Source organism: Leopardus geoffroyi, chromosome D3 (assembly GCF_018350155.1).
Source record: "Leopardus geoffroyi isolate Oge1 chromosome D3, O.geoffroyi_Oge1_pat1.0, whole genome shotgun sequence".
In the NCBI taxonomy this organism is placed as follows: domain Eukaryota; kingdom Metazoa; phylum Chordata; class Mammalia; order Carnivora; family Felidae; genus Leopardus; species Leopardus geoffroyi.
The window spans coordinates 51,515,558-51,587,646 of NC_059339.1; the positions used below are offsets into that span (position 1 = coordinate 51,515,558).

A 72,089-nucleotide genomic window follows, 5' to 3' on the forward strand; every position below is an offset into this window, starting at 1 on the left:
ATTCATCTGGTCCAATGTGTCATTAACAGCCACTGTTTCCCTGTTGATTTTCTGTTTGTACGATCTATCCCTTGATGTAAGTGGGGTGTTACAGTCCTCTACTATCATGTATTACTATCAATTACTTCTTTTATGTTTGGTATTAGCTACTTTATGTATCTGGGTGCTTTCATGTTGAGTGCATAAATATTTACAATTGTTTTATCTTCTTGTTGGATTGTTCCCTTTATGATTATGTAGTGTCCTTCTTTGGCTCTTGTTACAGTGCTTGGCTCTTGTTTTAAAGCATATTTTGTGCGGTGCCCGGGTGGCTCAGTTGGTTGAGCACCCAACTTCGGCTCAGGTCATGATCTCATGGTTTGTGGGTTTGAGCCCTGTGTAGGGCTCTGTGCTGCAGGCTCAGAGCCTGGAGCCTGCTTCAGATTCTGTGTCTCATTCTCTTTCTGCTTGTCCCCAACTTGTGCTCTGTCTCTGTCTCTCAAAAATAAATAAAAATGTAAAAAAAAACTAGAGTTTATTTGTGTGATATAAGTATTGCTACTCTGGCTTTTCACTTCCATTTGCATGATAAATGTTTCTCCACCCCCTGACTTTCAATCTGAAATGCATTTCTTGTATGCAGCATATAGATGGGCCATGCATTTTGTCACTCTATGTCCTTTGATTGGAGCATTTACTCCACTTACATTCAAATAAATTACTGATAGGCATGTACTTATTGCCATTTTGTTACCTTTTTTATGTTTGTTTTTGTAGTTCTTTTCTGTTCCTTTCTTCTCTTACTCTCTTCTCTCATGGTTTGTTGGCTTTCTTTAATGATATACTTAGATACTTTTGCCTTTATTTTTTGCATATTTATTACCGGTTTTTAATTTGTGGTTACCATTAGGCTTATATATAACATTTTATGTATATAGCAGCCTATATTAAGTTGATGGTTGTTTAAGTTTGAACTCATTCTTTAGTTCTCTCCCAGCTTACATGTTTTAGGTACATGGTGTTCATACTTTACATCCTTTTCTGTTGCGAATCTCTTGACTGATTTTTATAGATATGTAATTTTACAGCTTTAGTGCTTCCCATTTTCTTAACTCCTACTTATGGTCTTTCCTTTCCACTCAGAAGAATTCTCTTTAACATTTCTTGTAGGGGGTGGTTTAGTGGCCATGAATTCCTTTAACTTTTGTTTGTCTGGGAAACTATCTCTCCTTGTATTCTGAATGACAGCCTTGCTACATATTCATTATTGTAGTTTGGTTTTGTGTTTTTGTGTGTGTGTGTGTGTGTGTGTGTGTGTTTTTGGTTTTGTTTTTCTCTCTCACTTTCAGTATTTTAACTATATCATTCCACTCCCTTCTGGCCTGCAAAGTTACTGATAGCTTTATGGGGTTTTCCTTGTATGTAAATGTCTTCTTTTCTTTTGCTGCTTTTAAAATTCTCTCACTACTTTTTGCCATTTCAATTACTATGGATCTTGGCACGGACCTCCTTGGGTTGATTTTGTTGGGGGCCCTCAGTGCCTACTGGATGTTGATTTCTGTTTCCTTCCCTGTGTTCAGAAAGTTTTCAGCTATTATTTCTTCAAATAATTTTTCTACCCCTTTTCTCTCTCTTCTCCTACTGGTATCCCTATAATGTGAGTGTTATTAAGCTTGATAGCCCTTAGGCTATTTTTGTTTTTCATTATTTCTCTTTCTCTCCTCTATTCAGTTTCTTTGCTTTCCATTACTCTGTCCTCCAGGTTGCTGATCTGTTCTTCTGTTTCCTCTAGTCTTCGATTTTTCTCTCTAGTATATTTTTAATTTCAGCTATTAAGTTCTTAATCTCTGATTAGTCCTTTTTTATGTTTTGTATATCTTTGTTGATGGTCATTGGCACCCTCCTCTTTTCTCAAGTCCAGTGATTATTTTTATAACCATTACTTTAAATTCTTTATCAGGCATATTACTAATATCCCTTTCACTTAGGCCTCTTGGTGTACTTTTGTCCTTATTCTTCCATTTGGGACATTGTCTTTTGTCTCCCCATTTTCTCTAACTCTCTGTGTCTGCTTTTATGTGTTAGGAAAGTCTGCTAAGTCTCCTGCTCTTGAAGTAGCCACTCATGGCAAAATCAATATGTAGAACTTCAAATTCATTTGCAATGATCCCCCACACTCCCTTCTCTCCTCCTTACTGCCCCAAAGAGAAGATGCAAAGGGCCTATTATAGATGCCTACACACACTGAGTTGCATTACAAAAGAGAAATACTGCTGGAGAGATTCACCATGTAAAAGGAGCAAGCCATCCCATCTCTCCAATGCAATTCTCAGAAATGTCCAGGATAGAGTGGTTAGAGTTTTGAATTTGCATATGCAGTAAGAATGGGAAAGAATGGTCAGGATCTGTGGTAGACTGCCTCTCCCAACAGAGCAGGAGGGCACTTAGGAATTAGTTCTTTGTTCATGAATCAGGGCAGCAATGGTGAGGATGAAGATAACAGAATGATACTCACTAAAAGAAAAATGCTAAGACTATGAATAAATACATGCAAAATTATATTCACACACATATGTGCATATGCATGTTCATGTATGGGTAAAATTTCATTCAGTCTGCAAAATACATCTATGAAGACCGATCTGTGGGTGAATATATAACCCACATCTCACAGTCAAGGAAACACAATTTGCATCCAGACTTGCCTTACTCTGAAACTTGTTTTTCTTTTACTACAAATGAGAAGGTTTTTTTGCAACAAGAATGAAAAAATTTGTAACAAAACGCTAAATATTAATACCAATTCATAGTGAATTTAATATAAATAGTAATAATAAAAAGAAAAATTACCCTTGGTTAATGTTGGTAAGATTCAACTAAGAGATTTTGACTGTCTTAGAAGTTGATAAGGATTTTATAAATCTTCAGATTTTCCACCTGCACTTCTTGAGATTAATCTACATTTACCAGATTTACCACCACATAGTTTATTTGCTCCTCGACTCACTGCATTCTGATTGTTGAATCACCAGTCTGTTAAACCTGTTCTCCTAAGACCAAAAATAGCATTTTCTTTCTCCATACCCCACCAGTCCTACATTTCAGGCATTTGTTAAACTTTCTTTCTCTGTAACTGATACTCTATGTAGAAAACCCAAAAGATTCCACCAAAAAAAAAATTGCTAGAATTAATAAATGAATTCAGCAAAGTCATAGGATATAAAATCATAAAATCAATGTATAGAAATCTGTTGAATTTCTATACACCAGTAATGCAGCATCAGAAAAAGAAATCAAGGAATCTAATCCATTTACAATTGCATCAAAAACAATAAGATACCTAGGGATACCTAACCAAAGAGGTAAAAGATTTGTATTCTGAAAACTATAGAACACTTAAGAAAGAAATCAGAGGACACAAAGAATTGGAAAAACACTCCATGCTCATGGATGGAAGAACAAACATTGTTAAAATATCTATACTACTCAAAGCAATCTACCCATTTAATGCAATCCGCATAAAAATACAACCAGCATTTTTCACAGAGCTAGAACACACAATCCTAAAATTTGTATGGAACTGCAAAAGACCCAAAATAGCCAAAGAAATTTTGAAAAATAAAATCAAAGCTGGAGGCATCATGATTGCAGACTTCAAGCCATACTACAAAGCTGTAGTCACCAAGACTACAAAAAAACAGACACATAGATCAACTGAACAGAAGACCCATAAATGGACCCACAACTATATGGTCAACTAATCTTTGACAAAGCAGGAAATAATATCCAATGGGGGGGCAATCTCTTCAACGAGTGGTGTTGGGAAAATGGGACAGCTATGTGGAGAATAATGAAACTAGACCCCTTTTTTACACCATAAATAAAAATAAATTCAAAATGTATGAAAGACCTAAATGTTAGACAGGAAACCATCAAAATCCTAGAGGAGAACAAACATAGGCATCAACCTCTTTGACCTTGACCAGAAGAACTCCTTATTAGACATGTCACCAAAGGCAAGGGAAACAAAAGCAAACATGTACTACTGAGACTTTATTAGGATAAAAAGCTTCTGCACAGCAAAGGAAACCACAACACTAAAAAGCAGCAAAGGAGTGGGAGAAGATATTTGCAAATGGCATATCCAATAAAGGGTTAGAACCCAAAATCTATAAAGAACATAGCAAACTCAAAATCCAAAAAGCAAACAACCTGATTAAGAAATGAGCAGAAGACATTTATAGATACCTTTCTGAGGAAGACATTGAGATGGCTAACAGACACATAAAAAGTGCTCAACCTCACGCATCACCAGGGAAATACAAATTAAAACCACAATGAGATACCACTTCACACCTGTCAGAATGGCTAAAATTAACAACACAAGAAACAACAGTGTTGGCAAGGATGGGAAGAAAGATGAACCATCTTGCACTGTTGGCGGGAATGCAAATTGGTGTAGCCACTCTGAAAAACAATATGAAGGTTCCTCAAAAAGTTACAAATAGAACTAATCCTGTGATCCAGCAATTGCCCTACTAAGTATTTCCTTAAAGGATACAAAAATAGAGATCCAAAAGGGTACATGTACCCCAATGTTTATAGCAGCATTATTAGCAATAGTTAAACTATGGAAAGAGCCTAAATGTCCACTAACGGATAAACAAATAAATAAATAAAGAAGATGTGGTGTGTATATATACACCAGCCATGATATACTACTCAGCCATCAAAATGAATGAAATCTTTCCGTTTGCAACCATGTGGAAATAAGTCAATCAGAGAAAGACAAATACCATATTATTTCACTCACATGTGGAATGTAAAAAACAAAACAGCTGAACACATAGGAAGGTGAGAAAAAAGAGAGAGGGCAACAAACCATAAACAGGCTCTTTATTATAGAGAACAAATGGAGGGTTGACAGAAGGAAGTGGGGGGATATGGGATAAATGGGTATTAAGAAGGGTACCTGGGGCGCCTAGGTGGCGCAGTCGGTTAAGCATCCGACTTCAGCCAGGTCACGATCTCGCGGTCCGTGAGTTCGAGCCCCGCATCAGGCTCTGGGCTGATGGCTCGGAGCCTGGAGCCTGTTTCCGATTCTGTGTCTCCCTCTCTCTCTGCCCCTCCCCCGTTCATGCTTTGTCTCTCTCTGTCCCAAAAATAAACAAACGTTGAAAAAAAAAAAAAATTTAAAAAAAAAAAAAAAAGAAGGGTACCTGTTCTGTTGAGCACTGGGTGTTATAAGTGATGACTCACTAAATTCTAAACCCCTGTAAACAATATTACCTGTATGATAACTAACTAGAATTTAAATATAATTTTGAAAAAGTAAAATAAATTAGATATAAAGGAAAGAAAGAAAGAAAGAAAGAAAGAAAGAAAGAAAGAAAGAGAAAGGAAAGAGAAAGGAAAGGAAAGGAAAGGGAAGGAAAGGAAAGGAAAGGAAAGGAAAGGAAAGGAAAGGAAAGGAAAGGAAAGGAAAGGAAAGGAGGGAGGAAGAAATAATTAGTAGCATCTATGAGAACACTATTTTCATTTGCCTAAAATAATTTTGGGTGTTTTCTATTTAAAAAATGTATGTGTGATCTAAATCAACTTATTTAGGGCTCCAGTGTGGCTCAGTCGGTTAAGCATCCAACTTCAGCTCAGGTCATGATCTCTCAGTTCGTGAGTTCGAGCCCTGGGTCAGGCTCTGTGCTGACAGCTCAGATCCTGAAACCCACTTCACACTCTGTGTCTCCTTCCCTCTCTGCCCCTCCCCCACTTGTGCTCTCTCTCTCACTCTCTCTCTCTCAAAAATAAAAAAACATTAAAAAATATTTTAAAAATTGAATAAACTTATTATGTACAAAAAGAACTTTGTCTCTCTGTAGCACTCACTCAGCAATGGTGAAAACAGTGTTTTGTTGTTGTTTTTTTTTCCTTGATAACTGCTTTTTAAAAAAAGTGACTCCTGGGGTGCCTTGGTGGCTCAGTCAGTTAAGCCTCTGACTCTTGGTTTCAGCTCAGGTCATGACCTCACAGTTCCTGTGTCTGAGACCCATGTCAGGCTCTGTACTGACAGCATGAACGCTGCTTGGGATTCTCTCTTTCTCTCTCTCTCTACCCCTCCTCACTTTAAACAAACAAACAAACAAACAAACAAACAAACAAAACATTGTTTTTTTGTTTTTTTTTAAGTGACTTTCCTGACACCACACATTCTTGATTCCTTGCATGCATTTTTGATGGTTTCTGCTCTCTTTCCTGAGCCCATATTCTCTGACAAGTGTTGGTTCTTTTTCCAATTTGCACACCCCTCTGGTGACTGCATCTACCACCATGGCCTCAATTACTTTTTATATATATGAAGAACTCCCAAATACATGTTTCAAGCCAAGCACTTTTTCTCTAAGCTCCAACTGCTAAAGATTCATTGAATATCTCCATTTGATCTATAGGAAATACAAACCCAGAAAAGCCAAAGATGCCTCATTTTGCTTTCACATCTCCTCCTCCCTTATCAAACCATATACAAACCTCATTTTATTTTTTATCACTGCTATGCAATGAGTAGAGGAAGACAGAAACTTTGGGGTTACCCTTTTTCTATTTCCTTACTCACCATACTTTCTTTTACTAAGTTCATATCCCTTCCACTGCCCTAGTTTAGGCACTCATTTCTTACTCTAAATCATGCAATAGCTTCTAACTCAGTTTTCTATATCCATCATTTCTCAAATCCATCATTTACACAAATGACTTACTTGCTACTCTGACCACACTGCCTCTCTTCTTTTAATTCTTCAGTGATTCCCACTATAAACGGGATTAACATTCATACTCTAATACGTCTCCTTGAATAATTAGCTCTCTGACCATGCTTCCTTCTATTGCTTTAATTTTTGTCTCTTTGGCCAATCATGTTGTAGATGATTCACCAGACTGAATTGCTTACATATCTTGCTTCCCTGTCTGTCTCACTTCTGTTTGTCCTGGAATATCCGCCCCCCCCCCCATATCCCTCCATTAAGACCTAGCTCTGATGTCATCACCTATGGAAACATTTTCTAAGATATTCTTTCTAGTTTGATTAAATGTTCTTTTCTAGTTGCTTGGTAATGCCCTGAATACTTTACTGCCACTGGTAAAAGCACTCCCAAGTTTCCACTACATTATTCTATGATTATGTCCTCATGTGATCCTGTTTCTGATCAGCGGTCTCCAATGTGTGGTGCCTATCCCCTAAGAACACAGAAGTAATGAGTGGAACATTTATAGAATCCTCTACTGCTTTTTGCTTTTTCCTTTAGTTTCTCAATTTCTATTTATTTCTCTAAAATGTACATAACTTATTATATAAGGTGTTATATATACATTATAAGTAAATTAATATACACATAAAAAGGACATAAGCTCAAAAATTTTCATATTGGAGGTAATATCAATACATATGGAGCCCTCTGCCCTTTCCTCAGAACGACATTTTTCATGAGGCAGGGGCTGCGGTATTTAAACTTGGCATTTCTAATCCTTTGGCTGAGGGACTGCTTTCATTTAAGCCAGTGTTTCTTAAATTGTTATGCTTAGACCACTTGGAAAAGATTTCCCTGATAACCTGGTTAAAAATGAAACTTTTGGGGTCTCCTGAATCAAAATCTGTGATTGTGTAGCTTACAAATTTTTTTTAAACAGGAGTCTAACATGATCCTTATGGATATTACAGTTTTAAATTAATCATAAGTGGTAAGTACTCAACACACCCTTATGTGGAATTAAAAGTTTGCACATGCAGAAGAGTTCATTTTGTAACAGAGAGCTATTGCTGGCCCCACAGGCAAGCCTGGACTGGAGATCTGATGGGAATTGGGGAGAAAACAAACAGAACATTACAGGAATAGTGGCCTGGAAAAGTATGGGCCAAGGGGGATTTGGAATGTTTCTAAGGATGAAAATAATGAGAAGAATAGATGAAATTAATGTTTTGCTAAAGTTTCTAAGTGAAACTGTGATTAAGTTTTTTGTAGGAGTCTGTACTTTTGTAAATCTGTGTTCCAGATGTTTATCATAATCTACAGAACACATCAAATACAACAAATATTTGCACAATATATAATTATAAATAACATAATAATTTTAATATGATAATTACCCAAATAAGTTGATATATAGTATCAACTCTAAAATCATCACCCAGAAAAAATTTATGTTACACAGAGCACTTGCTCTTAAAGAGATACATAGGAATTCGTCCACTCAAATCCTTGCATTTCCAGGGGTCTTCATATGGATCAATATCACTTGGAGCTACCAATTAATCCCAACTTGATTAAAATTTAAAATATGGGAGAGAACACAATTCTAGTGTGACATTAAAATCAATGTCCTTATTGATGTTAAAGCATGGACATGAAGTAGGCATTATTTGTTCTTGGTTTAGGCTTTTCTAGAGCATGATGAGTTCTCTATGAGAATATTATTTCTTCTGATACTCACATGTCTCCCGAATTTGCTTTCCTTGCGAAGATAGATATCTCACTGTCTAGAACACACTGTATATTTGAATTAGAAATGTAATTCTGATATGAAGACTCAAAAGTATTCAATATTTCAGGGGCTCCTATTATATGGGGTGCTATATCAATCACAATCCAAACAGAAAACAAAAATCCAAGCATTTAAGACAGAGAGAATTAAAGAATACAAATTATTAACACACTTTGGCATCTATTTTTTTCTTTTCCTCATATGTAATTCCCATTTAATACATTAATGGGTCTGCCTTCATAAAAATAATCTTAGTCTCTCCTCAAAAAAAGTGGCTACACAAAGTCCCATCAAGTGTTTGCATTCATCTCAGATTCTGGATTCCATGAGAATAAGATCTAGATAGATAGATATAGATAGATAAGATAGATAGGTAGATAGATAGATAGATAGAAAGAAAGAAAGAAAGAAAGAAAGAAAGAAAGAAAGAAAGAAAGAATACAGAGCAATGTGTAAAAATAAAAATAATCTGTCCAGCAACAGATATGATTACACGTTGGTGTAACTTGTCGGTTATTTCGATTATGTGTACTTCACCTTAATGTGTTTTCGGTCATGGTACACGGATGGTTTCATATCAGCTTTTACTGTTAAGAATAGTATCATGAGCTCTGACTGACTCAAGTCATTAGTTTTATAAACATAATTTTAATCAGTGCATGTATTAAAAACAAAAATTGATGTTAGCCATTCAAACTGATAAACTCTTAAATCTTTGTGGCTTTACACAATATAGTTTTACTTTGTCAGTTAGATACAGTCTGATGGTGCTCAGGCGGCATACTTGCTTGGTGGCCACACCATACGGAAAACCAGCCTCGAGGTTATCATAATGGAGATGAAAGCAAATGAAGAACATATTATCTCTTATCTGCTTCAAACCAAAAAATGCCACACTTCCCTTATGCTCAGAGGAATCTGGCCAAAACAACTTTCACAGGCCAAGTTCATAAATAAGAACATAAAGGTAAGGAAGCACATTAAACATTGACGAACGCTAATAGTTTCTGCTAGTCCATGACTTTGATTTTGTCAATACCAATCCTACTCTTAACTCTTTTCAACATGTGTGTATGTATGCAGTTTTTTTGTTTGTGTGTTTGTTTTGCTTAGAAATTTTAGCTTCTTTGCTATCCTTGTTTTAAGTTGCCTCCTTCTTCATTTGCTCCCCCAAATCCCATTCTTCACAAAGTATTCATTTAAAAGTTATAAATCAGATCATGCCACTTTCCTATTTAAAACTATCTAAAGGTTTACAACAACAGTTTACAAATTCAATTATCTTTTTTTAAGGGTCAACAACCATGACTAGTACCTCCTTACCCATGTGACTCCATCTCATATTCCCCTCCACATCTCCTTCCATGCTATAATCATGTTGACCTTTATTCTCTCTTCATAAACACCCTGTTAGCTACAGCCTTAAGGATTTATATGAGTTTTTCTCTTTATTTGAAGTGTTCATCTCTTGATTATTACAAGGCTCACTGTTTTTTTGACACATCACAGAAAGAATATATTTTTCTGCCCAAACTCTCAGTAACCAAACAAAAGCATTCTTTATAGCCAATCACTTGCTATCACATCACCTTATCTGAATATTTGTCATACATTCCGTACCTATTTATTTTTAGATTTGTGGTGCCAGTTTTCTAAATTTCTCTTTTGCAATGATTAATTATAGAAAGCATGCCCTTATTCTGTTTTTTGTTTTTTCTCCAGGATGATTCTCCTGTTTTCAAATTTCATAGTATTACATTTAATACACCAATATAGTTTTCTCTTATCATCCTTGCAAATGTGAAGATTAAAAAAAATAGGCATAACCTTTATAGATATTGGAATCAAGTAGTCCAATCGCAGTAGTGAAGTACTATTGAGGAACCATACTTCAGACTACTACTACTACTAATAATAATAATAATCCAATTTATACTTTCTTTTCCTGAAAAACATTAAAATTTATATATTCCACAAATCTCAGTAACATTTCTATTAACCCTTTCTTTTCTATTTTCCCCAACTCTGATTTTATCTTTCTCATGTTTAATCCTCCAAATTTGTTTTCTGTTTTTCTTGACATCTTTCTATATATTTCTTCCCTTGTTCTTCTAATTTTTATGTCCCTATTTTTTCTTAGGCCTCAATCTAAGAAAATATTAGAAATTATCTGGAAAAGGCAAATCATTTTATAATGTGAAAGGAAATTTATTCTGCAATTAGGCTAAAATTCTTAGAGTTACATTTAACATCATTTTTAATTTATTTTATATCACATAGGAAATTATCTTGATGAATCCTGTCATTACTTAAAACATTTCTTTTTAATTTAGAAATTTTAGATTTACATAAAAGTCACTACCAATTTATGTATGTCTTGTATACCCCTTCACCTATTTCCCGGAAGCTAATGCCTTACATCATCATAGTCCATTTATTAAAACTAAAATCATCATTGGAACAATAACATTAATTAAACCAGACTATATGAATGATAGCAGATTTCATAATAATGCCATTGTCACCTAATTGTCATCAAATTGTCACCTAATTTCCTCAGGTCGGTGACAGTTTCTCAGTCTTTCTTTGTTTTCTATGACTTTTGAGGAACATTAGTCAAGTTTTTTTTGTTTTGTTTTGTTTTGTTTTGTTTTTTTAATGTCCCTCTGTCTGGGTTTGTCTGATGTTTTCTTATGGTTAGACTGAGGTTCTGGGGAAGAACATCACAGAAGTGAGGCGCCTTTCCCATTAGATCACACTGGGATGGAGGAGATGCAATATTTTTCCAAAGTACCTAGAATCAAACTTCTTCATCTCATCTCTAATACATCTCTTTTGTTTGGCTACTACCTTCTTCTTTCTGAATCATTATAATATCGTCCTAATACCCACCATCCCACTTCCTCCTTTTCCATCTACCATGTATTAACAAAAGCAATCAAGAGTCCCCATTTTAAAGGAATTGATATAATTCCTCCCTAATTCAAGTAATAATTTCCTTTAGGCTTAGCCTCCGGTAGTGGTAGTGCTGTGAATGTTCGTTTTAATTTTAATTGTGTGTGTTCTTTGTATGTGAGAACATGAACATATGTGAGTACATTTGTGTCCCTGTGTTCCTACGTATATGCATGACCTGAACATGATATTTTCTTTTATTAATGTTTATGCATTTTTGAGAGAGAGAGAGAGAGAGAGAGAGAGAGAGAGAGAGAGAGAGACTGAGCATGAGCGGGGGAGGGGTTGAGAGAGAGAGGGAGAAACAGAATCCAAGTCAGGCTCTAGGCTCTGAGCTGTCAGCACAGACCCCAAGGCAGGCTCCAACCCACAAACAGAGATCATGACCTGAGCTGAAGTTGAATTGTTAACCAACTGAGCCACCCAGAATCCCCTGCATATGTTTTGCATGCCTGTCTGTATGTGCATAAGTGTCTGCATGTGCTTTGAATTTGTAAGTATTTTCATAAATACTTGGGAAATTATATTAAAAATACTATTTTTAATTGGAATGCCCAAGCATTTCTATTGAAAATGTTATAGGGCATTCAAAAATAAACCTAACATAGACAAATATCGAGTCTGGTTTTAAATTAAGCCAAGAAGACTGCAATATAACTTCTTAACACTTTTTAAATGACACGAAAGATATCCCTCCTTCCAACAGGCACCAATATAAAATAAAGCCTCAAATATGCCATTTTGAAGATTATTTTTGATGAAAAAAAAACTCCCTGATGCAATCATGTTAGGTTTAATGATATTGTATTGGAAAATATAATAAACAATGGTGTTCTGGAGTAAGTAGGTTGTTCAAAACGACTTGGCTTCTTAAATGACATTACAAATTAACGCTAATTGACACAAAATGACACTGCATAGTAATTAAATATAGTCATAATTTGACTGGTATTTAACCTCAAGAATAGTGTTTTGTGGGAAATCTGAATACACTTTATAAAATAATTTTAAAATGGAAGCTGAAATACAGAGCGTGACGAAAAAAAGTGCAAAATAATGACACAGTTGACCAATTTGGATTGCTACTTAAAATCCTCATCCTCCCTTCTCTTTCTCCAGCACACACTGAAAGAGCAGTCTGCCAGAGTCTAATGCAGAGTCATTTTCATCTGCTCATTTTCTATTGCCAATTATCCTTAATTATTGGAAACTTTTTTTCAGTGTGTAATGGATGCTGAAATGTTAGTATGCTCATTAAACTGAAACTCTAGATAGAGCAATAGATTCTGATAAGCACTGGTTTGTTATAGTTCTGAATTTTCAAGTATTCCTTACTCTATTAACTTTGAATTCATATTCCACAAAACATTTACTCAGAATTAATAACTATTATTTTTTAAAAGCCAAAGAGCCCTCACAAAATGACTTAAATGATAAAAATGTAAGAAAATTTAAATTGGCTTCCATGAAGGACATCAAACCAAATTTGGCCTCATCTGAGCAGCAGACCTTTAGAACGAAGCAAAATGCTTTATACGTTGCCACTAACTCCTTTGATACTACTTCCTTACTACATAAGTATGCCCTGTCCACATTTCAGTAAATTGGCATCAGCTGATAAAATGATAAATCCATACACAGAGTATCCTGAAGGTTAAAGATTATATTGTAGATGTGAATATATGTATTTGACTCCATTATACTCAAAATCCAACTCAATATTTCAGCATTTCCTTTTCTGTAGGGCTTCGGGTTAATATTAGCCTGAATATTGTGCATTAGATTTGGAAGGACAAGTGCATATGTATCTCTATGGTAATGGGCAATAATTTCTTTGGCAAGCCCTCCACAACATCAAGGTAGAAAGTAACAGAAGCCAATTCTATTATGCCTTGCATGTTCCAGTTGCCCCCCTGGGTTCCAGGTTATCTTTGCTTTGCACATTCAACTTTCCTTCTCAACTGCCAACCCAATTGACTTCCAGTGACCTTAGGTTCCATACTAGATACAGAAACACCAGCTTACAGAAGGTGCTCCATCATTTCCTACAATTGTGGAAAGTCTGAAGCCTATAGAAAATCTTTATATTAAACACTAATAGTGGTTTGGCTTTTCTTATCAACGTTTCGCTGATTCACCTGCCATCCACTCTTTCTCTGTAAGCTATTGGAAGATACGTCCTACAATGAGACAGTAAATGTGAGGAAGATGTGAACTCCCTAAAATGGGGATCCAGTGATTTAAAAAAAGTCCATAATGTGGATAAGGTGAAATCCCAAAAGAACAGCCCTCCAGAAAATCCAGATAGGAAATAGTAAAGACTTGAATATAAGAGCAAAGAACTATAATAGAAATACCTCCATTATAAAAGAGTTAGATATATGATCTTGTGTAGTTAAACACATTTAAGGATGAAATTTTCTGTACTGGAAGAAGATTTAAGATCAATTAGTAGTAAGTACATTTAGACAATTCAAGAAAAATGAACAATAATTAATTCATGTACTTCCCACTTGCAAAATACATTCCATCTTGAGATCTTCAAAGTCTTAACTCATTCCACTATCAACTAAGTTAAAAAAGAAACATACTAAGTATAGTTACCACAAAACTAAAAGATCCCCAAAGCCATATAATAAATCATATTAAGTCAGGTACGGGTGAGACTCTAGATATGCTTATTCCTGAGGCAAAATTTCACTCTATCTGTGTACCTGTGAAACCTTAAAAAAAAAAGCCCCCAAAATAACCATGGTAGGACAACATAGAATAAACACTCTCATTTTATAGGGGAGAAAATGAAAGCAATGAAGGAGTCATTCATCTAAAGCAAGTTTGCAGCCCATTAAGCAAATTTCTCTTAGATTTCCAGACCTGAGAATAATCCTGGGCAGTTTCTTCCTTTTCCGGGCCTGCTGAGGTGGCAGCTCTATCCTCTTGCACACCAGGCAGTGCAGGCCTGTGCATTCATCACTGTACTTTGCAAATAAGTTGCCTTCATTTTGTCTCATTTTAGTCCTTTTCAGTCCAGGCTGGAGTGCTTTTGCAGGTATAAAATTCTCAAAAAACTTGTCAGTCTCCCCTGCAACTCATGGTGGTCCAAGCCCTCAGACAAGAGTCCTCTGCATACTTTTCCTGAATAACTGCATCACTATTTCTGGCTTCTGCTGAGGAGGGTGAATGGATCCAGAAGCCACAAACCTGATCTCTTTAGCAAAGGTTTGTCCAGCTACAATCCTGCCCTGTTTCCAGACAGTGCTATCTAAATAGGCTAAGAATTTTCCAAATCAACAAAGGGTGGTTTCTTTTGCTTAACAATTCCTTCCTTGGGGTGCCTGGGTGGCTCAGTCAGTTAAGCATCCGACTTCACCTCAAGACATGATCTCTAGGTTCATAGGTTCAGGCCTGCGTCAGGCTCTGTGCTGACAGCTCAGAGCTTGGAGCCTGCTTCAGATTCTGTGTCTCCCTCTCTCTCTGCCCCCTCCTGGCTCACACTCTGTCTCTCTCCTTCAAAAATAAACATTAAAAAAAATAAAGAATTCCTCCCTTAATTTATCTTTTTCCTCTCACATTTTACTATAAACAGTAAGGAGAAACAAGATTGCACCTTCCATACTTGGCTTAGAAATTTCCTCCACTAAATATCCAAGTGCATTGCATATAAACTCTGCCTTTCAGCTATCACAAGAAGCCAATTCAGACAAATTCTCTGCACTTTACAAGGATCACCTTTCCTCTAGTCGTTAACAGATTCCTCAATATTTTGAGACTTCACTAGAAGTATCTTTAATATTCATTATTTATAGCAGTACCCACTTCATATTCTCTAAGACAATAAAACCTTTCTCTACTGCTCTTCTTTGCTGTTTTTGAGCCTTTGCCAGAATTGCCTGTATAGTCCATACTTCTACCAACAGTTTGTTCAAGACAATCTAGACTTTTCCTGTTAAATGCCTCAAAATTCTTCCACCCATTATCCTTACTCAATTTCAAGCTACTTCTATATTTTCAGGCATTTCTTAGAGCAGCACCTCACTTTCTGGTACCAAATTCTACATTAGGTTCAGAGATCTATCTTAACAAATTACCACAATCTGGATGGCTTAAAAAAAACCATAAATTTAATTATCTCACAGTCTGAAAGCTTGATGTCTGAAACCTCTGTCAATAAGACCATGTTCCTTTTAGAATCTGTAGGATAGAATCCTTCCTTGCCATTACCTAGCTTCTGGTGGAAATCACCAATAACTGATATTACTTGCTTTATAGATGCATCATTCCAGTCACTGCCTCTTCCATCAATGGAAACTCCTGTATGTCTCTGTGTTCAAATTTCCCTCTTATAAAAACACCAGTCATATTGTATTAGGGCCTACTCTAACGAACTCATTTTAACTTGATTCTATCTTCAAAGACCCTCTTTCCAAATAAAATAACTTACCTCAGGTTAGGACTTCAACATATCTTTAAAAAAAATCTGAAATTCAACCCATAACAATGTTATAATAAACAAACAACAGGGGCGCCTGGATGGCTCAGTAGGTTGGGCGACCGATTTCAGCTCAGGTCACGATCTCTCAGTCCTTGAATTCGAGCCCCGCGTCGGGCTCTGGGCTGATGGCTCAGAGCCTGGAGCCTGCTTCCGATTCTGTGTCTCCCTCTCTCTCTGCCCCTCCCCTGTTCATCTCTGTCTCTCTCTGTCTCAAAAATAAATAAACGTTAAAAACAAACAAACAAACAAACTACAAAACAGAGCAAATTTAACTTAAATTAAGATATACCTAGATTCTAGTATGTTTGTTTCCACTATTTTTCTTCATCTTGGTTTACATTCCGTATCGTGTGATATGCAGTGGTAGAGTACATGCTAATAACCTCTATTTTATCATCTTATAACAAAAGTGCCTTAAAGCTAAATATCTGTCTGTAGGAACATATCATAACAAGGATAGTAACAATAAACCCAACAGGATTCCAGGTATATGACATATTTTGACCTAATCATATGACTTCCCCCCAACATATATAACATTTTTATTTTTGTTCTTTTGTTACCAAAATGAAATCTTCCGTAAATGAAATCTACAATTATCCCTCTAATGTGAACAAAACACAGGTATTTCCTCTTGGGAGGTGGTGGGCATTCTGCAAATCAACCTAGACTATGGACAGTACATCAGTCTAAAAACGCACTTTAAGTGAAACATATAGAATAAATTTATTTATTTGGTTATTCTTTGATTTTGCAGGAACTTTAAAGCAGTCAGTGAATAACACCAATGACTGATATATTTGTCTTATTAACAAAATCAGAGAAAATAAAATGTAGTGGGTTTTTTTTTTACTTGTTTTTGTTTTGTAGGTTGAACCTGGGAAGGTAGAAATCCATTTCCCTCTCTTAAACAACATTAGATTTTAAACTTTTTGTAATTGAATTTACAAATTCTCCTGCAATTCATGAAGCTCACTTTCAGAGATGGACAAGCGTTGTCTTTCCACTTTTACTTTTTTTACTCTCCATCTTTATCTTGCTCCTTTCCTTCTTCTTATGCAATTTACTTGCAGCTCCACCGTGTATTTTCAGACACTGCTCAGCCTTGTGTCCTGCTAAGCTAAAACTTTATCCCAAGTTTATCCCCGCCTGCATTTCCAATACCCAACAAGATCAAATTTCACAGTATTTCATCTGCCAGCCTTTTATGATGCTGAAATTTTAATGTTTAAGCCTCTCCCAAAAGGCAGATTTATTAGTAATAATTTCCTTTCCACCTTCAGACTTTTTTTTGCCTTCATTTTGAGGAAGCACACAAACACTTGATGAATTAAATCAGTTACTCAATACACTTTACCTCAGTAATTACTACCTGCTAGTCACTAACCTAAGTGATAGAAATGTAAAAAATTAATTTTTGGTTTTGTGCCATAAATGCTAACAAATACATTGAAATGAATACCTCTTTATGTCTAGTATTGTGCATTTTATTCTCTTCTTTTTCAAAATTATTTTTTCTTAATTATTTCTTGTACTGGAATGTAATTAAGCCATGCACATGCTTTTCTAATACAAACTGATATAATACTTCCTTTCTATTAATGAGGCAAAGTTATTCTGACTTTAAAGGATTTATAAATGAGAGTATGATATGATAAATTTCAATTGGAACATTTTAGCAAAATATAAACCAAATAAAGCAATTTTTAGTGCTTTAGCAATTTTTATTTAATATCTAACTGGAAAATATGAAACTCCTTCTGCTCTTAAACAGCATAAAGGGTTATTTGAGAAGACAGATGTCCCAAGAGAGACTGTTCTTAGAGTAATTTTAGCCTCATTTTGAAAAGATTAGAAAACCACGTTCTCTCCTCATGGTATTTAAATATCAGGTTTTTATATTCAAAAGGTTCTGATAGTGTGAAATAAAACATTCAGAATTTCAATTTCTTTTTTTTAGAAGAGTGTTCTATTAATCCTTGTGACTTGACTAGCAATAAAAATTCAATATTTTTCAACCTCAAAACCTCAAAGTGTTTTAAGTACTTTAAATTTAATCTCCATTTAAATTCTTCCCAGTTTCAGGTCATTTTGGTATGACATAATGAGACTGTGTCACAAAGTTGTCCCTGATAATCAAGAGTAACTGAAAATCTTAATATCCGAATGGCAGATAGCTGACAGTTTTTGATAAAATGGCTAGAGGATGGTGGTTAAATTTTTAGTAATCATAAATCCAAACTTGTATTCAAAATTACATCTCTAATTTGATTTTATAATTTGTTGAAAGACTTTAGAAAAATCCTTTAACTGTTTTTAGATAGGCTATTTATTGATAATGTCTACATATTCCCAAATAAATAACTGAAAAAAAATAAAGTATATCCCCTCTCCATAGCTTGATGTGATGATGTTAGAAATTGATGTTAGAGTTATATTTCCACATTTACTGAGATATACATAAAATTAGTATTAAATCTGATTCATTTTGAATACTTGATATATGTTCATTAAAATACAGGAATTCCTTTTTTTTTTAAAGGAATTCCTTTTTTTAGTCTCCTATAGTAATATTGTTTAATAGCCAGTTCAATGAAAGAGTTTTTCTATTTCCATAATTTCCATATTCAAGCTGTCATATTTGACCTTGTATCTATTGTTTTCAACTCTCTTAATGTTAGTGCTCAGTTTGAATGTAAATTTATTGATCATCTCAAATCTTAGATTTGAACTCTTTGGCCATTTTTATTCAAAAAAGTTTATTAAACACTCTGAAGCCAGCAATTTGCTTATTTCTTAGGGAATACAAAATATATGGAAATATTAAAACTGGCTTAAGTATTTACATTTTGCTTATAAAATCAGTTTTTGCTTGATATATGGTATCAGGAATAAACATGATAGATTATATAATTATATTATAGGTCAACATGCAATTGGCACTTGAAGATTTGAAAATTTTAGATTAATCAATTAGCAAGAAAAACTACACTCGTAAATGTAGTTTAATAAAACTGGTTTTATTAAATATAGGGTAGTGGAAAATTAACAGAAAACCTTTCTCTGTGGGGCATGATTTTAAAGAATGGTAGAGTAAAGGTTAATGATGAATCAATGGTACTCTAGCGACAGGCCAAGTTATGAGGAACTATGAATAACCAAATGAATTACTTGGACTTGGTCTACTTTATGACAAGCAGAAAATGCCATTATCTGTCATTTGTTCATCTGATTTTGTTCTTATTTACATAAAAATATGTAAATGTTTAATGTATTTTTTAACCAAAACTCATGGAAATAATAAATGACTTGGTAAAATCAATGCAAAATATGATAAATGCATGACAGATATTAAGACTAAAGCAATACTTGACATCACAGGCCAGGAAACAGCAAACTTTTTCTATGTAGGGTCAAAAAATAAATATTTTAGCCTTGATGAGTCATTCTCTGTCTCTGCTATTCAACTCTGCCATTGTAGAATGAATGCAGCCTCAGGCAACGTGTAAATGAATCAGCGTTGCTATACTCTAATAAAATTTAATTAAAAAACAGGAACAACAGTAACAAAAAACAGGTGGCAGGCAGGATTAGGCCTGTGGACCAGTTTGCAAATCTCTGTGTGTTGTAGGCAAAAAGATCATGCATTTTTTGAATGCCAATGTTCATTAAACACAGTAAGACCAAGAGCTACTCCAGAAAATTGTTACTTTAAGAAAGATTTAGTAGTTCTTACAGATTTTAGTGGCAATTTCTCAAATTCCAAACATTTAAATTGAATGTGGCTGAAAATTTACCCATTAAACAATGATTAGATTAGAAGACGGGTTCTGGTCAAGAAATGGGAGTTTACTTAGAAAAAGATTTAGTCGTTCTATTAATTAGATAAGAATATGCTGGTGGGCTGTTTTCCATGTCAGCCTGCTGAGATGTCATTCTAGTTAAATGAATCGAGTAACCTGTGATTGAAAACCTATCTGGTGATAAAACAACATATCCCTTAAAGTTAATGAACACTCTTTCAATGTAAGAATGTGGAAAAATATTAAGTAAAAATATAAAAATTTCAATGAAGCACAACTCCATTCAGTAAAATGTTTTAAACACAAGTTCAAAATTCAACTCAAAAGAGTGACATGAATCAATGATCTATTGCTAAAATTATGGTCAGTAAATCATCCCAAAGCCCAGTGCCTCAAATCAATAAGTATTCATTTAGTTCACAAATCTGAAGTTCGACAACTTAGTCTGGGTTTATCTGGAGTCACTACTATGTCTGATGGTCACCTACAGATTGGCCTTGTATGGGTGGATTTGTCTCTCCCATTTACTTCATTATTTTTAACAGAGCATCATAAGAATATGCTCCAGGTGAAGGCAGAGGAACACAAAAGCAAGTGGAAAGGCAATGTTATATGACAAATAAGATGGATACAGAAAAAGGTAAGGAAATAAGCCCTTTGATACAAATAAATGGTTTAGCCATTAGTATATTTCAGTAGGTCCGTGCAGATTTTGCAATTTCTGCAAACATTACTGTCAGTTACATTGATTAGCTTCAAATTCTGAGAGTCAATCTCTGAAATAAGACTAAAATAATAATTTTCCAGCCTGGATTTCAGGCATAATGTAAGAATAAATTTAAAGTAATGTAACAATTTTAGATGGAAGTGATAATTAAAAGTGTTTTTTTTTAGAAATAAAGGACATGCATTTCAAGGTAAAGCATTTAATTTGATATTTTAGACCAAACTTGCATTTTTCACATAGAGTAAGAATACTTTGGAGATCCAACTGTGTCAATCTTTGTTCTGGTGCTTTTAATACACCTACTAAGTATTTCTTATTAAAAAGTTTTGCATGTATCACCAGTTCCTTGGTAGCTTTCTGGTTGAAAATGAACATGTTAATGATGTGTTTTAAAATATATTATGTTAATTGTCATATCACGTAGAGAAAAATCTATGATTTCTTTTTTTTTTAAGTGAGAAAGGATTATAATTTAATTTTGTCTTCTGTTCATCATTATCCTGGTCTAAGGTTCATCGTTAATGTTAAAGAAAGTAGGAAACTTGTGGTATGTTTGAATACTGTTAGGAAAATCAACACAGTGTGCCATATGCATTCACATTTGTATTTGATCCTCTATGTGACAGCTAGAACAATCTGGTTTGTCTGTAAAGTTAGCACATATAATTAAAGCGCATGTGGGATAAATTTTCATAATGCTGCATGGGGCTTCAGCCTTGCATCTGTCATTAAAGTCATTAGAAGCAGAATTGCTAACGCCTTTTGTTACTCTCTGACATTTTATTCCATGTGAAGCATAAAAAAAGAAGCAACACACTGTTACTATTTTCTTTTTCAATTAAATAGTTTGTATGCGGGTTACATTTGAGCCTTGAAGATGACAGATCCTATTCTTACAGGTAACAGCATTCCAATTTGACTCATTATATACAAATACGCACATATACACTCTGCAGATTCAAAATTATATGTCTTCAAAAATAAACCTCTTTTATGTAAATGTCCAATTTATAGATATTCATTCAAGAATTCCAAACAACTTCCGATGCTTCCCCTAGAATCAGAAGCACTTAACATTTGAATTCAAATTATGCTCTTTGTATACTTTGTTTTTAAAATGTCTGTGTAGATTGAATTTTAAAGGAGTAATAGAATATTTAACAATAAAACTGCTTTTCCCATTTTAATGTTGATAGTAATTGAGCATGGTACATTCTTTGCAGGGTCTAAATTACAACCTGAAAATACATGAGTTATTTTGGCTTAGTAGGGTACCAGTTATTTCATTAACCTTATGTTTTATTACATTATTTAGAATCTGACAGAGCTGCACTCCAGTCTCTATCTACATGACCTTAACTATTTGAGGCTTCAGTTTGCTCATTGGTGAAACGGCAACCTCATTGGTTAGTCATAAGAATTAAAGGAAAGAATACAGAAGCACTTCACCTTACGTTTATCACAGAACTAGGACTCAATGCATAGTGATTAATATTAATATTTTTGTCAATTATAATTTGGTATTATTATATGTTAATGCTAAAATCCATATAACCCCTGATCCCCTGAAATGTGAAGGACCTTACTGATATTGTGACAAAAGAGGACAAAAGTGGGAACTGTCAGAGAGGTGTCTTCCCAGATTATACTACAACTGGTTTCATGTGACTTAAACCACACTAATAATTAAGTAAGTTTAGGGAATTTGCAAAAAAATTGATGCTGTGTACTAATGCAATGTTTTAGCAGAATTTAAGATGTGAAGACCTTTTCTAAGTGGCTTAATTTGTCCATACAAAGAATAATAGAAAAACTGTTACATTTCTGAATAAACTGTGGATAATTATAACAAGGCAAGAACAATTTAGTGAGAGCAAGTAATCCATTAATTAGGACCAAAAAGCTGAATAAAATCTTAAGTGTCTGATTTAAAACCCCTCTACAATGTCCCCTCCTATAATCTGCCTCTTAAATACTTTTACAGCTTCATCTTTGGCTGTCTCCATTCACTTTGCAAATAATTCAGTTGCTATTCTGCTTGTATATACTAATTTATCTTTCTAAAATGACCACTTTTTTTATTTTCTACCTGGCAAACATAAGGTAATTCTTGAAGACTAAGTTCAAATCCCATCCATTCTTTAAGCTTTTTCTGAGATCAAGAACATATCAAGAAATAGTAACCACTGTTTCCTTATGTCTCCCATTGTTCCCTAAATACAGGACTGCCAACACACCTGTGAAATTTTACCACATATACTCATTTATAAATCTGTCTCCACCTTGAATTTAGGTTCTTCAGTATAAGAGTTTTGTCATCATTTGTATGTTAACTTTCAAGGTGGAAAAAGATGCTCATTGACTAATGATGACTTGCCAATTAATGTCTCTCTAATTTCATGACTAAAGGCTGATTCAGTTGCAGTAGTCTTAAGAGTTTCCAGGAACAGAGTCAATTTACTATAACTTGACTACATTGTTTAGGTTGAGGATGTTCAACAAGGTATAGATCATGGATACAAATAAAGCAGTGCATTATAAAGATAATATGTACAGTTTGGATTGTCATGTAGCAGTGCTGCTCTAAGGAGTAGAGATAAGGGGTAAACCATGTTTAATGGTTTGATTTAATTGACTTATACACTGGAAAATTCACTTCTCTCAATGAGATCAGGAGAGGTCAGATCCCTAGACTGTTCTGCAGGCAAATGGCTAACATTTAATTTATATCAACCAATAATTAGCATACACTCCATAGCAAGCAACTTAAGCTGATTACAGACTTTCCTTCTTGATGATAGAGTTCCATACAAAAATATACCATAGGGAAAAGGGGTCATAGAAATCATCTACCACCTTCAACCTTTCTTTTTCTTTTTTCTTAAATCAGTTTATTGATGAGTTGACATATAATCGATTCCATATACTTAGAGTCCTCAATTCAGTAAGTTTTAATAACTGCATACACCTATGAAGCCATCACCATGATAAAAATAATAAACATTTCCACTACCTCCAAAAGCTTCAATATACCCTACTGTAATCCTGTCCCACTACCTCTCATTTTCCTCATTGATTTTTTTTGTCACTATTCATTTGCATGTTCTACAGTTTTATATGAATATAATCATACTTTATGAAATAATTTTGTCAGGCTTCTTTCACTCAGCAAAACTATTAAGAGATTCATCCATATTTTGGTGTGATGTTGTTCTTGTCATGCATTTTACTTTTAAACATGCACTACATTGTGTTTTTTGTTTAAATAATCAAATATCTTTCAAGAGATTTAAAGAACAAGAAAAACATGATATATTTATCAATGTAGTTAAGTTTTGGGATCTACATTTTGTAGAGTCCTATCTTATGCCATTTTTATTCTGTCTAAAGAAGTCCTTTTAACATTTCTTATAGCATGGGACTGGGACTCCTGGTGAAGAATTCTTTCAAAGCTTGTGTATCTGAAAAAAAAGGGGGGTTTGTCCCATATATTTAAAATATATGCTAGCCGGGTATAGAATTCTAAATTCACATCTTTCTTATCCATCAGAATTTTTCTGCCAGAACTTTCAGACAGAACTTCTGTCTCCTTTGTTGTATTGTTTCTGATAAGAAATACACTAGAATCCTGAAGTTTCCTAACATTTTTCTCCCTGTTGCTACTTTTAACATTTTTTTCTTCATTATTCATTTGGACTTGTGTTTTTCTTAATCTTCCTTGTGGTTGGAATTCATTGAACTTTTTGCATTGGTTTCTACCAAATTCAAAAGGTTTTCAGACGTTATTTCTTAAATATGCTTTTGTTCTCTCTCTCTGGGGACTCAAATTATACATACATTAGGTTGTTTAAGGTTGTCCCAAAGTTCATTTATGACTTTTAAATTATTGGTTCTTTTTTTTTTTTCTGTGTTTCATGTTTGTTATCTTCAAATTCATTAATCTTTCTTTCATACTGAAACATTAGCAATTATCTTGTTGAGCATGTTTTACATTTAAAAAATTTTAATGTTTATTTATTTTTGAGACAGAGAGAGAGACAGATTGCAAGCAAAGGAGGGGCAGAGAGAGAGAGAGAGAGAGAGAGAGACAGAGAGGGAGGGAGACCCAGAATCCAAAACATGCTCCAGGCTCTGCGATGTCAGCACAGAGCCCAACACAGGGCTCAAACTCATGAGAGCGTGTTTTACATTTTAGATACTATAATTTTCAACTCTACAAATTTGAATGGATCATTTTTAAAGCTTCTATATTTCTGTATAACTAACGGGACAACAGGAACACAGTTTGGATAAGTGTTTTTAAAGGCCTTGTCTGCTAATTCTAGCATCTATGTCACTTCTTGGTTGGCTTTAGCTGGTTGCTATTTCTTCTCTTATGGGTCATAGTCTTCTGCCTCTTATCATCCTTACTGATTTTTGACTAAGTACTAGACATTGTGAATTTCACATTGTTGTGTGCTGGATATTTTTATATTCATAAATATTCATGAGATTTATTCTGGGATGCAGCTAAATTACTTAGAAACAATTTGATCCATTTGTATCTCTGTGATTAAGATCTGTTAGGTAGGACCAGAAGAGCATTTAATACAGGGTTTATTATTCCCCACTACTGAGGGAAGGCCCTTCTGAGTACTCTACCCAACACCCTGTTAATATTGATACTTTCCAGACTGAGGACAGGCTTGGAACAGACACATCACAGATATGTATTACCCAGCTTTAGGTAATTTCCTCATGTGCATGGGATTGAAAATACTCAGATGAATATTCAAGGAGACCCTGTTAGATTTGTAGTTCTCTATGCAGCTCTCTTTTTTAGTTTTCTATCCTACAAACTTAAGCTGGCTTTGTTGCCCCAGATTTTCAGTTCTGTTTTATGAACTCAGGCATCTGCCTGGATCTAGAGGAATTCCCTATTACGATGTGATAGCCTGGAAACACTCTCAAGGCAGTAAACTGGAGCACTCATAAGGCTGACCTTATTTCTCAGGAATTATTGATTGCCCCTCATTGCCTGATGCCCAGTGTCTTGAAAAACATTGTTTCAAATATTGTGTGTGTGAGTGCAGATATGTGTGTATTTTAAGTGTGTAGGGATGGATAAATCTAGTCCCTGTTACTACCTTGGCAGGAAGAAGAAGACCAATCACAACCATTAAACCAGCTCATTACATGTATATTCAAAGTTTGGTAAAGCCAGCTGCAGACACATCAGTTCTGTTGTCAGTAATCACTCAAATAGAATCGGTTTCATGCAAACCTTGACTTTACCTCTGATTTCTTACTTTAGTACTTACTTTTAGAATGACTAATTTTCTTTTTTCTGTCTTGGTAATCTAGATACTCTTAAACTTTATTTAAAATAATTTTTCCAGCAATTTCTGCTCCTGTCTACCTCAGATAGTTTACCCCAGAGGAGTACACAATGTTCTGCTTATATAGCACCCTCTTGATCTTCCTGAGAAATGTTAGCATATTATGCATTCCAATATTCTCACTTTACACACAAAGAGAGAGAGAAGTGGGGAGAAAAAGAGAGACAGAGAGGAGAGAGAGAAGAAAGGAGAGACGGACAAATAAAAAACAACCATCCAGAACAAATGGTTGGCTCCATCTACCCTACAAAGACATTTTAGTTTTAAGAAATAATTGTTTTTCTTTGTCTTGTTGCTGCTTATCTTTAATTACATCATGCTCAGTTTCCATTTGATGAGATGCAGGTCAAAGATTTTGATTCTCTTGTTAAATGGTTGGCTCACAATATCCAAAGTGACAGAATTTGCCATGATATATTAAAGGGAGAAAGTTTAAGCATTCAAAGACAGAACAACGCTCCTCATAAATTGCTCAGTTCTTAGGTCCTTTATCATTCACAAATTAGAATTTGAGATAAGAATAAAATGACAGTATGTTACTTCTGAGTAGGGATCTTAAGGCACCTAAAAACTTCAGGCTCTTAGTATTACTGTTGCTTTTTGGATAAGAGCCATCCCTACATCAAAATTCAAAAGAGATGGTATATTAGGGGAAATCAATGTTTATTAAAAACTTACTATGCCTTACTATACTCCTTACTATACATTCTACATTGTTTGCACAGATTTTTATTTCCACATGAATCTTAATAACCAGTTAGTAGTTCTTACATTTTACTGATGAGGTTTAGAATTATTATGTATTCAACAAATATTTATTGACTACTTATCAAATCCAAGGCACTGTGTTAGACTTTAGAAAATGAAGATCACCTAAAATAAATGCATGGTGTATAAATAATTCCTGAATTTGAACCCATAATAAATGTGGGTAATGGAGCCTGTCACAACTGCTTACCTCTGCAATTGTAATATGAAAGCAGCCAGGGATAATATACAAACAAATGAGTGTGACCATTTTTTCCAATAAAACTTTATTTAAAACAAAAATACGCAGTGGACTTCCTTGAGTCACTTTTTGCTGAGCCCTGTACTTGACAGAACTGCAACATGGCAGGTTTCAAATGAACATAAAGGAACGAGGTAAATCACAATTGCATGACACCATCCCCACTAAGAATATTCTAAGTAACTAAATGTTTTGTTTTGTTTTTTTGCAGAGTTTAAAAGAGCTTGTGAACAGTAAAACCTTTCTCTCATAAAATGTTATGTTTCCTCTGGATTTCAATGTAAAAACATTTATTTTTATATAGTTATAGGTAAGATAGAGATGATACAGATGTAGATAGATAACATATTTCTTAGTAAAGAACCGAGTTCAGAGATTATGAGGAAAAATAATTATAAAGTTCAAGAAAAGCTGTCAGAAACAGATAAAGTTAAAAAAATACTATATTTGAGAACTCTGTTTAAGGTCCACTCCACTCATTACTATTCATTATAGCTCCTCATTGCTGTATCTGGCCTCAGCCTGACTTTTCATTTCTGTATGTGTTTCAAAATTCCAAAAAATGATGTCAGAAAAATGTTCAGCTTATGAATAGTTTCCATTTTCTTAAATCACTTCTAAATAAAAGTCTATTTCCCAGAACTTACACACACACACACACACACACACACACACACACACACACTTTAACCTCACTACTGTTGGTAGATGAAAGTGCTTATTAACATATTAAAAATGATTTCAAGTCCAATCTCATAGTCAAAACTTTATAGAAATGTCAAACTATGTATTCGCTCTTCCTCAAGGTTGTGGTGCTGTTATTTGTCCAACATTTCTTCTCTTTTTCTATAAGCCTTAATGAGGCACTAAACAAAATGCTAGGGTACTGGCACAGTTCCACAGACTATTTAATTCTAGTTAGAAGATTTAAGTTTAATTGGCAGAACAAATGTATATTAGAAAATAAAAAGTTGAAAAGAACCTAAATGTTGAAAAATTGTCTAGGAGTGCATAAAATATTACTTGCCAGTTAAAATTCATAGATAATTATGTTGAAACAGGTTCTGGAAGCAAATCTGTTAATAATAAATAAAAAATGTCATATTCAAATTATGAATAAATCTGAACTAGCTAACTACATCTGGTATGTAGGCTTAGAAGGGATAGTACTGATAAATAGGCATACTCATGATACTAGATAACTCCTACTAAATATGTATGTAGGTATATATATTATTTATTTATTATTCTTAATGTTTATTTATTTTTGACAGACAGAGAGAGAGAGAGAGAGTACGAGCTGGGGAGGGGCAGATAGAGAGGGAGACAGATGATCTGAAGCAGGTTCCAAGCTGTCAGCACAGAGCCCTATTCAGGGCTTGAACTCAAAACCTGTGAGATCATGACCTGAGAGAAATCAAGAGTTAGCTGCTTAACTGAGCTGCCCAGGTGCCTCTTAAATATGTATTTAATAAATGGATGTTTTCATGAAATTATGAACAAAAGCACTTATGCAGAACACAGGGGTATCAGAGAAACTCCTCAGCTAGAAGGTGAACCCATGTAAGAAGCTATATTTGTTTTCTATTGTCTTCAATGAATTATCACAAATTTAGTAGATCAAATTAAACCAATTTCATTTTCTTTTTTTTTTTTTTTTAATTTTTTTTTCAACGTTTATTTATTTTGGGGACAGAGAGAGACAGAGCATGAACGGGGGAGGGGCAGAGAGAGAGGGAGACACAGAATCGGAAACAGGCTCCAGGCTCCGAGCCATTAGCCCAGAGCCCGACGCGGGGCTCGAACTCACGGACCGCGAGATCGTGACCTGGCCGAAGTCGGACGCTTAACCGACTGCGCCACCCAGGCGCCCCAACCAATTTCATTTTCTTACAGTTCTCTAGTATAAAAGTCTGACATACGTCTCACTAAACTAATCAAGGGGTCAGCACTGCTGTATTCTTTCTGGAGGCTCTAGAAGAAAATTCATTCCAATGCCCTTGTCACCTTTCAGAGGCTGCTCACATTCCTTGGCTCCTGGTCCCTTTTCTCCACTTTCAAAGCCAGTAATATTACATCTCACTGGTGCTTCCTCCATAGTTCACACTTCCCTCTGACTCTGTCACCCTTTTCCATTTCTAATGACCCTGTGATGACACTGGGCTTTTTTAGAAAAAACAGGATAATCTCTTTAAGGTCAGGTGATTGGCTACCTTAATTTCATCTGTAATTTTAATTTCCACTTGCCATAACATAACATATTCACAGGTTTCAGGAATTAGGATATAGACGTCATTGGGAGGCCAGTATTCTGAGTACCACAGCAGAGAAGAGAGTTCTAAAGGGGCAGGATAAGGAGTAGGGTAAAGAGTAAAGGTAATTTCTAAAGTAATATTGGGTTCTGCATAAGAAATAGGAGTAGAGGTGAGAGAGATGAGATTCATTTATTTGTTTATTTTTTAAATTAGGAGAATCTAGAGCTCATTTTTATGTGAATAGGAATGATGTAGCAGAAAGGGAGCAATAGATAAAAGAGAAGGACATCACAAGGGTGCCTGGGTGGCTGTCAGTTAAGTGTCTGACTTTGGCTCAGGTCATGATCTCACAGTTCGATTCGAGCCCCGCATCTGGCTCTGTGCTGACAGCTCAGAGCCTGGAACCTGCTTCAGATTCTGTGTCTCCCTCTCTCTCCTTGCCCCTCCCCCACCAGTGCTCTGTCTCTCTGTCTTTCAAAAATAAATAAATGTTAAAAAAATTAAATAGAAAGAAAGAAACAAAGAAAGAAAAAGGCCACATCAGTGACACAGTCCTTGAGATTTCCAGAGTCAAATCTGGTCACAAATGGAAAAGCTCAGTTTTGAAGGAAGCAGATAAACACCATTCATATTAGGAAGAGAGAGAGAGAGAGAGAGATAGGGAGGGAGAGAGAGAGAGAAAGAGAGAGAGAGAAAAGAAAGAGAGAGAGAGGGAGAAAGAAAGAAAGAAAGAAAGAAAGAAAGAAAGAAAGAAAGAAAGAAAGAAAAAGAAAGAAAGACAAAGGAAGGAAGGAAGGAAGGAAGAAGGAAAAAGAAAATGAAAGAAATGAAAGAAGTAAAGAAATGAAAGAAATGAAAGGACATGCCATAGAGGTAGTATAGCATAACAATTCAGAGCATAGACTGAAACTAAGTCACTTCCTGTACTGCCAACATGACTTAGTTCATCAGCTGTAAAATGGTTCTAAAAACATTATATATGTCATGGGTTAGTTATGGAAATTATGTATGTCAAAGCATGGCGCAGAGCAAAGTAAGCACAACATTGTGAATGAATTTTATTACTGTTTATTATAAGTAGGAAGTAAAATATACTATGTTAGTACCATTGAATAATCAGGCAATTTTGACTATTTGACTTTAGTAGAACCCTATAACTATATTTTCTCATTATTCTCCACCATCATTTAGCTATTGAGATATAGATGCTGAATGGGTGAATAGTTTTATACAGTCTGAGTTTGTTTGTTTACTTGCATTCCCAGGTAAATGATTTGAAGTTTTCATGGAAGAGGGCCATGTAAATGTTGGAAAATGTAATACAACTAGATAAGATGAAAACTGAAGATATTAATGCAACAATTGATAGTGAAGAAAACAGTAGGGTTTCAAATAGGTATTGATCAGATAAAAGAATTGGCAGTGTGAATGTATATAATCTAGAAGGGTATGATATAGTGAGAAATGTATATAATCTAGAAGGGTATGATATGGTGAGAAATGAGAATAACTGTAGCAATGAAATACTGGAGTGGCACAAGTACTGTCGAGATTATGATCGAAGGAAAAATGACTATTGGAATAGATTGTTGCAGGTGAGGAGGCAGACAATCTGAAAAAAGGAAAAGTGTTAGGCACATATGCGTATGTAGTGATATATACATGAATTATGATAAGACAAAGAATAAAAGAAGTAATGCAGGTGGTAGAAGCATTAATAAATGAGGGGAAAGAATCTAAAGACAGCTACAAGGAAAGGTAGTAGCATAATTATGATGTTACAAATGTCAGGGAAATTTGGTGTTTTTGAGGAAGAAGGGAGATGAGTGCTCTGGAAGTAAGTATGGGCTTTATGGACACTGGAGGCAGACACAATTTCATCGATAAAACAGAAATGCTTCTACCAGAAAGGAAGAACAAAACTGATTCCTCAAAAGTAATCTTAGCTAACTTAAGGCTGGCTGCCTAAATAGTGAGATAGATTTTTCACTTTTATTCAGATTAGACTATGAGGGCATTAGATGAGGGTCATATGAATTCCATTATAAGAAGTAGCAGCAGACCAAAAAAGAAAACTAACTTAGTCACATTCTACTCAAAGTCCCCTACTTTCTTTTTTTGTGCAAACCAAGAGACTTTTAATGGTGAAATATGGCATTAAAATAATTAAGATTACTGTTATTATTAATTATTGTTGGCTAAAATACCAGTTTCATTTTATTTGTGGACCTTTAAAACCATTCTGATTGAAACTCTATTCAAAAATAAAATTCTTTCTAAATAAGACATGTGTTTTTATAGAGTTTAGAAAAAAATGTTTTGGGATAGAATTTTTTTAAGTTTATTTATTTATTTTGAGAGAAAGAGACAGCATGAACACAGGAGGAGCAGAGAGAGAGAGAGAGAAGAGAGAGAATCCTAAGCAGGCAGTTCGAACTCATGAAGATGAACCTGGAGATCACGACATAAGCTGAAGTCAAGAGTCAGATGCTTAACTGAGTCAACCAGGTGCCTTTGGTAGAAGTTTTTAATATAATGCCCCCAAATGGCAGTTGCTTTGGTTTCTATAGAATAAAATTCCAAAACTTTAATTTACTTTGAAGAATTGAACTAAATATATCTTATGACAACAGTGTAAACCTGCCATCGTTTAAATGTTTTCAACTAACAATAAAAATTTGCTAATCTATAAAATAATGGTTATTTTAAGCCCCATAAGATAAGATTGCAAAGTAATTTAGTGAGCTAAAGTTTAAAGAAGATGAACTTCTCCTTGGAGAAATGAAACCCATGCTGTTTCATCTTTGGTAGAGTAACACTAAGAGGTGGTTTAGAACCCCAAAGAGCTTTGAAATTACAAGGGACACCTGCCAATTTTCTACACAGGCCTCTACTATTTGCATTTTGCATATGAAACATTCAGTGGCAGGTGGGAAAATGTATCAAAACATCCTCCTGCTGTGTCTCTGGTCCTGGGGGATCTAAGGCAGGAGTAGAAGACCTGGAAAAAAATGTTCCACCTTAGCCCTTACACTAAGAATGAGGCAATAAGCTGCCTACCACTGGAGGAGTGGCAGGGGAGTTCACAGATCCACTGAGCTGCAAGTCACTGGGCTTGCTATAGTGCCTTGTAAAGCCAGAAAGGAAGAACTCAAAGAAACTCTACAGATACTCCCCACTAAACAAGTCATTGGTAATATATATCATAGTGGACAGGCAAGGGAGATTAGAGGTTCAATACTGAAGAGAGGCACATGGACCCTGATAAAGCCTCAGGATAGGGCAGGAGACCTGAGAAAAAACCACCAGGCACTAAAATTCCACTCTCTGCTCTAAAAATAAAAGTCTATGACCCTGTCTGCAAAGATTATGAAGGCTGTGATGAACAAAATATAACATAAAGGGGGAAAAAAAAAAAGAACAAACCAAAACCCAGACTCAGACTAATTACTGATTACCCTGACTCAACACACTAATGACCTGACAGAAAAAGAAGAAGGAGAAGGAGGAGAGGTAGGGGGAGGAGGAGGAGAAGGGGAGGAAGAAGAAGAAGAGGAAGAGGAATTTATCTGTACATAAATGTAATTTACCTCAGTAGTCAGTGTTCTTTTACTGTAATGTTCAACATTTAATAAAAATAACAAATACAATGTGATGCCTCAAGAGAGACACAACCAAAATATCTTACTCAGGTAGCAGAGATGCTAGAATTATTACAGACATGGTTTTTAAAATATATTTCATTGTATATTACTCTTGTCTTGAGGCTCATTGCTATTAATTAAAATGGCATATTCTAAATAAAAAAGAAAACACTGCTAACAAGTAAAGGAATACATAATTATAGAAATACTTCATGAAATATATGGGGGGAAAAGCTCTAAAGCTCTAGTGAATGTTGAGATTACTCTCTATATATTCATATAAATGATTTGTCAGTTTCTATTTTCTACAAATATTTTATGTACATATAACCTATAATTTCCTCCAGACCTTGGTGATTGGTGGCTTTGAGACTCTATGTGTGTATCTTCCAAGTCATGGCAAGAAAAGTGGTCTGCAGATGTAGCAGCATTGGATATTTCTCCCACCACCATTAAAACCTGGAAAGAATAAGTTATTCCTAGCTGTTTCCGTCTGAGTATCAGAAACCACATGTACACTGTACTTGAATAGGAGATATCAGTCCCACTGAGGATGAGAAAGACTGTATAAAGAGAGAAATCGTTTTTCACTGGTATTCTCTCTCTTAACCAAGGATGATAGAGAGAACTCTATTGATTACATATATAACTCACATACTATTAACAAGACTACGTCAGAAATGGGAATATTATAGTAACCCAAATAAAATACTTATAGCAATCATTTTAACTTACAAAAAGTTATATGCACATGTATAAGCCTATGTATATGCGTAAACTTTATACAAAGTAGCAGTCTACCAATCTTATTTTGCCTTATTTATTGCAATGAAAGTAACAATATTTTATTTAAAATAAAAATCTAAAGCTAATACAAAATCAGACTGGACACCAGGTAATAAATATGGGCAGCCCCAGGCTAACCAAACAATCTTCCTTAAAAAACTTATATTTGTGTATATAGACATGAATTTATAATGAAATCAGCCATAATTCACGTTTATAAAACAATGAAAGCATTGCCATGTCTTGCTTTTAATTGGAAAACATGTACTGACTGAATATAGTGTAAAACCCAAGCAATGAGTCTCCCATATCTATTAAAAAAAGCCAGTATAACATAATAAATACAAGCAAACATACCGACTTCACTGAAGGACTTTAAAGAAACTAAATAGAAAAAAGTAAGTCTTGGAATGTGAAAAATGTATACTGAGGCTGGAGTCATAAAGCATGAATCTGACTGCATTATATACATGTTTTTTTAACTTTTAAAAAAATGTTTATTTACTTTGAGTGAGACACAGCATGAGTAAGAGAGGGGCAGAGAGAGAGGGAGACAGAATCTGAAGCAGGCTCCAGCTGCGTCTGTGCTGTCAGCACAGACCCCAACACGGGGCCCGAACTCACAAACAGCGAGATCATGACCTGAGCTGAAGTCTGACGCTTAACTGACTGAACCACCCAGTTGCCCCCTTTTTGTAAAAATTTTTCTTAATGTTTCATAAGTTTTAAATGATAAATGTACACATAACAATTTTAGATGCCTTCCAATGACAGTACAGAACTTAACTGGTATCTTTGAATGCAAGTATGCATATAATAAAATTATTTTCAAGTTTAAATGATGGTAAGATAATACAATAAGTGATAAAACATAATACTTTTGAGACTGTGATTAGAAAAACATGTTGAATCATTTATATGTTTTATATAAGCTAATTAGAAGTTATAAATATAGATTTATTAAATTTAATTTACAAACCAATAATATAGTCTATATTTTTATAACTATTCATTTTTTAGAAACTTCTTAGTTTTTGCTTTATCCCCCAATTCGAAATTCACAAGTTCCCCTTATTCTTTCCAAGTTTCTCAGGGACACTAAAAATAGGATATGTCAGAGGAGAAAGGTTTCAATTGAACTAATATTACATCAGCAGATTGGTGTTAAAGACTCAAACATGAAAATATCAGTAATGATAAGAGATTTATTCATCATTCCTTCATTCAGCTTTGAGCTTTATTTTGTTTCAAGCTCTCTGATACTGGTTTCTAGGCACATACCTGCCTTTTCAAAAATTTCCAAAATAAAATATATTGATTTCATTGGTAGAGAGAACAAAAAGAATCTTTGTTGGATAATGCAAACTCGGGACATGAGATGGCTCAAACTATGGAACCCTCAGATTAAATAAGGAGTTCACACGTGAACATCAAACCATGACATTTGAGAAGAGGAATAATCATAAATTTTGAACTCATTATAATTCAATGATACATAATTCTGGTGAGAGAGTTACATGTAATATATATGTAATTTATATAATATGTGTATGAGTACTATGTCACATATATGATATACAATATACTATATAGCTGATCTAATAGAATAGCAATATTATTACATGAAAATATATCAAATAATGATAATTAGAATATTCAAATAATTTAGAGATAAATTTTTTGGTATAAGAAAAATTCCTAATAAAAAGAAAAGTACCAACAAGGTACTGCTCAGGACACAAGAATGAGCATAAAAAGAGCATTTGAGTACCTGAATGGTGAAACATATATGAGAAGTGCCACAAGATTTTTTGTTTATAAGCTTACAAAGCAGGTCTATTTTCACAGACATTTTTCAATTTTTGTTACTACTACAAATAATGATCTCATTCAAGTATGTCTATCAACCTATCAAAATAGATAAAGAATGACAGAATCATTTCACTATTAGAAAGATTGGCTAATTGACTTTATACTTTTCATCTTTTTGGTTTAGTCACTAGTCTTTGTAAGTAAATATAACTATCACATAATTATTTTATATAGCACAACATATATTTATGCAGAATATTTATGATGGTTAGAGAAAAGTCAAGAATATTATAAACATAATTTATTCCTGAAATGAATAAAATATTTACACAATCCATATGCACATAACATCTGTCAAATCAAAATAAAATTATAACAATAATTTCAGCATTTCCTTTTTGAATCTTGGCAATTCCATGTATAAGCTATGTGACATTAAGTTATACAAACTTAGTGGAATTGCCCAAAAAACCCCAAGCAAACAAGCAAAAAACAGTTCAATTCTAATGCTGCAGAGAAGAAATCTGCTTACAAACCTTATGACATTTTCCCCTAGATTTTATTCAACCATATTTCAAAAATGTAAAACAACATTTAAGCCAAGGAATTATGTACAAATATGTAAATAAGCCACATAATATTAAGACATGCAAAGTCAATAAGATAGAAGTTTGACAGGTTCATATATTCAGAACTGACTCTAAAGTATATGCCAACTGACAATTTTGCTCATGAAAATGTGTAACATTTTCCCTCTGTTAACAGTTGTAGAGAGAAGACATAAGCTCTGTGAAGGGAGAGAGAAGGAAAGATAGGCCATTAGCTCTCCCAATTTAACTGTTATCCTAATTTTTATGAGAGGAAGGATCCTAATATTAATAAAGGAGCAAGTATATTTTCTTCCATCATAGGAAAAAAAAATTGGTGTTGGAGGATTCCAGCAATTGGGGTCTCCTTTTCTTTCAGGGTAGGAATTAAGTTGGAAAAAAAGGGCCTGATGTTCAACTAAGTTGAATTAAGTTCAACTAAGCTGAATTAAGTTCAACTAAGTTGAATTAATGTTCAACTAAGTTCAATTAATTAAGTTAGAAAAAAAGGGCCTGATGAATTCCTGGGAGTGCAGATTGGGCATGGGGCTATTGTAAATCTGTTATTAAAAATAAATGCAGGAGTGTGGATGCTCAGGCCTTAGGTGATCGTGCTGGATTGCCCAGACCCAGGCTGCATTTTCTCAACCAGACTCTCCACACCCACAGGCATCCAGGGGGCAGCAAGGTGAGGCCAGCTAGGTAGTGGCTTGTACCATTCTGTTTTGAATATCCTTGTTGCCTGGGTTTATATGGCTCCCATAAAGATGGGTGACAAGAAAAAAGGCTGCCTGCCATTAACAAGGTGGTGAATAGAGAGTATACCAGCACTATGCACAATCATCCACAGAATGGGCTTCACAAAGTATCCCATTTGGCATTCAAAGATATCCAGTCATATGCCATGGAGATGGAAAAGCCAGTGTGCACACTGATAACTGATTCAACAAAACTGTATGGGAATAGGAATAGGAAAGGAATAGGAATTTTCCTATCCATGTTTGGTTGTGCATCAGAGTGTAAAAAGGATTACAATTCACCAAACAATCTGTATACATAGTTTACCAACATACCAGTCACTACATCCCCCCCCCCAAAAAGGCAAGTTGTTCCCATTTACAATGGTCGATTGAACATACACATCTAACTTTTCTCTCTCTCCTATTAAAGCTGCAGTCAAAAGGCATGTGTTTAAGAAGCATAAATCCACTAGACTAATGAACCAGTATCACTAGAAAATAAAAAAGAATATTTAAGAAGGAATCAAATCTCCATATATTCTCTCTCTACTCAGTATAACTATCCTAGGAGAGGGCTAGTTCCTCCTGCTGGCAAAATCTAGAGGTTCTCTAAAGAGGGTATGAGAATCTTTGGGTGGGGTGCACCAGCATTGCTTAGATCATGAGTACTAACATAAAAATAGGGATTGGTGACTGTAAATTTTGAATACAGAATGTGAAGGCTCTAAGTCTTTTTCATCTAAGTGCTACCAGAACCCTGGCTGTCAAATCTGCATCCTAAAGTCAAAGAAACTAGAATAGTACATGCTGGATAATCTGATTAGTCCCAGTTGAAATTCCAGACACTGATAAAAAGGTCTTCCTAAAATGGTGCACCTAGAATATCTAAGAGTGAATAAAGTACACTAACATGCTCAGAGATTCAAGTCATATTTTCAATTTCTCAGTCATGATGATACAACCAATATACCTGAAGAGAGACAATAATATAGAAGATAAAAATCAAAGCAAACAGAAAGGAACCACACAATTTGAAGAAAGCAGAAATTATGCTGAGAAAATAAATTTGAAAGAAAAATGTTGCATCCATGTTAAAAGATATAGATGCTATATATGTATATGGATGGATATATATATATATATATATATGGAGGGATATATATATATATATATATATATATATATGGATATATATATATACACACATACCCATACGCATATTACAGATACATATATATTTATGTGTGTGTGTGTATGTGTGTGTGTATGCTCTAGCAGATACAAATATGATAGAATTGAAAAAGCATTTGGAAAATAAAGCTGTTACATAAATAAAAGTAAAAGAACAAAATATTGAAAATAAATAGGAAAATAAATATTTAGAATGTTATAGGCCTTGTGTGCTTTGGAGAAAATCCAAATAAGAGATCAAACAAATGATGAAAATAGAGAAGGGGCAAAAAATGGCATAATTATAAAAATAAGAACTGAATGTGTCTTATCCCATGTCCAACAAAATGGGTGAAAAATCCCACAACAAAATACAACAATGGAAATATTTCAAAACACTAAGCAGAAGAAAAGGTCCTATAAACGTCTGGAGAGAAACAAAAACAAAAGCAAAAACAAAACAAAACAACAAACAAACAAAAAGCAAACAAAAAAACCTCAACAATCCACATGGCTTCAATTTCAACAGCCCTGGAAACACGAAGGTAATCCAGTAAATCCTTCAAAAATGTTGATGAAAATTAATTTCAAAAACCAAGTTATTCATCCAACCAAACAACCAGGAATCAAATACATACTAAAGGAAAACATTTCCTCAGAGGACTACTGGAGGATGTCTTCCACCATAAGTAAGAAGTAATCCAAGTGGAACTTACGAGAGTTCAAGAAAATGGGAAATCTGACATAGAGAGAGGTCCAGGAAATCTCTGGAGCCACTTTGCACCATGTGTACATGACAGCACCCTCAGAATGACACATGAGACAGCTATATGAAGGCCGTCATCACTTCCTCCTCTGCATTTGCAAAATACTTTAAATTTTATGAAGTTACCAGAAAATATGCTCTACCAAAACATGGGATAAAACAAAAACAAACAAACACCTGGAAGACATGAGATTCAGGAACCTGGGAATCCAATCCAGGGATCAGATAAAGGAATTTAAGGATATCATCAAAGGGATGTCCTGAGATTACCATTATTCATCAGACCAAGAAAGTAACCACCTTTGAAGGAGTTATCTAGGAGGAATGTTACCAATGAAACTTGCAACTAAAGAACTATTTGAGATGAAATTGGCTTTGTGGAAAATTAATGGATTTTTTTTAAATCAAGTTAGTTAACATACAGCGTAATCTTGGCTTCAAGAGTAGAACCCAGTGATTCATCTTTTATGTATGACACCCAGTGTTCATCCCAAAAATTGCCTTCCTTCTTAAAAGTTTTAGCAAGAATTAGCAATTTGCACAGAGAAAGGCAAGCTAATGAAGAAAGTATTGAGTATATTCAGGAAAACATAAAGAAAGAATTGGTGATGGTAGTTCAATAAGATGGTTAGCTCTAGATCACATTTGCATAGGCATATTGTTTAAATATTGTTATTGACTTAGTATGATTACACTGAGAGGATGGAGGAAAGGAAGTAGAGAATATGGTGGCCTAAAATAGCTAAATCTCCTTCACCATAACGGCAAATCAAGAGATACTATCTCAAATTAATACCAAAAAGATACCAGTATATCATTTTGACATTTACCATGTGCCAGGATATCACATTTAAAAGGACAATAAATGAATGTACAATACTTGAATGAGCTTGTATTATAACATTAAATTATTGAGAGTATCTGCTTTCCAGTCTGAAGGAATTCATTCATTTTCCAGTCCTGCTTTTGTCCTTGGTAATTGGTTATAGTTATGCTTTTCTTTTTAATACAAAAAAAATGTATAAAAATAAACACTTGAAAAGGCAAAAAAAAAATTGGCAGAAGAAACATCTAAAATAACTTGCTTTGGGGGAAGGAAGACCAATGAGAATGAGAAAGGTTGGGGCAAGAAAATGATATATTTCTTAAAAAATAAAAACCCATTAATGTATGATTTAACTTTATAAATAATGGGTATCATTATGTTGATAGATTACATTAATTTTAAATAAGTAATGCAATTATGCATTATTCTGAAAATTGGGAAAAGCCTAGGTAAACATTGCTAATAGGAGAGGAAATCAACACAAATTCCATCTTTCATGATTCCATAATTTTGAGTTGAAATTTGTTTCATTTTGCTTTTAAAAATTATTAATCTCAAAATTTGATTAAAACATTATAAGATCTCTTTATTTTAATTAATCATTTAAGTTCATATATATGTATACACAAACTCAGTCTCCAATTTTCCCCCAAGTCCATTTAAAAATTTTTTTTTTTCAACGTTTATTTATTTTTGGGACAGAGAGAGACAGAGCATGAACGGGGGAGGGGCAGAGAGAGAGGGAGACACAGAATCGGAAACAGGCTCCAGGCTCTGAGCCATCAGCCCAGAGCCTGATGCGGGGCTCGAACTCACGGACCGCGAGATCGTGACCTGGCTGAAGTCGGACGCTTAACCGACTGCGCCACCCAGGCGCCCCAACCCCCCAAGTCCATTTTAAATATCTACTAATTACATCTCCTATGAAGTCAAATCAGCATACCTGACATTAAATTCAGCTTCCCAACTCCCAATTCAGATCCTATTATTATTATTATTATTAATTAATATTATTAATTTGCTAAAAATAATTCTGATTTGTTATTTTAATATTACATTTAATTTAATTTAAATTAGATAGCCCATATTTATAAATGAGACCCTCCATAATCATCTCCAGGAACACCATAGTTGCTATTAATTCTGAACCAAATTTTTCAAGTCTTAATGTTGTTTATGAGTCCTTTAAACTTTCTAATAAACTCTTATTTTGCTTATGTTAAGCACCCTCTGCCTCTTTTTTTTTTATCAATGAAAGAACTTTTTATAATTGACAGAATTAATATTCTAAGGTCCAATTTGTTTATGCTAAAGACTTTCTTTTATACCTACCTGTGAATAGTTTAACAGTAAAGACTGAAATACTTAGCATACAATGCCAAATGCTCTACCACCTGGTCTTAACCTACCTCTTAGATTATGGCTCCTATTCAGTTCTTGTTATACTCTGGGATGCTCATGATTCCCTGAAAACACACTATCTATTAACACTTTGATGTGATGTCTTCTCTCCTATACTTACACACACACACACACACACACACACACACACACACACACACACACAGTGTGGCCAAATTTGATTCTTATTTTGGAATCAAAGTTAACTTCTCCACAATGACTTCAACAATAAAAAAGTTAAGAATTTCTATTAATCCACAGTGTTTATTGGTGCCCGTTACATGCATTTTTTTTATTCTGTGTTGTTTATAATTATTCCTACTTGGATACTCTTTTACTCAGAACAGGGATAATGCCTATATAATCTTTCATCCCCTGCCATGGCTGGCATAATACCTTACACATAATAGACTAGATGATTTGTCCCTTGAATTGCACACTGAAACTATATAACCATATTGAATTTAGTTTCTATTTCTTTTTCTTTCCCTTTTATGCAATACACATTATTACTAATAATTAATATTATTACAAGTAGAAAAACTCCAAAATACTTATAAAATTAAGGAATGTGCAGATAGTGATTATTTTCATAGTTCTGCCAGTCAAATTCCAAGCAAAATAATTACCTCCCTTGGGTTCCCAGTAACCCAGAGGATGCAATGTATATAATAATAATATATTTTAAGTATGATTCAGAAACAACATTAAAGTATAAAAATAGTGGTTGGGTTCGCAATCTAAAATTAAAGAGTGCTATTATATAATTAGTAACACTGAATCAATTTTTTTTTACAAAATCAATCACAAACTGTTGAAATTATTGCTCTTAAGCCTACTGCACCAGATTTTACTGATGCACTTTTACATGTCTTTAGTACAAGTATATTGGTTATTGGAAAGAAAAGGTGTTTCCCAGTTATATACTGTATAAAGGATTTAAGAATGTGGGATTATTGCAGAAATTTCTCATTTGCAAAGAATTCTCATAAAACTTTTCATGTGAAAGATACTGTAGAGATCATCAAACTCCGAACCCCCTACCCTTATCAGCTAAGGAACTTAAGAGAAGGAAAGTGATGATTCTAAAGTTCTCTTAGAGATGAAATTCAGATTTATATTTCTCAAAGATTAAGTTTACAAATATCTCTGATATCAATTATCTGGGTTTGGCCTAAAGAAGAGGAATGAATAATTTCGTTCTAAGAGAAGCGGAACACTCAGTACTCCAAACCAGCATTTGCAAAAGGGTAAATTCTCATCTATTTTTGGATGGAATCATAGCTGAGGAAAAGTATAGAATATACAGCAAAAGAATCTCCCCTTATAACTGATTTAACTCAGGCTTCTTTCTATACCGGGGCACATGGGAATCAGTGAAACTATCCCTGAGGGAACCAAGGGCTTGGTAGAGAAAGAATTCTTCAAAAAGTGAGGGAACTGGAGCACCTGGGTAGCTCAGTCAGTTAAGGATCCGACTTCGGCTAAGGCCATGATCTCACAGTTCACCACAGTTAGAGGCCCACATAGGGCTCTGGGCTGCCAGCTCAGGGCCTGGAGTCTGCTTCGGATTCTGTGTCTCCCTCTCTCTCTGCCACTCCTCCACTTGCACTCTCTCTCTCTCTCTCTCTCTCTCTCTCAATCAATCAATCAAAAGTAAATAAATAAATATTAAAACATTTTTAACAAAAAGTGTAGGAACTATTAAAGCTGAGGAGATTTCTTTCTTCCTTTCTTTTTTTTAATTTTTAAAATTTCCTTTTTTTGTAGAGTAGTAACACAATGATACAGATTTTTAAGGCAGAATACTGCTAATTTCTATATTTATCCATTAAGGCAAGATTTTTTTTGTCCTTCTGTGACTTGCTTATTTCATGTAGCATGATTTCCCCTAGGAGGTTTATCCATGTTGTCACATATAGTAGGATTTCCTTTTTTTTTTTTTTTTTTTAGCTGAATAATATTCCAATGTATGTATGTACCACATTTTCTTTACTCACCTGCTGATGTGGGCATCTAGGGTTTTTTCTGTATCTTATTTATTATAAGTATCTTGTCTATTGTGAATAAGCCTATAATGAACATGGGAGGTATTTCTTTGAAATTCTAAATTCAAATAGTCAAACTCATCCCAGCAGAGAGTAGAATGATGGTTATCAGGAGGTAGTTGTTTAATGGGATTAAGTTTTAGTCATGCAAGATGAGTGAGTTTTAGAGATATGCTATAAAACATAGTGCCTGTAGTTAACAATATTGCATTATACATTGAAAAATTTGTCAAGAGAGCAGATCTCAAGTGTTCTTCCCACACATACACACACGCAAAAGATAAGTGGCTAGAGGAAACATTTGGAGGTGATGGATATGTTTACTACCTGGATTGTGGTGATGGTTCCCCAGGTGTATGCATATGTTCAAATGCATCAAATTGAATATATCTCATATGTGCAGATTTGTATAAAAAGCATTTCTTAATAAAGTTGTTTAAAAAAATAAAATACATCAATCATTAATGCTAATAAAAGAAAAATAATAAAAATGCCGCTAAGAAGACACACTTGAAAATAAAACGTTTTGGGAAAGAAAGAGATAAAGGTTGTTAAACTTTAAAGAACATTTATATCTTTGAATTTCACATAGAGTTTACATATACCTGCCACACATTCACCTTAACTTGACTTTGCTGGTCTTGATGCTATACTTTTCTAGACTGCATCTGATGTACTTTGTTTTCCACATTTAAGGAACAAAATAGATTTATTAAATATGAAAGAAACTCCATCATCCACCATTTTACAAACTTTGAGACTTCAACACCTGGTGAAACACACAAGTGAAATGTCAGAGTAATGGTCTCAAAATTCTAAAAAAGCTGATCTCTCTTTTCTACAGAAAGGCAGCCTTTTTGTACAATACTAAGATATATCACTTATTTTGATCAGAAAAAGACACTAATGATTCCATTGGAAATGTCAAACCAAGAGCTCCCTGATATAAATATTAATCATGGTATACTAAACTTTTTGATTTATATGACTGAAAGTCAGTGACGTTTCTCCCATATAATTAATATTTTTAATATGCTCTAAATACCTCCAAGACATCATGAAATATCCAAAGGTGTTCTATGAAAATAAAAATGAGTTGTCTTGAATATATATCTCAGAAAAAAATTCAAGCATTTAAAAAACTATTGTTTTTCAGGTAACATTTTCTATTATGTTCCAACTTTAAATATAGCTAGTATTTTTAACTAGCTTTCTGACAATTTAGATAATAAAAGATAAATTTGAGCAGACAATGACAGAATGAGAAGCAAGAATTCAAGAGGATCAGTCAAGATGGAAAATGTGATAAAATATTCAGTTTTCTGATTATTAATTATATAAACTCCAAAAGTCTGTTATTTGGCCCTTTGGAGAATTTATTTTAAAAAATGCTAGGAGTTTTGACACCAATAAAAGAAACTTCCTTGACAAGAATGAATTCAAATCTAAAATAAAACTTACTTTTTTTGCAGATCTTCTGCCTACTCTAGATTAATGTCTGAATGGTCATGAGTTGAAAATTGGCATTTGTTTTAAATTCTAAACAAGGCTCTTGACCATGGTGACCTAGAAGAAAATTTATACTTGTGGGGAAACAAATGAAATTGTAATAATGAGAGTAATAATACAGGGATTCAATTCTGGAAAATAAAAACAACATTGTGGGACACCCATCCTTTATAGCCAGACATTGGTGCTCAAATGCCACCTCTGCCACTTAGAGATTTCACCAGGCTGAGCTTCAGTGTCTCCCGCTACAGCAAGAGCCTCAGTGCCTATGTCAGATGGCGGGAGACTTCAGTGAGATCAAATATGTAAAAATCCAGCTCTGGGAATAAATACTAGCTCTGGCCAATATTTTCCAGTTTGGGGGTTTGTTGGTTTGGTTTTGTTGTTTTTCACTTCCCCTACAGATTATTAATTCTTTTAAAGAAATGGGGAAAAAAACATGGCACAGAGAAGTATAGAATATAAAATAAATATAAATGTAAGCTATTTTGCTAACTGTCTTATAACCACAACAAATTAGTACAGAGAATGCCCTGTACAAAACCACATGATAAAGGTTCAGAGATTGAGATGCTCCCTGAGGCAGTCCTGGAGATTTCAGTTTCTGGTATTTGGAAGTTAGGCTGCAGTCATTTTCTAGGTGGATCACTAAGTATGTGGCACAATTCATGCTTTTAACCAGATTTGAACAGAAGAATGACCACTTGGCCCAGGAAAAAGTGGAGTAAGTATTTGGTTTCCTGTAGTAATCTGGCAAAAGTTGTCATATGTTATAATATATACCCAGTACATTACAAATGAATGAAACTTTGTTTAATTTCTTTACTAACCCCTCCTAAATCTGGTATACAACCTTAATGCAGGCAATGAAAACTGAATTATTACTTCCATTTTACTATAGACACATACATGTGACATTTTATTATTGTGACATTCTCTAATCGTTTACGATTGTGGAAGAAGAAAGACTGACAAGTAAAAGATGTGTTATAAAGCATTTCATTAATTTTTATGTTGCTATGAAACATCCTAACTCTATGTTCCCTATTTTTAAGGGTTAACATTAACTTAAAAGTAAATTGTTTTTCCCAGAAAATGACAAAAAATTGTGTTTCAATTGGACTGTTTATTGAAATTATAAATAATAATCTGTTGGAGAAGTCAGTATTTAAAAAGATAATAATAATATCCCAAAGATACATATATCCTCCTGAAACCTACGAATGTGTTACTTCATAAATGGAATTTCTTTACACATGGGATTAAATTAAGGATCTTGGCAATGAGAAAGAATAAAATCATGCCATTTGCAGCAACATGGATGGAACTGGAGGGTATAATGCTAAATGAAATAAGTCAGTCAAAGAAAGACTGATATCATATGTTTTCACTCATATGTGGATCTTGAGAGACTTAACAGAAGACCATAGGGAAGGGTGAAAAAATAGTTACAAACAGAGAGGAAGGGAGACAAACCATAAGAGACTCTTAAATACAGAGAACAAACAGGTTTGATGCAGGGTTGGGGAGAGGGGAAAGTGGGTGATGGGCATTGAAGAGGGTACTTGTTGGGATGAGCACTGGGTGTTGTATATAAGCCAATTTGACAATAAATTATATTAAAAATAATTAAGGATCTTGATGTGGGGAGATTATCCTGGATTATCCAAGTGGATTTACATTTATTTATTTTTGGGACAGAGAGAGACAGAGCATGAACGGGGGAGGGGCAGAGAGAGAGGGAGACACAGAATCGGAAACAGGCTCCAGGCTCTGAGCCATCAGCCCAGAGCCCGACGCGGGGCCGAACTCACGGACTGCAAGATCGTGACCTGGCTGAAGTCGGACGCTTAACCGACTAGCCACCCAGGCGCCCCGCCAAGTGGATTTAAATATAATGACATGTATCTTTATAAGCTAGGGGAGATCTAACTACAAAAGAAAAGGTGATATGAAGATAGATACAGAGATTGTAATGATGTGGCAATGAGCCAAGAAATGCCAGTAGTCTCTGGAAGCTGGAGAGGCAAGGATTCTCCCCAGAGCATCTGGAGGACTAAACCCTTGTAACAATCTGATTTGAGCCCCATGACCCTGATTTCAGATTTGTGGCCTCTGAAACTATTAGGATAAATTTGTATTGTTTTATGCCACCCAAGTTTGTGGTAATTTGTTTGTAGCCTAGTATGATATTTTAAATATGAAGTACACCCACAAAAGTTGATGATTTTTGCTGTCAAGCAGAAAAATAAAAAAAAAAAAACATATAATATGCAAAAATGTTAAGTATTTGAGAAGTTTGTTTTCAAGGTGGCAATCTCTCCCCATAGACATGCATTAGTGAAAAAAATATTTTATAATAGAAAACAAGAAGCATGTCCTGAAATTATCAATAAGAGTTCATTCTTTCTTCTGGAAAATGTGACCTTGAAACGTCCAAGAACAGTTTGGCACTACTTTTGTGAACTAAAGTGTCTTCCCCCAAATTTTAAGAACTAAATCTACTTATGTCCTTCTGCAAGCACATCTCTTAGCTTTTATTTATTTATTTATTCATGTTTTATGTTTTTTTATGTTTTTATTTTATTTTTTTTAATTAATTTATTTTTGAGAAACAGAATGAGACAAAGAGTGAGCAGGGGAGGGGCAGACAGAGACGGAGACACAGAATCTGAAGCAGGCTCCAGGCTCTGAGCAAGTGGTCAGCACAGAGCCTGATGCGGGGCTCGAACCCACAAACTGTGAGATCATGACCCGAGACAAATTCGGAGCTCAGCCGACTGAGCCACCCAGGTGCCCCTGTGTTTTATTTTTATTTTTGAGAGAGATAGACAGACAGAGACAGCACATGAGTGGAAGAGGGGCAGAGAGAGGGAGGCACAAAATCTGAAGCAGGCTCCAGGCTTCCAGCTGTCAGCACAGAACCCAAAGTGGGACTCGAACCCACAAACCATGAGATCATGACCTGAGCTGAAGTTGGACGCTTAACCAACTGAGCCCCCTAGGCGCTGGAAATAGGCTTAGCTCTCTCTGGTCATTCAGAAGATATTTTATAATGGTCATGTTTTTTGTTTGTTTGCTTGTATATACACATTAAATCAATGAGTGTGTGTCTAGTGCTTATGTGTGTCTGAGTTTTTATGTGTGCTTTTTAATTTTTGAAGTAAATTTTTTTATAAACATATAAATTGTTCTATACTTTTATAATTTGAATTTTCAGTCGACATTTTTACACTTTATCATATAAATTACAACTATCTTATTGAGTATCAGAATATAATGGCATTCCTTTCAGAGGCTACTCTTTAACTTATTTATAATTATTTAATAATATAGAATTTTTCTACCCAGTTAATTTTTTGTTGTTTTTGTTTTACTTTAAAGCAATTTATTTGAGTACGTACAACTTTGGAATCCTAGTGGTCTCATATTAATGATTCTTTCCTTCCAACTATTAATATCATGTATGTCAATACACAAAATATCTGCAATTTTCAGCTATTTTTTTCTCAGTGACATTTGGATTTCTCATGAATGTAAAAAAAAAGAGGTGAGGGGCGCCTGGGTGGCGCAGTCGGTTAAGCGTCCGACTTCAGCCAGGTCACGATCTCGCGGTCCGTGAGTTCGAGCCCCGCGTCGGGCTCTGGGCTGATGGCTCAGAGCCTGGAGCCTGCTTCCCATTCTGTGTCTCCCTCTCTCTCTGCCCCTGCCCTGTTCATGCTCTGTCTCTCTCTGTCCCAAAAATAAATAAATGTTGGGAAAAAAAAAAATTAAAAAAAAAAAAAGAGGTGATTATAATTGCGATAGTTTTTTATTTGTCCTCTATTTTACAACTTAGACAATGATTATTTCTCTATTGAACACTGGAAAAAATAAGTCAAACATTAAATTAGTGATGATTTAAATTTAAATTTTAGTATCCTATAGAAATCATAACTATTTTCAAAGGACACTATTTCTTTAATCACATTTTAGTATATATTTTATTTTTTCCTACTGAGATTCTTTGAGGCTTTTGAATACAAGGGGTTAAAAAATATATGATTTAAGGATTTATCTTCATTGTAGTTGATAATGACCCAAATAATATTCTGATTATCTATGATGCTGATTCTCATTTCCTGAAAAAAACTCCTAATTTTTTTTAAAAACCTTTACTACAACAACATAAGAAAGTGTGAATCCTTTCACATAGATTCTTCACATATTCATTAATTCAGTTAGAAAGATGTGGCAGTGATGAGGTGTGAAAAGAATAGTGAATATGGAATGAAAGTAAAATATGTTGCAAACTACACTATGCTATATGTTGGCTTTGCAAGTTAGGAAAACTATGTAAGGTCAATGTCCTTACGTTTAAAATGTGACTAAAAATACTCTGATTAAAAGTAATTATTGAAAAACTTAATGAAATAACTGTAAAATCCTCAAGTACAGTATTTGAGATATAGTGAGCCTCAATTGAATATTCCCTTGCCTTAGTCATTATAGAAGCTTTTGGCTGCTTTAAGTCCAGTAAATGCTTATTACATTTTATTGCTTTGAATATCCCAGTATAGTTCCCTGGTGAGTTATGCTAAAATTCATGAAGGACTCATATTGCTTAGGATACAGCCTATGCAGCCTCCTTCTACTTCTCTGTGCCTTCTACCTTAGACACACTACAGAAACATATAAAGGAGAACAAGGAGAAGGGTTGCCTCTTAGCCACATTTTTGAAAATATTTCCTCTTTGTCATCTCTAAGATAACATTATCATGACAATGTCTAACATTTTGACATGACAGGTGTTAAAACTCTGATGAGAAACATAGGAGAAAAGGCAGTGAGGAATGAATTAACTGATCCCATGTTAAAAACTGAATCATGGCGAGATGGTGGGCAAAGAAGGCTTCCTGTTTATGTATGTGCCTCCATTAACTGATAGCTGACTCAACCTCCACACCATCCAATGTGCATGGAAATTACTGAATTTTCATAATTACTTAACTATCCACTTGCTATAAAATTAGCAATTCATTGTTCATTCATCCTTTAGAGTTAATAAATAATTCTTTAATATCCTAAAATTTACATACCTTTTTTTCTGTAAAGATAAATAAATAAAGATAAAAATATTGTCACAGGTCTAAAATAGATAATTTCGGTGGTGCCTGGGTGGCTCAGTCGGTTAAGTGTACGACTCCTGATTTCAGCTCAGGTCATGATCTTACAGTTTTGAGAGTTTGAGCCTCACATCGGGCTCTGCACTGACAGTGCGGAGCCCAGCTGGGATTCTCTATTACCATTTCTCTCTGCCCCTCCCCTGCTCTCACATGCTTGCTTGTTCTCAAAATAAATGAAAGAACTTTTAAAATAATAAATAAATAGGGGCGGCTGGGTGGCTTGGTGGGTTGAGTAGACTGAATCTGCGGCTCAGGTTGTGATCTCATGGTTCCTGAGTTTGAGCCCCATGTTGACAGCTCAGAGCCTGCAGCGTGCTTCAGATTCTGTCTCCCTCTCTCTCTGCCCCTCCCCCACTTGTACTCTGTCTCTCTGTGTCTCAAAAATAAATAAATGTTATAAAATAATAAATAAAATAAAATAAAATAGATAATTCTGTGCTAAAATTGAGGTACTATCTAGAAAATCTGAAATGGAGAGTTCCTAGAAGGTAAAGCATGTGCCATTTCTTTTGTTTCCTTGGAGTTTCTCAGATTTCCACAATTAATATTGGTAGAATAAATGAAACAATATTATAATGCAATATTTTACTCATTTTGCACTGTTAGGTAAATAGATTTTATTCAGGAAAATCATTTTTGGGAACGTGAGTGCAATTTAAAATGTGTTTATAAAAAAATATTCCAGTGAAGTGGGAAATCAATAATACTCTAAGAGTTCAAATTCCATGAAAATTATGTTATACCTCAGTCATGTTTACTTCTTTAATAACTGATTTTTTAGGAGAGTTTGGTCTTTTTTCCATGAGGTATGCTTGTTGTCTTTAAATGATTCTTCATTCAATAATTGTTGATGTCAAAAATCCAAAATATTGCATTCACACTAAAACTGGGCTTAGTAACATATCATTCTAGATTTGCGTACTTACTTATTCATAATAAACAACAATATCCTCATTTTTTTAAGTTTATTTATTTACTTTGAGAGAAAGTGTGTGCAAAAATGAGTGGGGGGCGGTGGGTATAGAGAGAGGGAGAGAGAGAATCCCAAGTGGGTTCTGCACTGTCAGGGCAGAGTCCGATACAGGGCTCAAACTCATGGACTGTGAGATCACGACCTGAGCCAAAATCAAGAGTCAGATGCTTAACCCACTGAGCCACCCAGGAGCTCTCCCAAATTCCTAATTTTTAATAAAGTAACTATTATACTGTATACTTACAATTGTTTTTTATGAAACTAAAAATAAACTCTAGTGATATGAGTATAGGTTCAGACAGATTTTTTGTCAGTCCCAGCAAATAATGAATGTCACACAAAGGCCCCTGCATCTATAATAAACAGGCCTACGTTTAGGAGAGCTCATTGTCAAAGATACATTATTAACTTTCTCTCATTTTAATTTAAGATGCCCAAATTAAGTTCCAGACATACAAATTACTTAAAATATCCATTTTTAAAAGAGAAAAATTAGATTTTAATGTGAATGATATCATTCACATGTCTTACATGATATATATGTCTTTGCCATATGACTTTCAGGCTTAATAGAAAACTTACTTTCAAATTACTGAGTACCACTTAATTGTTGTGGGACTTTTCTCAATCTCATTTCTGAGCATTAATTTATAAAATTGGCATTTTAATGTCTGTCATACCTATCTTATTGAAATTGTTTCTATTCAAATAAGGTGTTATATGAGATAACACGACTATATCTGAAAATTTCAATTGTTATACCAATCATACTTGTAGTGATATCAGTAGCAATAATTATGCATACTTCAATTTTCATCAAGTATACTAAATAAATATATTTTCATTTTTAATGAATATATTACAAATGAATATAAATCTATGTCTATGACATAGTCATAATAGCTAGAGATTGGAGTCATTATATAGATACAACTGTGTCACCCTAGTCTTAAATACCTCTTCTGGTCTTCAATTTTATCAGTAATAAAATGAGAATAACACCTGTTATGGAGTCGTACTATGATTACAAAACAGAATATAATATAAAATACTTGGCTCATAGTAAAGACTCAAAGCATTTCACTAAAATATAGAAATTTGTAGTGTAGGTAATTCATATAGGTCTGTAATATTGAGAAAAATATAACCATTTGTTGTGAAACAAGCACTACCCTCCCCCCCCACTCAGGGAAGAATTGTCAGGAGAATAACAAAATCCATATGAGAAAGTTTTTAAAATTAGGAAGTTAAGTTTCAAAATAATTTTTTCACTGCTGTTATGCTCATTTTAGAAATGAAGAAAATGTTTTATAACAATGATTATAATTTACTTCAGCAGTTATGCTCAGAATCTCCTGTTATTACAAGTGTATATCTCTACATATCATAATTCTTAAGCATAACTTTATTTGCAATGTTATGACGTATGAGTTAATTTATTAACTTGTAGATGCAGGGAGGTAATGACCTACAGTTCACAGAGTCAGTAATATTTACTGAGCAGAATTGGGGGGTACATTAAAATTATAGCATACTCTAAATTCAGGCCCTTTGTAATTATTCTCCCCTTTGCCTTGATCAGTCTTCCTTGAAATATCAACTTGTTCACTCTCATAACACCAAACTCTTCTCAAATGTCACCTTATTTGAGGTGTCCAATAACATCATCTAATAGTACCCTGGAACCATTCATAACCTCTACTACATAGAACTTACTTGAAAGATATTACATTTTAGTAGACGTTATTTTTAAAGTAGTTTTAGATTCACAACAACATTGAGCAAAAGGTACAAAAATTTTCCCTATATTCCTTGCCCCCACACATACATAGCCACCACCATAATCAATATCCCCACAACAGTGGTACATTTGCTACTACTGATGAACCTAAAATAACACATCATAATCACTCAAAGTCCATAGTTTACATTATAATTCACTATAATTCACTGTATATTCTATGAGTTTGGACAAATGTATAATGACATGTAACAAATCACCATAGTATCATAGAGTATAGTTTCACTATTTTAAAAATCACATAATGAAAAGACATGAAGGAAATGTAAATACTACTACTAAGCGAAAGAATCTAATCTGAAAGGTTACATAGTGTATGCTATGATCTGAATGTTTATGCCCCCTCCTACCCCCAGGTCATGTTGAAATCTTAATTACCAAAGGTACTGATGGTAGGAGATGGGATCTTTAGGAAGTGCTGAAGTCAGAAGAGTAGTGCCCTCATGAATGAGATTAGTGCCTTGTTAAAGAGACTCTTGACAGATTGCTAGAACCTTCTATCGCATGAGGACACAGTAAGAAGGCACCCTTTTGAACAAGGAAATGGCCTCTCACCATCTGCCTCACTGAATTTGCTGCCTGTGCCATGATCTTGGATTTTGTAGCCTTTAGAACTAAGAAAAATAAATTTCTGTCTTTTATAAGCCATCAAGTCTACAGTATTTTGTTATAACAGCCCAAACAGACTAAGACACTGTATGATTCCAACTATACAACATTCTACAAAAAAGAAAAACACTGTCATCATTTCCTATAGATTATTTATGAGGTTTATCATTTTGGATAGTGTAATTGCAGTACAATTGTAGTATTGATTTTTTGTACTAGATGGCAGGAACTCTGTTCAACTCACAGCCCAAAACTCTTATCTCCTCTCTGGTGGACCATGAATGAAATCTCTACTTTTTTGTGTGTGTTTGTTTAGACTTCCAGCTGTTTATTTTTTTTTTTTCTGGAAATTTGAAGTTTCCTCTAAATAGGTGCAGTTCAGTAGTCAAAGATTTATGCAAAGTATACACCCAGAGTTTGGAGGACTTTCTCTGCTCTTGTTACACGACCAGGACTGTATTTCCTCTCCAGCAAAAAGACTTATAAAGGCAAGTCTCAGTAGTTTGATTTCTTGTAGTCTCCATATCCCTTAAATTTCTGCTTTTTTTTTTGGGGGGGGGGGTTACTTTTTAAAGCATTCTTTAACCTTTAAACAGTTATTTTTATATAGTTCTTCAGAGTTTATATTGGTTACCTGTGAGTAGGTTAATTCGGCCAGATATTCCATCATTACTAAACTGTATTCATGTTAGAGCATATTTAAGGAAGCAAGTCAAAATATTCTAGGGTTTTTAAAGTGTAGGGATAAAGGATCATGAGACAGAGTTTGCCCAATTGAATGTTCTATATAGAAAGAATCTCTTGCAGCATGCTATTTGCCAGTAAATTTTTTATAGAATTTTTATACTTTTAGCCTGTCTGAATGTTACTAATAACCACTAAGCATCCAGGCAGGTTTAAATATCTTTAATGCAGGAAAAAATTTGTGTATGTTACAGTAGAATGGAAGCTAAAATTGTTGTTATAGAGATTTGATAGTGGCTTTTTGAAAATGTAACTGTAGTAGAATTATCTGATGTGTTACATGATGAGCCAGTAATGTGTGTGTGTGTGTATGTGTATGTGTGTGTGCGCATTCATATTTATCAGGATTCAAAATTTGGCCTTCGGAATGGAGGTCATGGATAGCGGATAAGAATGTCTTGATCTACGGTTTTTGGATACAACTGGGAAACGAATAAAATACTGAAATTGGATGTAAATTAGTTAGTAGTTGTATTTGAAGATCCTTTTGCAGTGTTTTATTGAGAAGCACCAAGGAGGAATAAAATGTGCAGATGACAAGTATGTATCCATCAAGTACAACATGAGATATTTTCAAACATTGTATATTTATACCGACTGTGTCTTTATTCCTATAAATGTTTCTTATTTTACAGATGAGAAATCCAGTATTTGTTGAGGTCAAATATTTATCTCACATGACAAAAATTATGAGTGGTGGAACTAGAATTAGAATCTAGGGAAACCTGTCTCTAGATCTCAAGTTTATTTTGCAAGGCTATATGCACCATGGTGTCTTTTTGCAGAATCCATGTGCTTGAATATAAGTATCCCCGCTCAGGAAAGGCATGCGGAAACTCAAATATAACAAATTGCCTTAAGTTTATAGATGGAAAAAGACTGAAGAAAAATATTACAGCATATTATTCATGTTTGGTCCTACTGGTTGAGTGTGCAGGATCCACACAGGTGGCTGGAAGCAAAGTTTTAACAAAGGCATGTATTTTGAGATCTAGCAGATGTCCCCAAGATTAGATACATGAATTTAGTAACTTCAGAATTTTTCTGGTTTTCCCCTGAGCTTACAACCATTCTATTTTGCACTTGTTTGTTGTTCTTTTTGTCTTTTTTTTTTTATCTTTTCAATCCCTTGATGAAATCAAATGCTCTATCTCATAAGAAGACTTCATTAGATAGTCCATCTGTGATTGACATTGCTATTTTTAAATCTTTTTTTTTTTTTTTTAATTTCAGAGAGAGAAGAGAGGAAAGGTACAAGGGAGTGAGAGAGAGAAACTTAAGCAGGTTCCAAGCTCAGTGCGGAGCCTGGGGCGGGGCTTGATCACACAACCCTGGGGTCATAACTTGAGCTGAAATCAAGAGTCAGATGATCAACCAACAGCCCCTCAGGTGCCCCAGCATTGCTATTTTTTTTAAGTGCTAACTGTTTGAAGAACTTACTTTATATTATGCTAACCATACAGTTATTTACTGTGTGTACAAATATGACCCACTAAGATGCCAATACCATAAAGTACAGGAGCTAACTCTGGCTGTTAACACATTAAACACTTAGTAGGTAATCCTTCAACATTTCCTACTTTTAATAGTGGAATATTTTGTAGGAGTTTAAATTGGTAAATTGGCCCACAAATTTAGAAGTCCGCAGTTTACAGTTGAACTTTACTTTCTTCTTACTTTTGATATTAAACAAAATATATCCTTTCAAGTTATCTTCCAAGAATTTTACTGTGATATGGTTTATAAGTGGATTTTAAAATGCTACTGTAGAGTAATGGATTTTACTTTCTTTCAAGCATGTTCTTAAGGAACAAAATCATTAATGTAACTACAACCCACTAAATTAATGTTGTGTCTCTTTTACAATATTTCAGTCAGTATTTCCTATCATTTTACTATGTGACCATGTTTGAATAGGTTTATATAATTGACTGCCCCAACTGCAGCATTTACGAAAGTTATATGCAGTTGGCACTAGGATATCTCAAGTTCCTAAGCTCATTACATTTATGACTTTTGAAAGCTAGCAGTCAAGTCATGTCTCTTCAGCGTAAGACTCCAAGGAATTGCACAGATAAAGAATTAAAAGAAAAAGTGAGTTGAAAAGAGTCAAAAGCAAGCCAGACTAGTAGGAGACACAAGCAGCAAGAAACAGCAGAAAGCAGAGCTTCAAAGTAGGATATGTGGACTCTCGTGGTACACATAGATATCAAAAGAAAAACAAACGGTAACATTTTGGTATTCACCCAACTTTCAAAAGGAAGCCTCCAGAGAAACTGGAAAAAGTATCTTAAGGAATTTTTACCTCTGAGATTAAACTTGTTGAAAAGATGTAGATTGAGATGAATAATAGCATTCTTTCAGATTGTGATTCTATTCTCTACATGTGGAAATAGTGGCTTTATATACACATAGGCATATCCCTTTGTTCTCACGAAGAAAGCTGTGATTTTGAGGAGAATGTAGCAAGTATTTTCAGGTTAGAAATAGAGGACTGCTGTTTCACTTACACAAAAATGCACTTGATAATGAGTTGCATTTATTGTATGCTTAATTAAAACTGTGTTTCCATTTACATATAATTTTTGAAACATTGTTTCATGAAGATAATTAATCTCACCATAAGTGGTTTTTTTCATTAGTTTTAATAAAACAAGTTTTGAAATATTCAAGCCAATCTTTATATCAAATACCCTTACCTGATACATACTAATCTAAATATATAGGATATTGTCCTTCACTTTTAAGGCAGCTTCCTGGTATTATAGTGAATGTTGAGATTTAAAGTTAAAATGGATATTCCTTTTTTTAAGTTTATTTATTTATTTTCAGAGAGAGAGAAAGGGCACAAGCAAGCCAGCACAAATGGGGTAGGGACAGAAAGAAAAAGAAAGAATCCCAAGCAGGTTCCACACTCAGTGGGAATCCCGATGTGGGTCTGGATCCCGTGAACCAGGAGATCACAACCTGAGCTCCTGAACCAAAATCAAGAGTCGGACACTCAAACCAACTGAACCACCCAGGCATCCCAAAATGGGTATTTGTAATATAACTTTAATTTAAAATGTATTCATATGTTTTTATGCAGCCAGGGAGTTGGATAATTGAGTCCAAGTACAAAAATTCCACTAGAACTATTATTGCTTAGAAATCAAATGGAATGATGATTTGTGTCTGCAGTCAGATGCAGCATCTGTTGCCAATCAAATCATTTCTTTCAAATGAAATCTTGTTTATCTTAAAATGCAGTGCTCTACATACTTCAAAGCCATCTATTTTCAAAATAAAATAGATATAGCTAACAAGCTGGGATTTCTTTCTAACAGAATTCTTTTATTTTTTTAACTGGCAGAATATGTATAAAACATATTGAGACATTTAGGTAAATTACATAAAACTTTAAAGAAAACAGTTAATGGCAAGATAAAAACTTTTTGCATTTTTCTAAAAGAAAACAAATTGTTTTTCATATTCTTTGGGGCCATAATGTTAATAATGGAAGTGCTTCTTTCTAGGTGGTTATATCTTCCTCACTCAGCCTGAAAATTGTACATTGGAAATTAAGTGAAAATGGATTTCACAACATTTTAAATAATAAAAAAAATATATGTATGAAACTAGCACTGGCCAAGATGGATTTAACCTCCTACTTGAAGCAATCCAAAAATAAAACAAAATAAAATGTGATTTTCAAGATATCAGGCATCAAAGCGGGTATCAAATATAAGGAAATTAAAGATAATCAACACTGAGAAATGGGAAACAAACAAATAAGCCCTAAAACTGTATCAGCTTACTCTGTTGATAGAGTTTCTGACCAATGGTAAAGGGAGAGGACTATAAGTTAGTGCCTGGTAGGCATGTTAATTTTAGGAGCTGGAGCTGAGAGAACATAGAAAGTAATCATTTAAAGTAAGAAAGACAAAGTCCCTGAGAGGATTTTATCCATCCCTGAGATGGATATTAATCAGTTAATCATGCTGGGGGGAAACAACATAAGATGGGAAAGAACCATCTTAGAGCAGTAGAGGGAACTGTATCCAGTGCTCACGCAGAGCCTCATTCTCTTAGACAGACAAGAAACCTCATGAGTCACAGGCACTGAATAAAGGATTCAGAAGAGTTTAGTAACAGTAGTAGGATGATTATTCAGACTGAGCTATCATCCAACATAACCCTAAAAGCAATATGTAAAAGGACGAAATTAGTTCCAAGTAACTGCACCAGGCAAAGCTCAAAAACAGTAATAATACAAAACAATATCTAACAACTAACCAAGTATTTGTCTGGCATCCAAACAATACCAGGCATGCACAAAAAGCAGAAAAATGCAATTCATAATAATGAGAAAAATCAAATAATTGAACAGATCCAGAAATGATAGAAATATTAGAATTAAAAGGCCAAGGCATTACCACTATTATTATAAGTTCAGAAACTTAAGTAGAAGCACTAAGGATGTTGAAAAAAGAATACACAAATTGAATTCCTGAGAGATGAAAATTATAATGGATATAATAAAACTATACTGTAGAAGGTTAACAGTAGATTGGAAACTGCAGGAAACAAACAAAACAAGGTTACCAAAGTAGAAAACTAAGCAAAATAAATTATCTACAAACTATCCATTAATCTAAAAGAAATCAGGGATCTATACTACAAGAATGTTATAGAAAGTCTTTAACAATAAAGAGAAATAACACAATGACAAAATATAGATTTACACAAAGAAAGAGAAACGAAGATGTTAATTTTGTAAGATATGTTAATTTTGTAAAGAGTTAATGTTTTTATTAACTAAATCCTATTAAAATATAATTGAATGCTTAAACAGAAATGATAACAATGAAGTATGGGGTTTACAGCACACATAAAAATAAAATACATCATACCAGTAGTACAAAGGATGGGAATGGTTTAATGAAAATATGTAATTATAAGTTTTTTATACTGTACTTGAATCAGTATAATATCACTTAAAGTCAGACGGATAAATTTTACATGTATACTAAAGCAACCACTGAAATGATGAAATAAAGCTATCATGACCAAGGTAGTCTCAAGGTTCCCCTCAGCTTGACTAAATTTTTTTTTAATTTTTAAAAATTTTTATTAATGTTTATTCATTTTTGAGAGAGAGAGAGAGGGAGAGAGCACAAGCAGGGGAGGGGCAGAGAGGGGGAGAGAGAGAGAGAGAAGGGGAGAGAGAGAGAGAGAGAGAGAGACAGAATGTGAGGCAGGCTCCAGGCTCTGAGGTGTCAGCACAGAGCCTAATGTGAGGCTCGACTCACAAACAATGAGATCATGACCTGAGCCAAAGTCAGACGCTTAACTGAGCCACCCAGGCTCCCCATGACTAAATTTTAGACAGGTTTTTTCCTGACTATAGGTCCCTGACCTTCCCCTTCTTAAAGCATTTATTCTAGAATACTTGCAAATGTAAATTATTTTTCTGCCCTTTCGAGATATAAATATTCTCCTATATCTTTATACCCAGTAATATCTTTCTTAAGTACCTGAGAGCCATCCTTCAAAATACAATCATCAAAAAAATAGCCCCTCTCTCAGTTTGTGGAAGTGAAGGGTTTCTGTGGAAGACTCCAAAGAAGCCTAACTTATTTAAGCACCAAATAGCAAACAAAGGTGTCTTAATTTCATTGACCGATTTCCCTTTTAAAGTCCTCTAGTATTTTCCCTAGCTCACTTCAGCACTTAAAAACTCTCTCATTTGTTTTAGTGAGCTAGAGTTCAATCTCTCTTTTGTAATAGTTTTGATCTCTATTTAATAATCTTGAATAAAATCTCTCATGCTTGTTTCATTCCATCCAGTTAATTTTTCTTGGAGAGTAATTAATGGAACATCAAAGGAGATGATATTAATCATAAAAAGCATTTAATTAATTCAAAAAAAGAGAAATAGGAGAACAATAAGAACCAATGAAACATACACACAAATAACAAGGGCTTAGAATTAAACCTGACCTTATCAATGTTCACATTAAATGTTAAGTATTTAAAATACACCAACTAAAAGACAGAAATTTCTAGTTTGCATTAAAAAAAAACAGATATGTGCTGTCTGTAAGAAACACACTTTAAGACACAAAAACATTAAAATTAAAACATGGAGGGAAATTACCAGGGCTAAAGAAGGTCATTTTTGAATGACAAGGGGATCAATTCATTCACAAGAAAAAAAGATCCTAAATATTTATGCACTAGTAATGGACCTTCAAAATGTATGAAGAAAACATTGATAACATTGCAAACAGAAATAGACAAATCCATGATTACTGGCACAAATGCCAATATTCCTCTCTCTCAATAACTGATATAACAAATAGAAAATCATAAAATGTATAGAAAAGATGAACAATATCATCCTCCAAGATGACATACTAAACATTTATGGTACACCTCACCCAATGACAACAGTAAATGCATTTTTCTCAAATATGCATGGAATGTTTACCAAGACAGTTAATTTTCTGGGCAATAAAACAATTCTCAAATTTAAAAAATTCAAATAATACAGAGCACATCTTCTGAATAATTATTTTATTTACATTTATTTATTTTTGAGAGACAGAGAGAGAGACAGAGCACAAGTGGGGGAGGGGCAGAGAAAGAAGGAGACACAGAATCTGAAGCAGGCTCCAGGCTCTGAGCTGTCAGCACAGAGCCCAACACGGGGCTCAAACCCACAAACTGTGAGATCATGACCTGAGCTGAAGTCAGACACTCAACCAACTGCACCACCCAGGTGCCCCTGAATAATTATTAATCAATAGTGGAAAGATCTCTAAAAATACTCCCATGGCTTATTTAGAAAATAAATAGTACATTTCTAAACATCCCATTGGTTAAAGAAATTAAAAGGGAAAGATAAAATATTTAATCTGAATAAAAATGAAAACACAACCCAACACAATATGGGCTAGAGCTATGCGCAGAATTAAAATCTGTACAACAAAACATTCGCAATAGAAAATAAAAACAAGTCAAAAATCAATGACTTCATTTTTACTTTAAGTAACTAGAAAAACAATAGCAAAGTAAAGAGAAACAGTGAGAAGCATAATGGAAATTAGTATAATGGGATTCAGAAAAACAACAGTGAAATCAATGAAACCAAGACTTGACTCTAAAAAAGAAGAAAGATGGAGGACTGGCACTACTTCCTATACTTATAGTATACCATACCTATAGTATGTCTTTAAGACATACTGTAAAACAAAGTAATTATTAGAATGATCAGGTGTAAAAATTGGAATATGGATAAATGGAGCATGATAAAGAGTCCAGAAATAGTTCCACTCATATACAAACACATGATTTACAAAGTGAAAGAGATTTCAGTAAATAAATTTTCCATGAATGCTGCTAGAAATATTGTTTAGCCATTAGTAACAAAATTAACTTTGAGGCATGTTTTACACCATATACAAAAACTAATTCAAAATGAATCCCAGACTTAAATTTAAAATCTCAAACCATAACATTTTTAGAAATAACCTTAGGAGAATCTCTTTATTATCTTGACTGAGGCTAAGATTTCTGAGAATCAAAACAAACAAAATCCATTAAAAAAAAAAAAAAAGAAAACAAACAAACAACTTGAAGCATAGGCTAAAGTGCAGGATCTTGAAGCTTCCAGCTTTCATTTTCTTTTTCAACATTACTTTGGCTATTTGGAGTCTTTGAGGTTCCATACAAATTTTAGGATTGTTTGTTCTAGCTCTGAAAAGAATGCTGGTGCTATTTGGATTGGAATTGCATTCAATGTGTATATTGCTTTGGGTAGTATCAACATTTTAACAATATTTGTTCTTCCAAGCCATGAGCATGGAATGTGTTTCCATTTCTTTGGGTCTTCTTCACTTTCTTTCACAGGCTTTCCATAGTTTCCACTGTACAGATCTTTTACATCTTTGGTTAGGTTTATTCCTAGGTATTTTATGGTTCTTGGTGCAATTGCAAATGTGATCGATTCCTTGATATCTCTTGCTATTGCTTTGTTATTGTTATATAGAAATGCAACCAATTTCTGTACATTGATTTTATATCCTACAACTTTGCTGAATTCATTATCAGTTCTAACAGTTTTTCAGTGGAGTCTTTCAGGTTTTCCATGTAGAGTATCATGTCATGGACTTCTTTTTTGCCAATTTGGAAGCTTTTTTTTCATTTTGTTGTCTGATTGCTGAGGCTACGACTTCCAACATTATGTTAAACAACAGTGGCGAGAGTGGACATCCCTGTAGGTTCCTGATCTCAGGGGGGAAGCTCTCAGTTTTTCCCCATTGAGAATGATATTAGTGGTGGGCTTTTCATACATGCCTTTTATGATGTTAAGGTATGTTCCTTCTAACCTTTCTTGAGTATTTTTATTAAGAAAGGATGATGTATTTTGTCAAATGCTTTTTCTGCATCTATGGTTCTTATACTTTCTTCTATCAATGTGATATATCACATTGATTGATTTTCGAATATTGAACCACCCCTACATCCCAGGAATGAATCCCACTTGATCACGGTGAATAATTATTTTAATATACTGTTGAATTCGATTTGCTAGTATCTTGTTGAGAATTTTGGCATCCAGATTCATCACAGATACTACCTATAATTCTTTTTAGTGGGGTCTTTGTCTGGTTTGGGAATCAAGATAATGCTAGCTTCATAAAATGAGTCTAGAAGCTTTCCTTCCATTTCTATTTTTTGGAACAGCTTGAGAAGAATAGGTATTAACTCTGCTTTAAATGTCTGGTATAATTCCCCTAGGAAGCCATCTGGCCCAGGACTCTTATTTATTGGGAGATTTTTGATGACTGAATCAATTTCTTCATTGGTTATAGGTGTGTTCAAGCTTTCTATTTCTTCCCATTTGGGTTCTGGTAGTGTGTTGGTATCTAGGAATTTGTCCATTTCTTCCAGATGATCCAGGTTGTTGGCATATAATTTTACATAGTATCCTATAATTGTTTGTATTTCTATGGTGTTGGTTGTGATCTCTCCTCTTTCAATAGTGATTTTTACCTATTTGGGTCCTCTCTCTTTTTGAGAAGTCTGGCTAGGGGGTTATCAATTTTGTTTAGTCTTTCAAAAAAGCAGCTCTTAGATTCATTGATCTGTTCTACTGTTTTTTTTTTTTCTTTTAGATTCTATATTATTTATTTCTGCTCTAAACTTTATTATCTCTCTTCTGCTTGCTTTGGGGTTTCTTTGCTGCTCTGTTTCTAGTTCCTTTAGGTGTAAGGTTAGTTTCTGTATTTGGGATTTTTCTTGCTTCTTGAGATAGGACTGAATTGTGATGTATTTTCCTCTTAAGACGTTTTTGCTGCATCCCAAAGGGTTTGGACTGTTGTGTTTTCATTTTCATTTGCTTCCATATATATTTTTTAAGTTCTTTAATTTCCTGGTTGACCCCTTCATTCTTTAGTAGAATGTTCTTTAACCTCCTTGCATTTGGAGGCTTTCCAAATTTTTTTTCTTGTGGTTGATTTCAAGTTTCACAGTGTTGTGATCTAAAAATATGCATGGTATGATCTCAGTCCTTTTATATTTGTTGTGAGCTGTTCTGTGACCCAGTATGTGATCTATTTTGGAGAACATGCCATGTGTACTCAAGAAGAATGTATATTCTGCTGCTTTTGGATGAAAAGATCTGAATTTATTTGTTAAGTCCATCTGGTCCAATGTATCATTCAGAGCCATTGTTTCCTTACTGATTTTCTGCCTAGATGATCTGTCCATTGTTGTAAGTGGAATATTAAAGTGCCCTACAATCACAGTATTGTTATCTATATATTTACTTATGTTTGTGATTAATTGATTCATGTATTTGGATTCTTTCATGTTGGGGACATCAACATTTACAACTGTTAGTTCTTGATGGCTAGACCCCTAAATTATGATGTAATGCACTTCTTCATTTCTTGTTCCAGTCTTTGTTTTAAAATCTAGTTTGTCTGATATAAGTATGGCTGCTCTGTTTTTTTTTTTTTTTTTTTTTTTTGACATCCTGTAGCATGATAGATGGTTCTCCATCCCCTCACTTACAATCTGCAGGTGTCCTCAGGTCTAAAATGAGTCTCTTATAGGCAGCATATAGATTGATCTTGTTTTTTTTATCCATTATGATACCCTATATCTTTTCATGGGGGCATTTATTCCATTTACATTCAGAGTGATTGTTGAAAGCTATGGATTTAGTGTCATAGTGTGACCTGTAGGTTTCATGCTTGTGGTGATGTCTCTGCTCCTTTGTAGTCTTTGCAGCATTCCACTCAGAGTCCCCCTTAGGGATCTCCTGCAGGGCTAGTTTAGTGGACATGAACTCCTTTAGTTTTTGTTTGTCTGGGAATGCCTTTATCTCTCCTCCTATTCTGAATGACAGCCTTTCTGGATAAAGGAGTCTTGGCTGAACATTTTTCCAATTCATCACATTGAATATTTCCTGTAACTCCCTTCTGGCCTGCCAATTTCAGTGGACAAGTCTGCTACTACCCTTATGTGTCTACCCTTGCAGGTTAAGGTCCTTTTGTCCTTAGCTGCTTACTTAATTCTCTCTTTATCTTTGTATTTTGCCAGTTTCACTATGATATGTTGTGGTGTTGACCTGATATATTGATTTTGAAATGAGTTCTCTGTGCCTCCTGGTTTGGATGCCTGTCTCTTTCCCCAGATTAGGGAAGTTCTCAGCTATAATTTGTTCAAATAAACCTTCTGCCTATGTCTCTCTCTCTTCCTCTTCTGGAACTCCTATTGATACAGACATTATTTCATTTCATTGAATTACTTTAATCTCTAAATCTCCCCTTGTGGTTATTACTTTTCTCTTTTCTTAGCTTCCTCATTTTCCATAATTTTATCTTCTATTTTACCTATTCTCTCCTCTGCTTTCCCATCCTTGCTGTCACTGAATCTAGTTTATTTTGCATCTCATTTACAACATTTCTTAATTCATCATGACTATTTCTTAGATCCTTGATCTCTGCAGCAATAGATTCTCTGCTGTCTTCTATGCTTTTTTCAAACCCAGCTATTAGTCTTATGACTATTATCATAAATTCTTGATTAGATATATTGTTTGTGTCTATTTTGAGCAATTCTCTGGCTGTCGTTTCTTCCTGGAATTTCTTTTCAGGAGAATTCTTCCATTTCATCATCTTGGGTAGTTTTCTGTCCTTTATGTGTTTTAATATACATAGACCAGTGGAATAGAATAGAGAACCAAGTATTGGACCCACAAATGTATACCCAACTAATCTTCAACAAATCAGGATAAAGTATCTAATGGACAAAAGACAGTCTCTTTAGCAAATGGTGCTGGAAGAGCTGAATGTCAACATGCAGAAGAATGGAACTGGACACTTTCTTACACCACACACAAAAATAAATTCAAAATGGATGAAAGACACAAATATGGGACAGGAAACCATCAAAATCCAAGAAGAGAAAACAGGCAACAACCACTTTGACCTCGGCTGCAGCAACTTCTTACCTGACATGTCTCTGAAGGCAAGGGAAATAAAAGCAAAAATGAACTATTAGGACTTCATCCAGATAAAAACCTGCACAGAAAAGGAAACAATCAACAAAACTAAAAGGCAATCAATGGAATGGGAAAAGATATTTGCAAATGACACATTGGAGAAAGGCTTAGTATCAAAATATCTATAAAGAACTTACAAAACTCAACACCTGAAAAACAAATAATCCAGTGAAGAAATGGGTAGAAGACATGAATAGAGACTTCTTCAAAGAAGACATCCAAATGGCTGACACATGAAAAGATGCTCAACATTGCTCATCATCAGGGAAATACAAATCAGACGACATTGAGATACCACCTCATACCAGTCAGAGTGGCTAAAAGTAACAATTCAGGAAACAACAGATGTTGGCAAGAATGTGGAGAAAGAGAAACCCTCTTGCACTGATGGTGGGAATGCAAACTGGTGCTATCACTCTGGAAAACAGTATGGAGGTTCCTCAAAATATTAAAAATATAATTACCCTATGACCCAGCAATAATACTACTAGGAATTTATCCAAGGGATAGAGGAGTGATGATTCACAGCGGCACATGTACCCATGTACCCCAATGTTTACAGCAGCACCATCAACAGTAGCTAAATTATGGAAAGAGCCCAAATGTCCACCAACTGATGAATGGATAAAGAAGATGTGGTGTATACACACACACACACACACACACACACACACACACACACACACAAATGGAATACTAATTGGCAAATAAAAAGAATGAAATCTTGCCATTTGCAACAATGTGGATGGAACTGGAGGGTATTATGCTAAGTGAAATAAATCAGAGAAAGACAGATATCATATGTTTTCACTCATATGTGGAGTTGAGAAACTTAACAGAAGAAAATAGGGGAAAGGGAAAGCAAAAAAAAATGTTACAAACAGAGAAGAAGGCAAACTATAAGAGACTCTTAAATACAGAGAACAAATTGAGGGTTGATGGGGTGGGGGGACAGGGAAGGCAGGCAAAATAGGTGATGGGCATTGAGGATGAGCACTGGGTGTTGTGTGTAAGTGATGAATCATGGAAATCTACTCCCAAAGCCAAGAGCACAGTGTACACATTGTACATTAGCTAACTCGACAATAAATTATATATTAAAAAAAACATGATAAATTGGTCTTCATGAAAATTAAAATGTCTACTTCTTCAGATATACTATAAAGAAAATAGTATAGTAATAAACAATAATAAAATATTAAATACATAAAAACAATAATCCAAACTGGGAAAAATATATGCAAATAATAATTAAATTAAATAATATGTATTCATATTACATATAAATAAATCTCAACATTCAATAATTAGAAAAAAACAACTCTATTAAAAATGAACAAAAACTAGGGGCGCCTGGGTGGCTCAGTCGGTGGAGCGTCCGACTTCAGCTCAGGTCATGATCTCACAGTCTGTGGACTCGAGCCCCTTGTCAGGCTCTGTGCTGACAGCTCAGAGGCTGGAGCCTGTTTCAGATTCTATGTCTCCCTCTTTCTCTGACCCTCCCCTGTTCATGCTCTCTCTCTGTCTCAAAAATAAATAAATGTTAAAAAATTTTTTTAATGTACAAAAAGTTAAAGTGATATTTTCCCAAAAATTACTTACGAATATAAATAAGACATGGCTACTAAATTTATTGTGCAATCTTCAGTGAGATCATAGAACAGAAAAGGGACATTAGGTGAAAACTAGGAAATCTGAATAAAGAATGCACTTCAGTAAGTAATAAACAAACAATAAGTTATGTATAGCTCCTTTTCATAGATCTATTCTTTCTTATTTAGTGATTTTGCATCATTTATTTTGTGTGGCTGTGGTAGGCAGAATAAGGATCTGACAAAAATATTCATGCCCTAATCATTGGAGCCTATGAATATTTTTTCTCTACTTGGCAAAAGGTTTTTTTTTTTTTCTAGTTCTAATTAATGTAAGAACCTTGAAATAGGGAGATCCGATTGTCCAGATAGAGCCAATATAATCACATGAGCCCTTAGAAACCAGAACTCTTTGCATCTGGAAGCAAGAAAGAAATTTGGCAGAAGGGGAAATCAGTGATATCCCAAGCCTGAGAAGGATTTGGTTCACTGTTGTTGGCTTTGAGAAGTAGGGACTCATGTGCAAGAACCATGGATAGGTTTCTAGGAGGCAAGGGCTCTCTCAGATGGCAGTCAGTATGGAAAAAGGACCTCAGAAACTGGATTATGACAACCACTTGAATGAACAGATTCCTCCCAGAGATTTCTGACAAGAGCCTATCTGGCGGACAACTTGATTTCAGTCATGTGACACTGGAGGAAAGCAACCACCTGAACTAACCTGGACGTCAGACCTAGAGAACTGTGAGATAATACATTTGATTGCTTTAAGACATCAAGTTTTTAGTAATTTGTTATAGTAATAATGGAAAAGTATAATATTTTCTGTCTTATATAAAATAAACACAAAACTTTGTCTAGTATTTGCATCTTACTCTCAATGAGTTAAAATTCCAATGGCTGTGAATCCTGGCTAACTGTAGTTGTTGTGTAATGGTGTCTAATTTTGAATTTAATTTTATTCTTACAAATGACTAATAAGGTTGAGCATCTTTCATGTGCTTTGCTATTTGTATATATATTTTTGGTGAAGTGTATGCACAAAACTTTTGCCAATATTTTTATTGGGTTGCTAATTTATAGTCAATTTTCATTATTCACAGATTTTGTATCTGCAAATTTGCAGGTTTGTAAAAATGTATTGATAACTCTGAACTCAATATTCAACATCATTTGCATACATCCATATAGCAGAGCAATGAAAAATTTGAGTCACTCACTATGCCTGTTCCCAGGTGAAGTCAAAGAGACCACTCTCTGTCCCATTGTTTTAGCTCTCACACTCAGGTTTCCTTTTGGCAGTCTATTTAATGCAATGTTTTTCACATTTTTTGTGTGTTGTGTTGGTGATTTCACAGATTAAAATGTCCTTCAAATGTAATGTTGAAATGATGTGTGATGTTCTTGAATGTAAGAAGGATACATTATGTCTTATGGAGAAAGTGGATCTGCTAGATAAGCTTTCTCCAGCTATGAGTTATAATGCTGTTGGCTGTTATTTCTATTTTAATTATTCAATACTGATATTAACTAAGGTGTCTTAAAACAGAAAACACATAAAACAAGGTTATGTATTGATCGGTTAATGAAAATGTTTCAATCAGAGACTTTTTAGTAACCTAACCCTATATTTCCCCTAGGAACAATGTTCTATATTCAGAAATTCAGTGTCTGACAACTTCGCAGACAGAACCATCATGAATAATGAAAATCCAGTGTACTTCCTTTGAGTATTCTTCATATATTCTGGATATAAATCTTCTCTCTGATAAACGATTTGCAAAGACTCCCTGTTTATGGCTTGCTTTTTAATTCTCTTTACAAATAAAAGAGTATTCTTTATGGAAAAAAACATTTTAATTTTGATAAAGTTTAATTTGTAGATTTTATTTGTTATTGTTTGTGCCCCTTGTGTTTTATCTGAGAACACTTGGTCTAAAATGAGATTTTAACGATTTTCTCCTAGGCTCTCCTTTAAGAGTTTATAGTTTTACATTTTAGATTTGCTTTATGATTTGTTTAGTTTTTCTATACAGTGTGAGGTATAGGTTGATATTCCTTTTATTTTTTTTATTTTTTTTTGTTTTTTTAAATATATGATATTTATTGTCAAATTGGTTTCCATACAACACCCAGTGCTCATCCCAAAAGGTGCCCTCCTCAATACCCATCACCCACCCTCCCACCCCGCATCAACCCTCAGTTTGTTCTCAGTTTTTAAGAGTCTCTTATGCTTTGGTCTCTCCCACTCTAACCTCTTTTTTTTTTCCTTCCCCTCCCCCATGGGTTTCTGTTAAGTTTCTCAGGATCCACATAAGAGTGAAAACATATGGTATCTGTCTTTCTCTGTATGGCTTATTTCACTTAGCATCACACACTCCAGTTCCATCCACATTGCTACAAAAGGCCATATTTCATTATATCTCATTGCCACATAGTACTCCATTGTGTATATAAACTGTAATTTCTTTATCTATTCATTAGTTGATGGACATTTAGGCTCTTTCCATAATTTGGCTATTGTTGAGAGTGCTGCTATAAACATTGGGGTACAAGTGCCCCTATGCATCAGTACTCCTGTATCCCTTGGATACATTCCTAGCAGTGCTACTGCTGGGTCATAGGGTAGGCCTATTTTTAATTTTTTGAGGAATCTCCATACTGTTTTCCAGGGTAGCTGCACCAGTTTGCATTCCCATCAACAGTGCAAGAGGGTTCCCACTTCTCCACATCTTCTCCAGCATCTATAGTCTGATTTGTTCATTTTGGCCACTCTGACTGGCGTGAGGTGATATCTGAGTGTGGTTTTGATTTGTATTTCTCTGATGAGGAGTGACGTTGAGCATCTTTTCATGTGCCTGTTGGCCATCTGGATGTCTTCTTTAGAGAAGTGTCTATTCATGTTTTCTGCCCATTTCTTCACCGGGTTATTTGTTTTTTGGGTGTGGAGTTTGGTGAGCTCTTTATAGATTTTGGATACTAGCCCTTCGTCCGATATGTCATTTGCAAATATCTTTTCCCATTCCATTGGTTGTCTTTTACTTTGGTTGGTTGTTTCCTTTGCTGTGCAGAAGCTTTTTATCTTCATAAGGTCCCAATAGTTCATTTTTGCTTTTAATTCCCTTGCCTATGGGGATGTGTCAAGTAAGAAATTGCTACGACTGAGGTCAGAGAGGTCTTTTCCTGCTTTCTCCTCTAGGGTTTTGATGGTTTCCTGTCTCACATTCAGGTCCTTTATCCATTTTGAGTTTATTTTTGTGAATGGTGTGAGAAACTGGTCTAGTTTCAACCTTCTGCATGTTGCTGTCCAGTTCTCCCAGCACCATTTGTTAAACAGACTTTTCTCCATTGGATGTTCTTTCCTCCTTTGTCAAAGATTAGTTGGCCATACATTTGTGGGTCTAGTTCTGGGGTTTCTATTCTATTCCATTGGTCTATGTGTCTGTTTTTTGTGCCAATACTATGCTGTCTTGATGATGACAGCTTTGTAGAAGAGGCTAAAGTCTGGGATTGTGATGCCTCCTGCTTTGGTCTTCTTCCTCAAAATTACCTTGGCTATTCAGGGTCTTTTGTGGTTCCATGTGAATTTTAGGATTGCTTGTTCTAGCTTCGAGAAGAATGCTGGTGCAATTTTGATTGGGATTGCATTGAATGTGTAGATAGCTTTGGGTAGTATTGACATTTTGACAATATTTATTCATCCAATCCATGAGCATGGAATGTCTTTCCATTTCTTTATATCTTCTTCAATTTCCTTCATAAGCTTTATATAGTTTTCAGCATATAGATCTTTTACATCTTTGGTTAGATTTATCCCTAAGTATTTTATGCTTCTTGGTGCAATTGTGAATGGGATCACTTTCTTTATTTGTCTTTCTGTTGCTTCATTATTAGTGTACAAGAATACAACTGATTTCTGTACATTGATTTTGTATCCTGCACTTGGCTAAATTCATGTATCAGTTCTAGCAGACTTTTGGTGGAGTCTATTGGATTTTCCATGTATAATATCATGTCATCTACAAAAAGTGAAAGCTTGACTTCATCTTTGCCAATTTTGATCCTTTGATTTCTTTTTGTTGTCTGATTGCTGATGCTAGAACTTCCAACACTATGTTAAACAACAGCGGTGAGAGTGGGCATCCCTGTCGTGTTCCTGATCTCAGAGAAAAAGCTTTCAGTTTTTCCCCATTGAGGATGATGTTAGCTATGGGCTTTTCATAAATGGCTTTTATGATGTTTAAGTATGTTCCTTCTATACCGACTTTCTCAAGGGTTTTTACTAAGAAAGGTTACTGAATTTTGTCAAATGCCTTTTCTGCATCGATTGACAGGATCATATGGTTCTTATCTTTTCTTTTATTAACGTGATGTATCACACTGATCGATTTGTGAATGTTGAACCAGCCCTGCATCCCAGGAATGAATCCCACTTGATCATGGTGAATAATTCTTTTTATATGCTGCTGAATTCAATTTGATAGTATCTTATGGAGAATTGTTGCATCCATATTCATCAGGGATATTGGCCTGTAGTTCTCTTTTTTTGCTGGGTCTCTGTCTGGTTTAGGAATCAAAGTAATACTGGCTTCATAGAATGAGTCTGGAAGTTTTCCTTCCCTTTCTATTTTTTGGAACAGCTTGACAAGGAGAGGTATTATCTCTGTTTTAAACATCTGGTAGAACTCCCCTGGGAAGCCATCTGGTCCTGGACTCTTATTCGTTGGGAGATTTTTGATAACAGATTCAATTTCTTCACTGGTTATAGGTCTGTTCAAGCTTTCTATTTCCTCCTGATTGAGTTTTGGAAGTGGGTGTTTAGGAATTTGTCCATTTCTTCCAGGTTGTCCAGTTTGTTGACATATAATTTTTCATAGTATTCCCTGATAATTGCTTGTATCTCTGAGGGATTGGTTGTAATAATTCCATTTTCATTCATGATTTTATCTATTTGGGTCCCCTCCCTTTTCTTTTTGAGAAGCCTGGATAGAGGTTTATCAATTTTGTTTATTTTTTCAAAAAACCAACTCTTCGTTTCGTTGATCTGCTCTACAGTTTTTTTAGATTCTATATTGTTTATTTCTGCTCTAATCTTTATTATTTCTCTTCTACTCTGGGTTTCGGCTGTCTTTGCTGTTCTGCTTCTATTTCCTTTTGGTGTGCTGTTAGATTTTGTATTTGGGATTTTTCATGTTTCTTGAGATAGGCCTGGATTGCAATGTATTTTCCTCT

General features: G+C 34.5%; 1 long non-coding RNA gene across 1 annotated transcript; it reads left to right on the top strand.

The window, feature by feature from the left end:
- Positions 1–20,650: 20,650 nt before the first annotated feature.
- On the top strand, positions 20,651–30,588 carry LOC123588351. Its single transcript, XR_006707816.1, has 3 exons — positions 20,651–20,675; positions 21,332–21,384; positions 30,393–30,588. It is a non-coding gene; the product is annotated as an uncharacterized LOC123588351 (long non-coding RNA).
- Positions 30,589–72,089: the final 41,501 nt, after the last annotated feature.